Raw genomic sequence first — 72,089 nt, forward strand, 5'->3', positions numbered from 1 at the left:
TTCCAAAGACCCATAGCGCTCCAGGGTACAGCATTACATAGAGCCACAGCGTTCCAGGATACTGCATTCCAAAGAAACATACTGCTCCAGGAAAAAGCATCCCAAAGAGCCACAGCACTCCAGGATACAACATTCCAAAACCTACAGCGCTCCAGGATACAGCATTCCAAAGAGCCACAGCACTCCATGATACAGCATTCCAAAGACACATAGCGCTCCAGGATACAGCATTCCAAACAGCCACAGTGCACAAGGCCACAGCATTACAAAGACCCAAAGCACTCCAGGATACAGCACTCCAAAGACACACAGCACTCCAGGATACAGAATTCCAAAGAAACATAGCAATCCAAGGTACAGCATTCCAAATACCCAAAGTGCTCCTGGATACAGCATTCCAAAAGACCCATAGCGCACCAAGATACAGCATTCAAAAGAGCCACAGTGTTCCAGGATACAGCATTGCAAAGAGCCTCAGCTCTCCAGGATACAGCATTCCAAAGACCCATAGCACTCCAGAATACAGCATTCCAAAGAGCCACAGCGCTCCAGGATAAAGCATTCCAAAGACCCGTAGCGCTCCAGGATACAGCATTCCAAAGTCCCATAGTGCTCCAGGACACAGCATTCCAAAGACCCACAGCGCTCCAGGATACAGCATTCCAAAAAGAAACAGCGCTCCAGGATACAGCATTCCAAAGACCCATAGAGGTCCAGGGTACAGCATTTCAAAGAGCCACAGTGTTACAGGATACTGCATTCCAAAGACCCCTACTGCTCCCGGAAACAGCATCCCAAAGAGCCACAGCGCTCCAGGATACAACATTCCAAAACCTACAGTGCTCCAGGATACAGCATTCCAAGGACCCATAGCGCTTCAGGATACAGCATTCCAAAGACCCATAGCCCTCCAGGATACAGCATTCCAAAGACCCATAGTTCTCCAGGATATAGCATTCCAAAGACCCATAGCACTCCAGGATACTGCATTCCCAAGTCCCATCGCGTTCCAGGATACAGCATTCCGAAGACCCATAGCGCTCCAAGATACAGCATTCCAAAAAGCCACAGCGCTCCAGGATACAGCATTCCAAAGACACATAGTGCGCCAGGACACAGCATTCCAAAGACACACAGCACTCCAGGATACGGCATTCCAAAGACTCACAGCACTCCAGGATAAAGCATGCCAAAGACACATAGCACTCCAGGGTACAGCATTCCAAAGACCCATAGCGCTCTTGGATACAGCATTCCAAAAGACCCATAGCGCTTCAAGATACAGCATTCCAAAGAGCCACAGCACTCCAGGATACAACATTCCAAAACCTACAGCGCTCCAGGATACAGCATTCCAAAGAGCCACAGCACTCCAGGATACAGCATTCCAAAGACACATAACGCTCCAGGATACAGCATTCCAAACACCCACAGTGCAACTGGCCACAGCATTACAAAGACCCAAAGCACTCCAGGATGCAGCATTCCAAAGACACACAGCACTCCAGGATACAGAATTCCAAAGAAACATAGCACTCCAAGGTACAGCATTCCAAATACCCAAAGTGCTCCTGGATACAGCATTCCAAAAGACCCATAGCGCAACAAGATACAGTATTCAAAAGAGCCACAGCGTTCCAGGATACAGCATTGCAAAGAGCCACAGCTCTCCAGGATACAGCATTCCAAAGACCCATAGCACTCCAGAATACAGCATTCCAAAGAGCCACAGCGCTCCAGGATAGAGCATTCCAAAGACCCATAGCGCTACAGGATACAGCATTCCAATGTCCCATAGTGCTCCAGGACAGAGCATTCCAAAGACCCACAGCGCTCCAGGATACAGCATTCCAAAGACACATAGAACTCCAGGGTACAGCATTCCAAAGAAACATTGCACTCCATGATACAGCATTCCAAAAGACCCATAGCGCTCCAAGATACAGCATTCCAAAGAGCCACAGTACTCCAGGATACAGCATTCTAAAGACCCTTGGCACACCCGGACACAGCATTCCAAAGAGCCACAGCGATCCAGGAAACCACATTCCAAATGACCCATAGTTCTCCAGGGTACAGCATTCCAAAGAGCAACAGTGTTCCAGGATACAGCATTCCAAACACCCATAGCGCTCCAGGATACAGCATTCCAAAGACCCATTGCGCTCCAGGATACAGCATTACAAAGCGCCACAATGCTCCAGGATACAGCTTTCCAAATGACCCATAGCGCTACAGGATACAGCATTCCAAAAAGACACAACGCTCCAGGATACAGCATTCCAAAGAGCCACAGCACTCCATGATACAGCATTCCAAAGACCCACAGTGCTCCAGGTCACAGCATTCCAAAGAGCCACAGCGCTCCAGGATACAGCATTCCAAAGACCCATGGCGCTCCAGGATACAGCATTCCAAAGTCCCATAGTGCTCCAGGACAGAGCATTCCAAAGACCCACAGCGCTCCAGGATACAGCATTCCAAAGACTCACAGCACTTCAGGATACAGCATTCCAAAGACACATAGCACTCCAGGATACAGCATTCCAAAGACCCTTTGCACTCCATGTTACAGCATTCCAAAAGACCCATAGCGCTCCAAGATACAGCATTCCAAAGAGCCACAGTGCACAAGGATACAGCATTCCAAAGAGCCTCAGTACTCCAGGATACAGCATTCTAAAGACCCATGGCACACCCGGACACAGCATTCCAAAGAGCCACAGCGATCCAGGAAACAGCATTCCAAATGAACCATAGTTCTCCAGGATACAGCATTCCAAAGAGCAACAGTGTTCCAGGATACCGCATTCCAAACACCCATAGCGCTCCAGGATACAGCATTCCAAAGACGCATTGCGCTCCAGGATACAGCATTCCAAATCGCCACAATGCTCCAGGATACAGCTTTCCAAATGAGCCATAGCGCTCCAGGAAACAGCATTCCAAAAAGAAACAGCGCTCCAGGATACAGCATTCCAAAGACCCATAGAGGTCCAGGGTACAGCATTTCAAAGAGCCACAGTGTTACAGGATACTGCATTCCAAAGACCCCTACTGCTCCCGGAAACAGCATCCCAAAGAGCCACAGCGCTCCAGGATACAACATTCCAAAACATACAGCGCTCCAGGATACAGCATTCCAAGGACCCATAGCGCTTCAGGATACAGCATTCCAAAGACCCATAGCCTTCCAGGATACAGCATTCCAAAGACCCATAGTTCTCCAGGATATAGCATTCCAAAGAGCCATAGCGCTCCTGGATACAGCATTCCAAAGACACATAGTGTGCCAGGACACAGCATTCCAAAGAGACACACCACTCCAGGATACGGCATTCCAAAGACTCACAGCTCTTCAGGATACAGCATTCCAAAGACACATAGCACTCCAGGATACAGCATTCCAAAGACCCATAGCGCTCCTGAATACAGCATTCCAAAATACCCATAGCGCTCCAAGATACAGCATTCCAAAGAGCCACAGTGCTCCAGGTTACAGCATTCCAAAGAGCCACAGCACTCCAGGATACAGCATTCCAAAGACCCATTGCACTCCAGGATACAGCATTGCAAAGCGCCACAATGCTCCAGGATACAGCATTCCAAATGACCCATAGCGCTCCTGGATACAGCATTCCAAAAGACCCATAGCGGTCCAAGATACAGCATTCCAAGGAGCCACAGCACTCCAGAATACAGCATTACAAAGACCCATCGTGCTCCTCGATACAGCATTCCAAAAAGCCACGGTGTTCCATGATACAGCATTCCAAAGACCCACTGTTCTACAGGTCAAAGCATTCCAAAGAGCCACAGAGCTCCAGGATACAGCATTCCAAAGACCCACAGCACTTGAGGATACAGCATTCCAAGAGCCACAGCTCTGCATGTTACAACATTCCAAAGACACTTAGCGCTCCAGGATACAGCATTCCAAAGAGCCATAGCGACCAGGATATAGCATTCCAAAGAGCCATAGCGCTCCAGGATATAGCATTCCAAAGACCCATAGCACTCCAGGATACTGCATTCCCAAGTCCCATCGCGTTCCAGGATACAGCATTCCGAAGACCCATAGCGCTCCAGGATACGGCATTCCAAAAAGCCACAGCGTTCCAGGATACAGCATTCCAAAGACACATAGTGCGCCAGGACACAGCATTCCAAAGACACACAGCACTCCAGGATACGGCATTCCAAAGACTCACAGCACTCCAGGATAAAGCATTCCAAAGACACATAGCACTCCAGGGTACAGCATTCCAAGGACCCATAGCGCTCTTGGATACAGCATTCCAAAAGACCCATAGCGCTTCAAGATACAGCATTCCAAAGAGCCACAGCACTCCAGGATACAACATTCCAAAACCTACAGCACTCCAGGATACAACATTCCAAAGACACATAGCGCTCCAGGATACAGCATTCCAAACACCCACAGTGCACCTGGCCACAGCATTACAAAGACCCAAAGCACTCCAGGATACAGCATTCCAAAGACGCACAGCACTCCAGGATACAGAATTCCAAAGAAACATAGCTCTCCAAGGTACAGCATTCCAAATACCCAAAGTGCTCCTGGATACAGCATTCCAAAAGACCCATAGCGCACCAAGATACAGTATTCAAAAGAGCCACAGCGTTCCAGGATACAGCATTGCAAAGAGCCACAGCTCTCCAGGATACAGCATTCCGAAGACCCATAGCACTCCAGAATACAGCATTCCAAAGAGCCACAGCGCTCCAGGATAGAGCATTCCAAAGACCCATAGCGTTACAGGATACAGCATTCCAATGTCCCATAGTGCTCAGGACAGAGCATTCCAAAAACCCACAGCGCTCCAGGATACAGCAATCCAAAGACTCAAAGCACTCCAGGATACAGCATTCCAAAGACACATAGAACTCCAGGGTACAGCATTCCAAAGACACATTGCACTCCATGATACAGCATTCCAAAAGACCCCTAGCGCTCCAAGATACAGCATTCCAAAGAGCCACAGTACTCCAGGATACAGCATTCTAAAGACCCATGGCACACCCGGACACAGCATTCCAAAGAGCCACAACGATCCAGGAAACCACATTCCAAATGACCCATAGTTCTCCAGGGTACAGCATTCCAAAGAGCAACAGTGTTCCAGGATACAGCATTCCAAACATCCATAGCGCTCCAGGATACAGCATTCCAAAGACCCATTGCGCTCCAGGATACTGCATTCCAAAGCGCCACAATGCTCCAGGATACAGCTTTCCAAATGACCCATAGCGCTCCAGGATACAGCATTCCAAAAAGACACAGCGCTCCAGGATACAGCATTCCAAAGAGCCACAGCACTCCATGATACAGCATTCCAAAGACCCACAGTGCTCCAGGTCACAGCATTCCAAAGAGCCACAGCGCTCCAGGATACAGCATTCCAAAGACCCACAGCACTTGAGGATACAGCATTCCAAAGAGCCACAGCGCTGTTTGTACAACATTTCAAAGACACTTAGCGCTCCAGGATACAGCATTCAAAAGAGCCACAACGCTCCAGGATACAGCAGTCCAAAGAGCCACAGCTCTGCAAGAAATAGCATTCCAACGACCCATTGTGCTCCAGGATACAACATTGCAAAGAACAACAGCACTCCAGGATACAGCATTTCAAAGACCCATAGAGCTCCAGGGTACAGCATTTCAAAGAGCCACAGCGTTACAGGATACTGCATTCCAAAGACACCTACTGCTCCAGGAAACAGCATCCCAAAGAGCCACAGCGCTCCAGGATACAACATTCCAAAACCTACAGCGCTCCAGGATACAGCATTCCAAGGACCCATAGCGCTTCAGGATACAGCAGTCCAAAGACCCATAGCCCTCCAGGATACAGCATTCCAAAGACCTATAGTGCTCCAGGATATAGCTTTCCAAAGAGCCATAGCGCTTTAGGATACAGCATTCCAAAGACCCATAGCACTCCAGGATACACCATTCCCAAGTCCCATCGCATTCCAGGATACAGCATTCCGAAGACCCATAGCCCTCCAGGATACAGCATTCCTAAAAGCCACAGCGCTCCAGGATACAGCATTCCAAAGACACATAGCGCTCCAGGATACAGCATTTCAAAGACACATAGTGCGCCAGGACACAGCATTCCAAAGACACACAGCACTCCAGGATACGGCATTCCAAAGACTCACAGCTCTCCAGGATACAGCATTCCAACGACACATAGCCCTCCAGGATACAGCATTCCAAAGACCCATAGCGCTCCTGAATACAGCATTCCAAAAGAGCCATAGCGCTCCAAGATACAGCATTCCAAAGAGCCACAGTGCACCAGGTTACAGCATTCCAAAGAGCCACAGCACTCCAGGATACAGCATTCCAAAGACCCATTGCACTCCAGGATACAGCATTGCAAAGCGCCACAATGCTCCAGGATACAGCATTCCAAATGACCCATAGCGCTCCTGGATACAGCATTCCAAACGACCCATAGCGGTCCAAGATACAGCATTCCAAAGAGCCACAGTGCTCCAGGAGACAGCAATCCAAATGACCCATCACGCTCCAGAATACAGCATTCCAAAAAGACACAGCACTCCAGGATACAGCATTCCAAGGAGCCACAGCGCTCCAGGATACAGCATTCCAAATGACCCATCGCGCTCCAGAATACAGCATTCCAAAAAGACACAGCACTCCAGGATACAGCATTCCAAGGAGCCACAGCACTCAGGATACAGTATTCCAAAGACCCATCGTGCTCCTCGATACAGCATTCCAAAAAGACACAGTGTTCCATGATACAGCATTCCAAAGACCCACAGTTCTACAGTTCACAGCATTCCAAAGAGCCACAGAGCTCCAGGATACAGCATTCCAAAGACTCACAGCACTTGAGGATACAGCATTCCAAGAGCCACAGCTCTGCATGTTACAACATTCCAAATACACTTAGCGCTCCAGGATACAGCATTCCAAAGAGCCACAGCGCTGCATGATACAGCATTCAAAAGACAGATAGTGCTCCTGGATACAGCATTCCAAAGAGCAACATCGCTCCAGGATACAGCATTCAAAGAGCCACAGCGCTCCAGGATATAGCATTCCAATGACCCATTGTGCACCAGGATACAGCATTCCTCTGACCCACAGCGCTTCAGTATACAGTTTTCCAACGGCCTATAGCATTCCAGGATACAGCATTCCAAATAGCCACAGCACTCCAGGATACATCATTGCAAAGAACCATAGCGCTCCAGGATACAGCATTCCTAAGAGCCACAGCACTCCAGGATAAAACATTCCAAAGTCCTACAGCGCTCCAGGAAACAGCATTCCCAAGACCCATAGCGCTCCAGGGTGCAGCATTTCAAAGAGCCACAGCGTTACAGGATATTGCATTCCAAAGACCCATACTGCTCCAGGAAACAGCATCCCAAAGAGCCACAGCGCTCCAGGATACAACATTCCAAAACCTACAGCCCTTCAGGATACAGCATTCCAAAGAACCATAGCCCTCCAGGATACAGCATTCCAAAGACCCATAGCGCCAGACGTTACAGAATTCCAAAAGACCCATAGTGCTACAAGATAAAGCAATCCAAAGAGCCACAGTGCACAAGGATACAGCATTCCAAAGATACACAGCATTGCAGGATACAGCATTCTAAAGACGCATAGCACTCCAGGATATAGCATTCCAAAGAGCCACAGCTCTCCAGGAAACAGCATTCCAAAAACCCATAGTGCTCCAGGTTACAGCTTTCCAAAGAGCAACAGTGTTACAGGATACAGCATTCCAACGACCCATAGTGCTCCAGGATACAGCATTCTAAAGACCCATTGCGCTCCAGGATACTGCATTCCAAAGAGCCACAGCGCTCCAGGGTACAGCATTCCAAAGTCCCATAGTGCTCCAGGACACAGCATTCCAAAACCCACAGCGCTCCAGGATACAGCTTTCCAAAGACTCACCACATTCCAGGATACAGCATTCCAATGACCCATAGAACTCCAGGGTACAGCATTCCAAAGTCCCATAGAGCTCCAAGGTACAGCATTCCAAAAAGCCACACTGCACAAGGATACAGCATTCCAAAGAGCCACAGCACTCCAGGATACAGCATTCCATAGGCCCATTGCACTCCAGGATACAGCATTCCAAAGCGCCACAATTCTCCAGGATACAGCATTCCAAATGACCCATAGCGCTCCAGGATACAGCATTCCAAAAAGACACAGCGTTCCAGGACACAGCATTCCAAGGACCCATAACGCTTCAGGATACAGCATTCCAAAGACCCATAGCCCTCCAGGATACAGCATTCCAGAGTCCCATAGTGCTCCAGGTCACAGCATTCCAAAACCTACAGCGCTCCAGGATACAGCATTCCAAAGACTCACCACATTCCAGGATACAGCATTCCAAAGACCCACAGCACTTGAGTATACAGCATTCCAATGAGCCACAGCACTGCATGATACAGCATTCAAAAGACACAAAGCGCTCCAGGATACAGCATTCCAAAGAGCCACAACGCTCCAGGATACAGCAATCCAAAGAGCCACAGCGCTCCAGGAAACAGCATTCCAAGGACCCATAGTGTTCCAGGATACAGCATTCCAAAGAGCAACAGTGTTACAGGATACAGCATTCCAACGACCCATAGCACTCCAGGATACAGCATTCAAAAGACACATTGTGCTCCAGGATACAGCATTCCAAAGAGCCACAGCACTCCAGGATACTGCTTTCCAAAGAGCCATAGCGCTCCAGGATACAGCATTCCAAAGTCCCATAGTGCTACAGGACACAGCATTCCAAAACCCTCAGCGCTCCAGGATACAGCATTCCCAAGACCCATAGAACTCCAGGGTACAGCATTCCAAAGACCCATAGCGCTCCAGGATACAGCATTCCTAAGAGCCACAGCTCTCCTGGATACAACATTCCAAAGACCTACAGCGCAACAGGATACAGCATTCCAAAGACCCATGACGCTCCAGGGTACAGCATTACAAAGAGCCACAGCGTTCCAGGATACTGCATTCCAAAGAACCATACTACTCTAGGAAACAGCATTCCAAAGAGCCACAGCGCTCCAGGATACAACATTCCAAAACCTACAGCGCTCCAGGATACTGCATTCCAAGGACCCATAGAGCTTCAGGATACAGCATTCCAAAGACCCATAGTGCTCCAGGATACAGCATTCCAAAGAGCCACAGCATTCCATGATACAGCAATCCAAAGACCCACAGTGCTCCAGGTCACAGCATTCCAAAGAGCCACAGCGCTTGAGGATACAGCATTCCAAACACCCACAGCACTTGAGGATACAGCATTCCAAAGAGCCACAGCGCTGCATGTTACAACATTCCAAAGACACAGATCGCTCCAGGATACAGCAATCCAAAGAGCCACAGAGCTCCAGGATACAACATTCCAAAGAGCCACAGTGCTGCAAGATATAGCATTCCAACGACCCATTGTGCTCCAGGATATATCATTGCAAAGGACCATAGCACTCCAGGATACAGCATTCCTAAGAGCCACAGCACTCCAGGATACAACATTCCGAAGAACTACAGCGCTCCAGGATACAGCATTCCAAAGACTCATAGAGCTCCAGGGTACAGCATTTCAAAGAGCCACAACGTTACAGGATACTGCATTCCAAAGACCCCTACTGCTCCAGGAAACAGCATCCCAAAGAGCCACAGCGCTCCAGGATACAACATTCCAAAACCTACAGCGCTCCAGGACACAGCATTCCAAGGACCCATAACGCTTCAGGATACAGCATTCCAAAGACCCATAGCCCTCCAGGATACAGCATTCCAAAGTCCCATTGTGCTCCAGGACACAGCGTTCCAAAACCCACAGCGCTCCAGGATACAGCATTCCAAAGACCTATAGTGCTCCAGGATATAGCTTTCCAAAGAGCCATAGCGCTTTAGGATACAGCATTCCAAAGACCCATAGCACTCCAGGATACAGCATTCCCAAGTCCCATCGCATTCCAGGATACAGCATTCCGAAGACCCATAGCCCTCCAGGATACAGCATTCCTAAAAGCCACAGCGCTCCAGGATACAGCATTCCAAAGACACATAGCGCTCCAGGATACAGCATTTCAAAGACACATAGTGCGCCAGGACACAGCATTCCAAAGACACACAGCACTCCAGGATACGACATTCCAAAGACTCACAGCTCTCCAGGATACAGCATTCCAACGACACATAGCCCACCAGGATACAGCATTCCAAAGACCCATAGCGCTCCTGAATACAGCATTCCAAAAGAGCCATAGCGCTCCAAGATACAGCATTCCAAAGAGCCACAGTGCACCAGGTTACAGCATTCCAAAGAGCCACAGCACTCCAGGATACAGCATTCCAAAGACCCATTGCACTCCAGGATACAGCATTGCAAAGCGCCACAATGCTCCAGGATACAGCATTCCAAATGACCCATAGCGCTCCTGGATACAGCATTCCAAACGACCCATAGCGGTCCAAGATACAGCATTCCAAAGAGCCACAGTGCTCCAGGAGACAGCAATCCAAATGACCCATCACGCTCCAGAATACAGCATTCCAAAAAGACACAGCACTCCAGGATACAGCATTCCAAGGAGCCACAGCGCTCCAGGATACAGCATTCCAAATGACCCATCGCGCTCCAGAATACAGCATTCCAAAAAGACACAGCACTCCAGGATACAGCATTCCAAGGAGCCACAGCACTCCAGGATACAGTATTCCAAAGACCCATCGTGCTCCTCGATACAGCATTCCAAAAAGACACAGTGTTCCATGATACAGCATTCCAAAGACCCACAGTTCTACAGGTCACAGCATTCCAAAGAGCCACAGAGCTCCAGGATACAGCATTCCAAAGACTCACAGCACTTGAGGATACAGCATTCCAAGAGCCACAGCTCTGCATGTTACAACATTCCAAATACACTTAGCGCTCCAGGATACAGCATTCCAAAGAGCCACAGCGCTGCATGATACAGCATTCAAAAGACAGATAGTGCTCCTGGATACAGCATTCCAAAGAGCAACATCGCTCCAGGATACAGCATTCAAAGAGCCACAGCGCTCCAGGATATAGCATTCCAATGACCCATTGTGCACCAGGATACAGCATTCCACTGACCCACAGCGCTTCAGTATACAGTTTTCCAACGGCCTATAGCATTCCAGGATACAGCATTCCAAATAGCCACAGCACTCCAGGATACATCATTGCAAAGAGCCACAGCACTCCAGGATAAAACATTCCAAAGTCCTACAGCGCTCCAGGAAACAGCATTCCCAAGACCCATAGCGCTCCAGGGTGCAGCATTTCAAAGAGCCACAGCGTTACAGGATATTGCATTCCAAAGACCCATACTGCTCCAGGAAACAGCATCCCAAAGAGCCACAGCGCTCCAGGATACAACATTCCAAAACCTACAGCCCTTCAGGATACAGCATTCCAAAGAACCATAGCCCTCCAGGATACAGCATTCCAAAGACCCATAGCGCCAGACGTTACAGCTTTCCAAAAGACCCATAGTGCTACAAGATAAAGCAATCCAAAGAGCCACAGTGCACAAGGATACAGCATTCCAAAGATACACAGCATTGCAGGATACAGCATTCTAAAGACGCATAGCACTCCAGGATATAGCATTCCAAAGAGCCACAGCTCTCCAGGATACAGCATTCCAAAAACCCATAGTGCTCCAGGTTACAGCTTTCCAAAGAGCAACAGTGTTACAGGATACAGCATTCCAACGACCCATAGCTCTCCAGGATACTGCATTCCAAAGAGCCACAGCGCTCCAGGGTACAGCATTCCAAAGTCCCATAGTGCTCCAGGACACAGCATTCCAAAACCCACAGCGCTCCAGGATACAGCTTTCCAAAGACTCACCACATTCCAGGATACAGCATTCCAATGACCCATAGAACTCCAGGGTACAGCATTCCCAAGTCCCATAGAGCTCCAAGGTACAGCATTCCAAAAAGCCACACTGCACAAGGATACAGCATTCCAAAGAGCCACAGCACTCCAGGATACAGCATTCCATAGGCCCATTGCACTCCAGGATACAGCATTCCAAAGCGCCACAATTCTCCAGGATACAGCATTCCAAAGACCCATAGCGCTCCAGGATACAGCATTCCAAAGAGCCACAGCGTTCCATGATACAGCATTCCATAGACCCACAGTGATCCAGGTCACAGCATTCCAAAGAGCCACAGCGCTCCAGGATACAGCATTCCAAAGACTCACAGCACTTGAGTATACAGCATTCCAATGAGCCACAGCACTGCATGATACAGCATTCAAAAGACACAAAGCGCTCCAGGATACAGCATTCCAAAGAGCCACAACGCTCCAGGATACAGCAATCCAAAGAGCCACAGCGCTCCAGGAAACAGCATTCCAAGGACCCATAGTGTTCCAGGATACAGCATTCCAAAGAGCAACAGTGGTACAGGATACAGCATTCCAACGACCCATAGCGCTCCAGGATACAGCATTCAAAAGACACATTGTGCTCCAGGATACAGCATTCCAAAGAGCCACAGCACTCCAGGATACTGCTTTCCAAAGAGCCATAGCGCTCCAGGATACAGCATTCCAAAACCCTCAGCGCTCCAGGGTACAGCATTCCCAAGACCCATAGAACTCCAGGGTACAGCATTCCAAAGACCCATAGCGCTCCAGGATACAGCATTCCTAAGAGCCACAGCTCTCCTGGATACAACATTCCAAAGACCTACAGCGCAACAGGATACAGCATTCCAAAGACCCATGGCACTCCAGGGTACAGCATTACAAAGAGCCACAGCGTTCCAGGATACTGCATTCCAAAGAACCGTACTACTCTAGGAAACAGCATCCCAAAGAGCCACAGCGCTCCAGGATACAACATTCCAAAACCTACAGCGCTCCAGGATACTGCATTCCAAGGACCCATAGAGCTTCAGGATACAGCATTCCAAAGACCCATAGTGCTCCAGGATACAGCATTCCAAAGAGCCACAGCATTCCATGATACAGCATTCCAAAGACCCACAGTGCTCCAGGTCACAGCATTCCAAAGAGCCACAGCGCTTGAGGATACAGCATTCCAAACACCCACAGCACTTGAGGATACAGCATTCCAAAGAGCCACAGCGCTGCATGTTACAACATTCCAAAGACACAGATCGCTCCAGGATACAGCAATCCAAAGAGCCACAGAGCTCCAGGATACAACATTCCAAAGAGCCACAGTGCTGCAAGATATAGCATTCCAACGACCCATTGTGCTCCAGGATATATCATTGCAAAGGACCATAGCACTCCAGGATACAGCATTCCTAAGAGCCACAGCACTCCAGGATACAACATTCCAAAGAACTGCAGCACTCCAGGATACAACATTCCAAAGAGTCATAGAGCTCCAGGGTACAGCATTTCAAAGAGCCACAGCTTTACAGGATACTGCATTCCAAAGACCCCTACTGCTCCAGGAAACAGCATCCCAAAGAGCCACAGCGCTCCAGGATACAACATTCCAAAACCTACATCGCTCCAGGACACAGCATTCCAAGGACCCATAACGCTTCAGGATACAGCATTCCAAAGACCCATAGCCCTCCAGGATACAGCATTCCAAAGTCCCATAGTGCTCCAGGACACAGCATTCCAAAACCTACAGCGCTCCAGGATACAGCATTCCAAAGACTCACCACATTCCAGGATACAGCATTCCAAAGACCCACAGCACTTGAGTATACAGCATTCCAATGAGCCACAGCACTGCATGATACAGCATTCAAAAGACACAAAGCGCTCCAGGATACAGCATTCCAAAGAGCCACAACGCTCCAGGATACAGCATTCCAAAGAGCCACAGCGCTCCAGGAAACAGCATTCCTAGGACCCATAGTGTTCCAGGATACAGCATTCCAAAGAGCAACAGTGTTACAGGATACAGCATTCCAACGACCCATAGCGCTCCAGGATACAGCATTCAAAAGACACATTGTGCTCCAGGATACAGCATTCCAAAGAGCCACAGCACTCCAGGATACTGCTTTCCAAAGAGCCATAGCGCTCCAGGATACAGCATTCCAAAGTCCCATAGTGCTACAGGACACAGCATTCCAAAACCCTCAGCGCTCCAGGATACAGCATTCCCAAGACCCATAGAACTCCAGGGTACAGCATTCCAAAGACCCATAGCGCTCCAGGATACAGCATTCCTAAGAGCCACAGCTCTCCTGGATACAACATTCCAAAGACCTAAAGCGCAACAGGATACAGCTTTCCAAAGACCCATGGCGCTCCAGGGTACAGCATTACAAAGAGCCACAGCGTTCCAGGATACTGCATTCCAAAGAACCATACTACTCTAGGAAACAGCATCCCAAAGAGCCACAGCGCTCCAGGATACAACATTCCAAAACCTACAGCGCTCCAGGATACTGCATTCCAAGGACCCATAGAGCTTCAGGATACAGCATTCCAAAGACCCATAGTGCTCCAGGATACAGCATTCCAAAGAGCCACAGCATTCCATGATACAGCATTCCAAAGACCCACAGTGCTCCAGGTCACAGCATTCCAAAGTGCCACAGCGCTTGAGGATACAGCATTCCAAACACCCACAGCACTTGAGGATACAGCATTCCAAAGAGCCACAGCGCTGCATGTTACAACATTCCAAAGACACAGATCGCTCCAGGATACAGCAATCCAAAGAGCCACAGAGCTCCAGGATACAACATTCCAAAGAGCCACAGTGCTGCAAGATATAGCATTCCAACGACCCATTGTGCTCCAGGAAATATCATTGCAAAGGACCATAGCACTCCAGGATACAGCATTCCTAAGAGCCACAGCACTCCAGGATAAAACATTCCAAAGAACTACAGCGCTCCAGGATACAGCATTCCAAAGACTCATAGAGCTCCAGGGTACAGCATTTCAAAGAGCCACAACGTTACAGGATACTGCATTCCAAAGACCCCTACTGCTCCAGGAAACAGCATCCCAAAGAGCCACAGCGCTCCAGGATACAACATTCCAAAACCTACAGCGCTCCAGGACACAGCATTCCAAGGACCCATAACGCTTCAGGATACAGCATTCCAAAGACCCATAGCCCTCCAGGATACAGCATTCCAAAGTCCCATAGTGCTCCAGGACACAGCATTCCAAAACCCACAGCGCTCCAGGATACAGCATTCCAAAGACTCACCACATTCCAGGATACAGCATTCCAAAGACCCATAGAACTCCAGGGTACAGCATTCCAAAGACCCATAGAGCTCCAAGGTACAGCATTCCAAAAAGCCACACTGCACAAGGATACAGCATTCCAAAGAGCCACAGCACTCCAGGATACAGCATTCCATAGGCCCATTGCACTCCAGGATACAGCATTCCAAAGCGCCACAATTCTCCAGGATACAGCATTCCAAATGACCCATAGCGCTCCAGGATACAGCATTCCGAAAAGACACAGCGTTCCAGGATACAGCATACCAAAGACCCATAGTGCTCTTGGAATCAGCATTCCAAAGAGCCACAGCGTTCCATGATACAGCATTCCATAGACCCACAGTGCTCCAGGTCACAGCATTCCAAAGAGCCACAGCGCTCCAGGATACAGCATTCCAGAGACCCACAGCACTTGAGTATACAGCATTCCAATGAGCCAGAGCACTGCATGATACAGCATTCAAAAGACACAAAGCGCTCCAGGATACAGCATTCCAAAGAGCCACAGCACTCCAGGATACTGCTTTCCAAAGAGCCATAGCGCTCCAGGATACAGCATTCCAAAGTCCCATGGTGCTACAGGACACAGCATTCCAAAACCCTCAGTGCTCCAGGATACAGCATTCCCAAGACCCATAGAACTCCAGGGTACAGCATTCCAAAGACCCATAGCGCTCCAGGATACAGCATTCCTAAGAGCCACAGCTCTCCTGGATACAACATTCCAAAGACCTACAGCGCAACAGGATACAGCATTCCAAAGACCCATGGCGCTCCAGGGTACAGCATTACAAAGAGCCACAGCGTTCCAGGATACTGCATTCCAAAGAACCATACTACTCTAGGAAACAGCATCCCAAAGAGCCACAGCGCTCCAGGATACAACATTCCACAACCTACAGCGCTCCAGGATACTGCATTCCAAGGACCCATAGAGCTTCAGGATACAGCATTCCAAAGACCCATAGTGCTCCAGGATACAGCATTCCAAAGAGCCACAGCATTCCATGATACAGCATTCCAAAGACCCACAGTGATCCAGGTCACAGCATTCCAAAGAGCCACAGCGCTTGAGGATACAGCATTCCAAACACCCACAGCACTTGAGGATACAGCATTCCAAAGAGCCATAGAACTCCAGTGTACAGCATTCCAAAGACCCATAGCGCTCCAGGATACAGCATTCCTAAGAGCCACAGCTCTCCTGGATACAACATTCCAAAGACCTACAGCGCAACAGGATACAGCATTCCAAAGACCCATGACGCTCCATGGTACAGCATTACAAAGAGCCACAGCGTTCCAGGATACTGCATTCCAAAGAACCATACTACTCTAGGAAACAGCATCCCAAAGAGCCACAGCGCTCCAGGATACAACATTCCAAAACCTACAGCGCTCCAGGATACTGCATTCCAAGGACCCATAGAGCTTCAGGATACAGCATTCCAAAGACCCATAGTGCTCCAGGATACAGCATTCCAAAGAGCCACAGCATTCCATGATACAGCATTCCAAAGACCCACAGTGCTCCAGGTCACAGCATTCCAAAGAGCCACAGCGCTCCAGGATACAGCATTCCAAACACCCACAGCAAATGTGGATACAGCATTCCAAAGAGCCACAGCGCTGCATGTTACAACATTCCAAAGACACAGATCGCTCCAGGATACAGCAATCCAAAGAGCCACAGAGCTCCAGGATACAACATTCCAAAGAGCCACAGTGCTGCAAGATATAGCATTCCAACGACCCATTGTGCTCCAGGATATATCATTGCAAAGGACCATAGCACTCCAGGATACAGCATTCCTAAGAGCCAAAGCACTCCAGGATACAACATTCCAAAGAACTACAGCGCTCCAGGATACAGCATTCCAAAGACTCATAGAGCTCCAGGGTACAGCATTTCAAAGAGCCACAACGTTACAGGTACTGCATTCCAAAGACCCCTACTGCTCCAGGAAACAGCATCCCAAACAGCCACAGCGCTCCAGGATACAACATTCCAAAACCTACAGCGCTCCAGGACACAGCATTCCAAGGACCCATAACGCTTCAGGATACAGCATTCCAAAGACCCATAGCCCTCCAGGATACAGCATTCCAAAGTCCCATAGTGCTCCAGGACACAGCATTCCAAAACCCACAGCGCTCCAGGATACAGCATTCCAAAGACTCACCACATTCCAGGATACAGCATTCCAAAGACCCATAGAACTCCAGGGTACAGCATTCCAAAGACCCATAGAGCTCCAAGGTACAGCATTCCAAAAAGCCACACTGCACAAGGATACAGCATTCCAAAGAGCCACAGCACTCCAGGATACAGCATTCCATAGGCCCATTGCACTCCAGGATACAGCATTCCAAAGCGCCACAATTCTCCAGGATACAGCATTCCAAATGACCCTTAGCGCTCCAGGATACAGCATTCCAAAAAGACACAGCGTTCCAGGATACAGCATTCCAAAGACCCATAGTGCTCTTGGAATCAGCATTCCAAAGAGCCACAGCGTTCCATGATACAGCATTCCATAGACCCACAGTGCTCCAGGTCACAGCATTCCAAAGAGCCACAGCGCTCCAGGATACAGCATTCCAGAGACCCACAGCACTTGAGTATACAGCATTCCAATGAGCCAGAGCACTGCATGATACAGCATTCAAAAGACACAAAGCGCTCCAGGATACAGCATTCCAAAGAGCCACAGCACTCCAGGATACTGCTTTCCAAAGAGCCATAGCGCTCCAGGATACAGCATTCCAAAGTCCCATGGTGCTACAGGACACAGCATTCCAAAACCCTCAGCGCTCCAGGATACAGCATTCCCAAGACCCATAGAACCCCAGGGTACAGCATTCCAAAGACCCATAGCGCTCCAGGATACAGCATTCCTAAGAGCCACAGCTCTCCTGGATACAACATTCCAAAGACCTACAGCGCAACAGGATACAGCATTCCAAAGACCCATGGTGCTCCAGGGTACAGCATTACAAAGAGCCACAGCGTTCCAGGATACTGCATTCCAAAGAACCATACTACTCTAGGAAACAGCATCCCAAAGAGCCACAGCGCTCCAGGATACAACATTCCAAAACCTACAGCGCTCCAGGATACTGCATTCCAAGGACCCATAGAGCTTCAGGATACAGCATTCCAAAGACCAATAGTGCTCCAGGATACAGCATTCCAAAGAGCCACAGCATTCCATGATACAGCATTCCAAAGACCCACAGTGCTCCAGGTCACAGCATTCCAAAGAGCCACAGCGCTTGAGGATACAGCATTCCAAACACCCACAGCACTTGAGGATACAGCATTCCAAAGAGCCACAGCGCTGCATGTTACAACATTCCAAAGACACAGATCGCTCCAGGATACAGCAATCCAAAGAGCCACAGAGCTCCAGGATACAACATTCCAAAGAGCCACAGTGCTGCAAGATATAGCATTCCAAAGACCCATTGTGCTCCAGGATATATCATTGCAAAGGACCATAGCACTCCAGGATACAGCATTCCTAAGAGCCACAGCTCTCCAGGATACAACATTCCAAAGAACTACAGCGCTCCAGGATACAGCATTCCAAAGACTCATAGAGCTCCAGGGTACAGCATTTCAAAGAGCCACAGCGTTACAGGATACTGCATTCCAAAGACCCCTACTGCTCCAGGAAACAGCATCCCAAAGAGCCACAGCACTCCAGGATACAACATTCCAAAACCTACAGCGCTCCAGGACACAGCATTCCAAGGACCCATAACGCTTCAGGATACAGCATTCCAAAGACCCATAACCCTCCAGGATACAGCATTCCAAAGACCCATAGCGCCAGACGTTACAGCATTCCAAAAGACCCATAGTGCTACAAGATAAAGCAATCCAAAAAGCCACAGTGCACAAGGATACAGCATGCCAAAGATACACAGCATTGCAGGATACAGCATTCTGAAGACGCATAGCACTCCAGGATATAGCATTCCAAAGAGCCACAGCTCTCCAGGAAACAGCATTCCAAAAACCCATAGTGCTCCAGGTTACAGCTTTCCAAAGAGCAACAGTGTTACAGGATACAGCATTCCAACGACCCATAGCGCTCCAGGATACAGCATTCTAAAGACCCATTGCGCTCCAGGATACTGCATTCCAAAAGACCCACAGCGCTCCAGGGTACAGCATTCCAAAGTCCCATAGTGCTCCAGGACACAGCATTCCAAAACCCACAGCGCTCCAGGATACAGCATTCCAAAGACTCACCACATTCCAGGATACAGCATTCCAATGACCAATAGAACTCCAGGGTACAGCATTCCAAAGTCCCATAGAGCTCCAAGGTACAGCATTCCAAAAAGCCACACTGCACAAGGATACAGCATTCCAAAGAGCCACAGCACTCCAGGATACAGCATTCCATAGGCCCATTGCACTCCAGGATACAGCATTCCAAAGCGCCACAATTCTCCAGGATACAGCATTCCAAATGACCCATAGCGCTCCAGTATACAGCATTCCAAGAAGACACAGCGTTCCAGGATACAGCATTCCAAGGAGCCACAGCACTCCAGGATACAGCATTCCAAAGACCCATAGTGCTCCAGGAATCTGCATTCCAAAGAGCCACAACGTTCCATGATACAGCATTCCAAAGACCCACAGCACTTGAGTATACAGCATTCCAATGAGCCACAGCACTGCATGATACAGCATTCAAAAGACACAAAGCGCTCCAGGATACAGCATTCCAAAGAGCCACAACGCTCCAGGATACAGCAATCCAAAGAGCCACAGCGCTCCAGGAAACAGCATTCCAAGGACCCATAGTGTTCCAGGATACAGCATTCCAACTACCCATAGCCCTCCAGGATACAGCATTCAAAAGACACATTGTGCTCCAGGATACAGCATTCCAAAGAGCCACAGCACTCCAGGATACTGCTTTCCAAAGAGCCATAGCGCTCCAGGATACAGCATTCCAAAGTCCCATAGTGCTACAGGACACAGCATTCCAAAATCCTCAGCGCTCCAGGATACAGCATTCCCAAGACCCATAGAACTCCAGGGTACAGCATTCCAAAGACCCATAGCGCTCCAGGATACAGCATTCCTAAGAGCCACAGCTCTCCTGGATACAACATTCCAAAGACCTACAGCGCAACAGGATACAGCATTCTAAAGACCCATGGCGCTCCAGGGTACAGCATTACAAAGAGCCACAGTGTTCCAGGATACTGCATTCCAAAGAACCATACTACTCTAGGAAACAGCATCCCAAAGAGCCACAGCGCTCCAGGATACAACATTCCAAAACCTACAGCGCTCCAGGATACTGCATTCCAAGGACCCATAGAGCTTCAGGATACAGCATTCCAAAGACCCATAGTGCTCCAGGATACAGCATTCCAAAGAGCCACAGCATTCCATGATACAGCATTCCAAAGGCCCACAGTGCTCCAGGTCACAGCATTCCAAAGAGCCACAGCGCTTGAGGATACAGCATTCCAAACACCCACAGCAATTGAGGATACAGCATTCCAAAGAGCCACAGCGCTGCATGTTACAACATTCCAAAGACACAGATCGCTCCAGGATACAGCAATCCAAAGAGCCACAGAGCTCCAGGATACAACATTCCAAAGAGCCACAGTGCTGCAAGATATAGCATTCCAACGACCCATTGTGCTCCAGGATATATCATTGCAAAGGACCATAGCACTCCAGGATACAGCATTCATAAGAGCCACAGCACTCCAGGATACAACATTCCAAAGAACTACAGCGCTGCAGGATACAGCATTCCAAAGACTCATAGAGCTCCAGGGTACAGCACTTCAAAGAGCCACAGCGTTACAGGATACTGCATTCCAAAGACCCCTACTGCTCCAGGAAACAGCATCCCAAAGAGCAACAGCGCTTCAGGATACAGCATTCCAAAGACCCATAGCCCTCCAGGATACAGCATTCCAAAGTCCCATAGTGCTCCAGGACACAGCATTCCAAAACCCACAGCGCTCCAGGATACAGCATTCCAAAGACTCACCACATTCCAGGATACAGCATTCCAAAGACCCATAGAACTCCAGGGTACAGCAATCCAAAGACCCATAGAGCTCCAAGGTACAGCATTCCAAAAAGCCACACATCACAAGGATACAGCATTCCAAAGAGCCACAGCACTCCAGGATACAGCAATCCATAGGCACATTGCACTCCAGGATACAGCATTCCAAAGCGCCACAATTCTCCAGGATACAGCATTCCAAATGACCCATAGCGCTACAGGATACAGCATTCCAAACAGACACAGCGTTCCAGGATACAGCATTCCAAGGAGTCACAGCACTCCAGGATACAGCATTCCATAGACCCACAGTGCTCCAGGTCACAGCATTCCAAAGAGCCACAGCGCTCAAGGATACAGCATCCAAAGACCCACAGCACTTGAGTATACAACATTCCAATGAGCCACAGCACTGCATGATACAGCATTCAAAAGACACAAAGCGCTCCAGGATACAGCATTCCAAAGAGCCACAGCGCTCCAGGATACAGCATTGCAAAGATACACAGCACTTGAGGATACAGCATTTCAAAGAGCCACAGCGCTGCATGATACAGCATTCAAAAGACAGATAGCGCTCTTGGATACCGCATTCTAAAGAGCCACAACGCTCCAGGATACAGCAATCCAAAGAGCCACAGCGCTCCAGGAAACAGCATTCCAAGGACCCATAGTGTTCCAGGATACAGCATTCCAAAGAGCAACAGTGGTACAGGATACAGCATTCCAACGACCCATAGCGCTCCAGGATAGAGCATTCAAAAGACACATTGTGCTCCAGGATACAGCATTCCAAAGAGCCACAGCACTCCAGGATACTGCTTTCCAAAGAGCCATAGCGCTCCAGGATACAGCATTCCAAAGTCCCATAGTGCTACAGGACACAGCATTCCAAAACCCTCAGCGCTCCAGGATACAGCATTCCCAAGACCCATAGAACTCCAGGGTACAGCATTCCAAAGACCCATAGCGCTCCAGGATACAGCATTCCTAAGAGCCACAGCTCTCCTGGATACAACATTCCAAAGACCTACAGCGCAACAGGATACAGCATTCCAAAGACCCATGGCACTCCAGGGTACAGCATTACAAAGAGCCACAGCGTTCCAGGATACTGCATTCCAAAGAACCATACTACTCTAGGAAACAGCATCCCAAAGAGCCACAGCGCTCCAGGATACAACATTCCAAAACCTACAGCGCTCCAGGATACTGCATTCCAAGGACCCATAGAGCTTCAGGATACAGCATTCCAAAGACCCATAGTGCTCCAGGATACAGCATTCCAAAGAGCCACAGCATTCCATGATACAGCATTCCAAAGACCCACAGTGCTCCAGGTCACAGCATTCCAAAGAGCCACAGCGCTTGAGGATACAGCATTCCAAACACCCACAGCACTTGAGGATACAGCATTCCAAAGAGCCACAGCGCTGCATGTTACAACATTCCAAAGACACAGATCGCTCCAGGATACAGCAATCCAAAGAGCCACAGAGCTCCAGGATACAACATTCCAAAGAGCCACAGTGCTGCAAGATATAGCATTCCACGACCCATTGTGCTCCAGGATATATCATTGCAAAGGACCATAGCACTCCAGGATACAGCATTCCTAAGAGCCACAGCACTCCAGGATACAACATTCCAAAGAACTACAGCGCTCCAGGATACAGCATTCCAAAGACTCATAGAGCTCCAGGGTACAGCATTTCAAAGAGCCACAACGTTACAGGATACTGCATTCCAAAGACCCCTACTGCTCCAGGAAACAGCATCCCAAAGAGCCATAGCGCTCCAGGATACAACATTCCAAAACCTACAGCGCTCCAGGACACAGCATTCCAAGGACCCATAACGCTTCAGGATACAGCATTCCAAAGACCCATAGCCCTCCAGGATACAGCATTCCAAAGTCCCATAGTGCTCCAGGACACAGCATTCCAAAACCCACAGCGCTCCAGGATACAGCATTCCAAAGACTCACCACATTCCAGGATACAGCATTCCAAAGACCCATAGAACTCCAGGGTACAGCATTCCAAAGACCCATAGAGCTCCAAGGTACAGCATTGCAAAAAGCCACACTGCACAAGGATACAGCATTCCAAAGAGCCACAGCACTCCAGGATACAGCATTCCATAGGCCCATTGCACTCCAGGATACAGCATTCCAAAGCGCCACAATTCTCCAGGATACAGCATTCCAAATGACCCATAGCGCTCCAGGATACAGCATTCCAAAAAGACACAGCGTTCCAGGATACAGCATTCCAAAGACCCATAGTGCTCTTGGAATCAGCATTCCAAAGAGCCACAGCGTTCCATGATACAGCATTCCATAGACCCACAGTGCTCCAGGTCACAGCATTCCAAAGAGCCACAGCGCTCCAGGATACAGTATTCCAGAGACCCACAGCACTTGAGTATACAGCATTCCAATGAGCCAGAGCACTGCATGATACAGCATTCAAAAGACACAAAGCGCTCCAGGATACAGCATTCCAAAGAGCCACAGCACTCCAGGATACTGCTTTCCAAAGAGCCATAGCGCTCCAGGATACAGCATTCCAAAGTCCCATGGTGCTACAGGACACAGCATTCCAAAACCCTCAGCGCTCCAGGATACAGCATTCCCAAGACCCATAGAACTCCAGGGTACAGCATTCCAAAGACCCATAGCGCTCCAGGATACAACATTCCTAAGAGCCACAGCTCTCCTGGATACAACATTCCAAAGACCTAGAGCGCAACAGGATACAGCATTCCAAAGACCCATGGCGCTCCAGGGTACAGCATTACAAAAAGCCACAGCGTTCCAGGATACTGCATTCCAAAGAACCATAATACTCTAGGAAACAGCATCCCAAAGAGCCACAGCGCTCCAGGATACAACATTCCACAACCTACAGCGCTCCAGGATACTGCATTCCAAGGACCCATAGAGCTTCAGGATACAGCATTCCAAAGACCCATAGTGCTCCAGGATACAGCATTCCAAAGAGCCACAGCATTCCATGATACAGCATTCCAAAGACCCACAGTGCTCCGGTCACAGCATTCCAAAGAGCCACAGCGCTTGAGGATACAGCATTCCAAACACCCACAGCACTTGAGGATACAGCATTCCAAAGAGCCATAGAACTACAGGGTACAGCATTCCAAAGACCCATAGCGCTCCAGGATACAGCATTCCTAAGAGCCACAGCTCTCCTGGATACAACATTCCAAAGACCTACAGCGCAACAGGATACAGCATTCCAAAGACCGATGGCACTCCAGGGTACAGCATTACAAAGAGCCACAGCGTTCCAGGATACTGCATTCCAAAGAACCATACTACTCTAGGAAACAGCATCCCAAAGAGCCACAGCGCTCCATGATACAACATTCCAAAACCTACAGCGCTCCAGGATACTGCATTCCAAGGACCCATAGAGCTTCAGGATACAGCATTCCAAAGACCCATAGTGCTCCACGATACAGCATTCCAAAGAGCCACAGCATTCCATGATACAGCATTCCAAAGACCCACAGTGCTCCAGGTCACAGCATTCCAAAGAGCCACAGCGCTCCAGGATACAGCATTCCAAACACCCACAGCACTTGAGCATACAGCATTCCAAAGAGCCACAGCGCTGCATGTTACAACATTCCAAAGACACAGATCGCTCCAGGATACAGCAATCCAAAGAGCCACAGAGCTCCAGGATACAACATTCCAAAGAGCCACAGTGCTGCAAGATATAGCATTCCAACGACCCATTGTGCTCCAGGATATATCATTGCAAAGGACCATAGCACTCCAGGATACAGCATTCCTAAGAGCCACAGCACTCCAGGATACAACATTCCAAAGAACTACAGCGCTCCAGGATACAGCATTCCAAAGACTCATAGAGCTCCAGGGTACAGCATTTCAAAGAGCCACAACGTTACAGGATACTGCATTCCAAAGACCCCTACTGCTCCAGGAAACAGCATCCCAAAGAGCCACAGCGCTCCAGGATACAACATTCCAAAACCTACAGCGCTCCAGGACACAGCATTCCAAGGACCCATAATGCTTCAGGATACAGCATTCCAAAGACCCATAGCCCTCCAGGATACAGCATTCCAAAGTCCCATAGTGCTCCAGGACACAGCATTCCAAAACCCACAGCGCTCCAGGATACAGCATTCCAAAGACTCACCACATTCCAGGATACAGCATTCCAAAGACCCATAGAACTCCAGGGTACAGCATTCCAAAGACCCATAGTGCTCTTGGAATCAGCATTCCAAAGAGCCACAGCGTTCCATGATACAGCATTCCATAGACCCACAGTGCTCCAGGTCACAGCATTCCAAAGAGCCACAGCGCTCCAGGATACAGCATTCCAGAGACCCACAGCACTTGAGTATACAGCATTCCAATGAGCCAGAGCACTGCATGATACAGCATTCAAAAGACACAAAGCTCTCCAGGATACAGCATTCCAAAGAGCCACAGCACTCCAGGATACTGCTTTCCAAAGAGCCATAGCGCTCCAGGATACAGCATTCCAAAGTCCCATGGTGCTACAGGACACAGCATTCCAAAACCCTCAGCGCTCCAGGATACAGCATTCCCAAGACCCATAGAACTCCAGGGTACAGCATTCCAAAGACCCATAGCGCTCCAGGATACAGCATTCCTAAGAGCCACAGCTCTCCTGGATACAACATTCCAAAGACCTACAGCGCAACAGGATACAGCATTCCAAAGACACATGGCGCTCCAGGGTACAGCATTACAAAGAGCCACAGCGTTCCAGGATACTGCATTCCAAAGAACCATACTACTCTAGGAAACAGCATCCCAAAGAGCCACAGCGCTCCAGGATACAACATTCCAAAACCTACAGCGCTCCAGGATACTGCATTCCAAGGACCCATAGAGCTTCAGGATACAGCATTCCAAAGACCCATAGTGCTCCAGGATACAGCATTCCAAAGAGCCACAGCATTCCATGATACAGCATTCCAAACACCCACAGCACTTGAGGATACAGCATTCCAAAGAGCCACAGCGCTGCATGTTACAACATTCCAAAGACACAGATCGCTCCAGGATACAGCAATCCAAAGAGCCACAGAGCTCCAGGATACAACATTCCAAAGAGCCACAGTGCTGCAAGATATAGCATTCCAAAGAACCATTGTGCTCCAGGATATATCATTGCAAAGGACCATAGCACTCCAGGATACAGCATTCCTAAGAGCCACAGCACTCCAGGATACAACATTCCAAAGAACTACAGCGCTCCAGGATACAGCATTCCAAAGACTCATAGAGCTCCAGGGTACAGCATTTCAAAGAGCCACAGCGTTACAGGATACTGCATTCCAAAGACCCCTACTGCTCCAGGAAACAGCATCCCAAAGAGCCACAGCACTCCAGGATACAACATTCCAAAGAACTACAGCGCTCCAGGATACAGCTTTCCAAAGACTCATAGAGCTCCAGGGTACAGCATTTCAAAGAGCCACAGCGTTACAGGATACTGCATTCCAAAGACCCCTACTGCTCCAGGAAACAGCATCCCAAAGAGCCACAGCGCTCCAGGATACAACATTCCAAAACCTACAGCGCTCCAGGACACAGCATTCCAAGGACCCATAACGCTTCAGGATACAGCATTCCAAAGACCCATAGCCCACCAGGATACAGCATTCCAAAGACCCATAGCGCCAGACGTTACAGCATTCCAAAAGACCCATAGTGCTACAAGATAAAGCAATCCAAAAAGCCACAGTGCACAAGGATACAGCATGCCAAAGATACACAGCATTGCAGGATACAGCATTCTAAAGACGCATAGCACTCCAGGATATAGCATTCCAAAGAGCCACAGCTCTCCAGGAAACAGCATTCCAAAAACCCATAGTGCTCCAGGTTACAGCTTTCCAAAGAGCAACAGTGTTACAGGATACAGCATTCCAACGACCCATAGCGCTCCAGGATACAGCATTCTAAAGACCCATTGCGCTCCAGGATACTGCATTCCAAAGACCACAGCGCTCCAGGGTACAGCATTCCAAAGTCCCATAGTGCTCCAGGACACAGCATTCCAAAACCCACAGCGCTCCAGGATACAGCATTCCAAAGACTCACCACATTCCAGGATACAGCATTCCAATGACCAATAGAACTCCAGGGTAAAGCATTCCAAAGTCCCATAGAGCTCCAAGGTACAGCATTCCAAAAAGCCACACTGCACAAGGATACAGCATTCCAAAGAGCCACAGCACTCCAGCATACAGCATTCCATAGGCCCATTGCACTCCAGGATACAGCATTCCAAAGCGCCACAATTCTCCAGGATACAGCATTCCAAATGACCCATAGCGCTCCAGGATACAGCATTCCAAGAAGACACAGCGTTCCAGGATACAGCATTCCAAGGAGCCACAGCACTCCAGGATACAGCATTCCAAAGACCCATAGTGCTCCAGGAATCAGCATTCCAAAGAGCCACAACGTTCCATGATACAGCATTCCAAAGACCCACAGCACTTGAGTATACAGCATTCCAATGAGCCACAGCACTGCATGATACAGCATTCAAAAGACACAAAGCGCTCCAGGATACAGCATTCCAAAGAGCCACAACGCTCCAGGATACAGCAATCCAAAGAGCCACAGCGCTCCAGGAAACAGCATTCCAAGGACCCATAGTGTTCCAGGATACAGCATTCCAACTACCCATAGCGCTCCAGGATACAGCATTCAAAAGACACATTGTGCTCCAGGATACAGCATTCCAAAGAGCCACAGCACTCCAGGATACTGCTTTCCAAAGAGCCATAGCGCTCCAGGATACAGCATTCCAAAGTCCCATAGTGCTACAGGACACAGCATTCCAAAATCCTCAGCGCTCCAGGATACAGCATTCCCAAGACCCATAGAACTCCAGGGTACAGCATTCCAAAGACCCATAGCGCTCCAGGATACAGCATTCCTAAGAGCCACAGCTCTCCTGGATACAACATTCCAAAGACCTACAGCGCAACAGGATACAGCATTCCAAAGACCCATGGCGCTCCAGGGTACAGCATTACAAAGAGCCACAGTGTTCCAGGATACTGCATTCCAAAGAACCATACTACTCTAGGAAACAGCATCCCAAAGAGCCACAGCGCTCCAGGATACAACATTCCAAAACCTACAGCGCTCCAGGATACTGCATTCCAAGGACCCATAGAGCTTCAGGATACAGCATTCCAAAGACCCATAGTGCTCCAGGATGAAGCATTCCAAAGAGCCACAGCATTCCATGATACAGCATTCCAAAGACCCACAGTGCTCCAGGTCACAGCATTCCAAAGAGCCACAGCGCTTGAGGATACAGCATTCCAAACACCCACAGCAATTGAGGATACAGCATTCCAAAGAGCCACAGCGCTGCATGTTACAACATTCCAAAGACACAGATCGCTCCAGGATACAGCAATCCAAAGAGCCACAGAGCTCCAGGATACAACATTCCAAAGAGCCGCAGTGCTGCAAGATATAGCATTCCAACGACCCATTGTGCTCCAGGATATATCATTGCAAAGGACCATAGCACTCCAGGATACAGCATTCCTAAGAGCCACAGCACTCCAGGATACAACATTCCAAAGAACTACAGCGCTCCAGGATACAGCATTCCAAAGACTCATAGAGCTCCAGGGTACAGCACTTCAAAGAGCCACAGCGTTACAGGATACTGCATTCCAAAGACCCCTACTGCTCCAGGAAACAGCATCCCAAAGAGCAACAGCGCTCCAGGATACAACATTCCAAAACCTACAGCGCTCCAGGACACAGCATTCCAAGGACCCATAACGCTTCAGGATACAGCATTCCAAAGACCCATAGCCCTCCAGGATACAGCATTCCAAAGTCCCATAGTGCTCCAGGACACAGCATTCCAAAACCCACAGCGCTCCAGGATACAGCATTCCAAAGACTCACCACATTCCAGGATACAGCATTTCAAAGACCCATAGAACTCCAGGGTACAGCAATCCAAAGACCCATAGAGCTCCAAGGTACAGCATTCCAAAAAGCCACACATCACAAGGATACAGCATTCCAAAGAGCCACAGCACTCCAGGATACAGCAATCCATAGGCACATTGCACTCCAGGATACAGCATTCCAAAGCGCCACAATTCTCCAGGATACAGCATTCCAAATGACCCATAGCGCTACAGGATACAGCATTCCAAACAGACACAGCGTTCCAGGATACAGCATTCCAAGGAGTCACAGCACTCCAGGATACAGCATTCCATAGACCCACAGTGCTCCAGGTCACAGCATTCCAAAGAGCCACAGCGCTCAAGGATACAGCATCCAAAGACCCACAGCACTTGAGTATACAACATTCCAATGAGCCACAGCACTGCATGATACAGCATTCAAAAGACACAAAGCGCTCCAGGATACAGCATTCCAAAGAGCCACAGCGCTCCAGGATACAGCATTGCAAAGACACACAGCACTTGAGGATACAGCATTTCAAAGAGCCACAGCGCTGCATGATACAGCATTCAAAAGACAGATAGCGCTCTTGGATACCGCATTCTAAAGAGCAACAACGCTCCAGGATACAGCAATCCAAAGAGCCACAGCGGTCCAGGATACAGCATTCAAAGAGCCACAGCGCTCCAGGATATAGCATTCCAGTGACCCATTGTGCTCCAGGATACAGCATTCCACTGACCCACAGCGCTTCAGGATACAGCATTCCAACGGCCTATAGCATTCCAGGATACAGCATTCCAAATAGCCACAGCACTCCAGGATACCTCATTGCAAAGAACCATAGCGCTCCAGGATACAGCATTCCAAAGTCCTACAGCACAAGAGGATACAGCATTGCCAAGACCCATAGCGTTCCAGGGTACAGCATTTCAAAGACCCATAGAGCTCCAAAATACAGCAGTCCAAAAGACCCATAGTGCTACAAGATAAAGCATTCCAAAGAGCCACGGTGCACAAGGATACAGCATTCCAAAAAGCCACAGCATTCCAGGATACAGCATTCTAAAGAGGCAAAGCACTCCAGGATACAGCATTCCAAAGAGCCACAGTGCTCCAGGAAACAGCATTCCAAAGACCCATAGTGTTCCAGGATACAGCATTCCAAAGAGCAACAGTGTTACAGGATACAGCATTCCAATGACCCATAGCGCTCAAGGATACAGCATTCAAAAGACACATTGTGCTCCAGGATACAGCATTCCAAAGAGCCACAGCACTCCAGGATACTGCTTTCCAAAGAGCCATAGCGCTCCAGGATACAGCATTCCAAAGTCCCATAGTGCTACAGGACACAGCATTCCAAAACCCTCAGCGCTCCAGGATACAGCATTCCCAAGACCCATAGAACTCCAGGGTACAGCATTCCAAAGACCCATAGCGCTCCAGGATACAGCATTCCTAAGAGCCACAGCTCTCCTGGATACAACATTCCAAAGACCTACAGCGCAACAGGATACAGCATTCCAAAGACCCATGGCGCTCCAGGGTACAGCATTACAAAGAGCCACAGTGTTCCAGGATACTGCATTCTAAAGAACCATACTACTCTAGGAAACAGCATCCCAAAGAGCCACAGCGCTCCAGGATACAACATTCCAAAACCTACAGCGCTCCAGGATACTGCATTCCAAGGACCCATAGAGCTTCAGGATACAGCATTCCAAAGACCCATAGTGCTCCAGGATACAGCATTCCAAAGAGCCACAGCATTCCATGATACAGCATTCCAAAGACCCACAGTGCTCCAGGTCACAGCATTCCAAAGAGCCACAGCGCTTGAGGATACAGCATTCCAAACACCCACAGCACTTGAGGATACAGCATTCCAAAGAGCCACAGCGCTGCATGTTACAACATTCCAAAGACACAGATCGCTCCAGGATACAGCAATCCAAAGAGCCACAGAGCTCCAAAATACAACATTCCAAAGAGCCACAGTGCTGCAAGATATAGCATTCCAACGACCCATTGTGCTCCAGGATATATCATTGCAAAGTACCATAGCACTCCAGGATACAGCATTCCTAAGAGCCACAGCACTCCAGGATACAACATTCCAAAGAACTACAGCTCTCCAGGATACAGCATTCCAAAGACTCATAGAGCTCCAGGGTACAGCATTTCAAAGAGCCACAGCGTTACAGGATACTGCATTCCAAAGACCCCTACTGCTCCAGGAAACAGCATCCCAAAGAGCAACAGCGCTCCAGGATCCAACATTCCAAAACCTACAGTGCTCCAGGACACAGCATTCCAAGGACCCATAACGCTTCAGGATACAGCATTCCAAAGACCCATAGCCCTCCAGGATACAGCATTCCAAAGTCCCATAGTGCTCCAGGACACAGCATTCCAAAACCCACAGCGCTCCAGGATACAGCATTCCAAAGACTCACCACATTCCAGGATACAGCATTCCAAAGACCCATAGAACTCCAGGGTACAGCATTCCAAAGACCCATAGAGCTCCAAGGTACAGCATTCCAAAAAGCCACACATCACAAGGATACAGCATTCCAAAGAGCCACAGCTTTCCAGGATACAGCAATCCATAGGCACATTGCACTCCAGGATACAGCATTCCAAAGCGCCACAATTCTCCAGGATACAGCATTCCAAATGACCCATAGCGCTACAGGATACAGCATTCCAAACAGACACAGCGTTCCAGGATACAGCATTCCAAGGAGCCACAGCACTCCACGATACAGCATTCCATAGACCCACAGTGCTCCAGGTCACAGCATTCCAAAGAGCCACAGCGCTCCAGGATACAGCATCCAAAGACCCACAGCACTTGAGTATACAGCATTCCAATGAGCCACAGCACTGCATGATACAGCATTCAAAAGACACAAAGCACTCCAGGATACAGCATTCCAAAGAGCCACAACGCTCCAGGATACAGCAATCCAAAGAGCCACAGCGCTCCAGGATACAGCATTGCAAAGACACACAGCACTTGAGGATACAGCATTTCAAAGAGCCACAGCGCTGCATGATACAGCATTCAAAAGACAGATAGCGCTCTTGGATACCGCATTCTAAAGAGCAACAATGCTCCAGGATACAGCAATCCAAAGAGCCACAGCGGTCCAGGATACAGCATTCAAAGAGCCACAGCGCTCCAGGATATAGCATTCCAGTGACCCATTGTGCTCCAGGATACAGCATTCCACTGACCCACAGCGCTTCAGGATACAGCATTCCAACGGCCTATAGCATTCCAGGATACAGCATTCCAAATAGCCACAGCACTCCAGGATACCTCATTGCAAAGAACCATAGCGCTCCAGGATACAGCATTCCAAAGTCCTACAGCGCATGAGGATACAGCATTGCCAAGACCCATAGCGTTCCAGGGTACAGCATTTCAAAGACCCATAGAGCTCCAAAATACAGCAGTCCAAAAGATCCATAGTGCTACAAGATAAAGCATTCCAAAGAGCCACAGTGCACAAGGATACAGCATTCCAAAAAGCCACAGCATTCCAGGATACAGCATTCTAAAGAGGCAAAGCACTCCAGGATACAGCATTCCAAAGAGCCACAGTGCTCCAGGAAACAGCATTCCAAAGACCCATAGTATTCCAGGATACAGCATTCCAAAGAGCAACAGTGTTACAGGATACAGCATTCAAATGACCCATAGCGCTCCAGGATACAGCATTCAAAAGACACATAGTGCTCCAGGATACAGCATTCCAAAGAGCCACAGCGCTCCAGGATACTGCATTCCAAAGAGCCATAGCGCTCCAGGATACAGCATTCCAAAGTCCCATAGTGCTACAGGACACAGCATTCCAAAACCCACAGCGCTCCAGGATACAGCATTCCCAAGACCCATAGAACTCCAGGGTACAGCATTCCAAAGACCCATAGCGCTCCAGGATACAGCATTCCAAGAGCCACAGCTCTCCAGGATACAACATTCCAAAGACCTACAGCGCAACAGGATACAGCATTCCAAAGACCCATGGCGCTCCAGGGTACAGCATTACATCGAGCCACAGCGTTCCAGGATACTGCATTCCAAAGAACCATACTACTCCAGGAAACAGCATCCCAAAGAGCCACAGCGCTCCAGGATACAACATTCCAAAACCTACAGCGCTCCAGGAAACTGCATTCCAAGGACCCATAGAGCTTCAGGATACAGCATTCCAAAGACCCATAGTGCTCCAGGATACAGCATTCCAAAGAGCCACAGCATTCCATGATACAGCATTCCAAAGACCCACAGTGCTCCAGGTCACAGCATTCCAAAGAGCCAAAGCGCTTGAGGATACAGCATTCCAAACACCCACGGCACTTGAGGATACAGCATTCCAAAGAGCCACAGCGCTGCATGTTACAACATTCCAAAGACACATAGCGCTCCAGGATACAGCAATCCAAAGAGCCACAGTGCTCCAGGATACAGCATTCCAAAGAGCCACAGTGCTGCAAGACATAGCATGCCAACGACCCATTGTGTTCCAGGATACATCATTGCAAAGAACCATAGCACTCCAGGATACAGCATTCCTCAGAGCCACAGCAGTCCAGGATACAACATTCCAAAGAACTACAGCGCTCCAGGATACAGCATTCCAAAGACTCAGAGAGCTCCAGGGTACAGCATTTCAAAGAGCCACAAAGTTAAGGATACTGCATTCCAAAGACCCCTAATGCTCCAGGAAACAGCATCCCAAAGAGCCACAGCGCTCCAGGATACAACATTCCAAAACCTACAGCGCTCCAGGATACAGCATTCCACAGACCCATAGCGCTTCAGGATACAGCATTCCAAAGACCCATAGCCCTCCAGGATACAGCATTCCAAAGACCCATAGCGCTCCAGGATATAGCATTCCAAAGAGCCATAGTGCTCCAGGATATAGCATTCCAAAGACCCATAGCACTCCAGGATACGGCATTCCCAAGTCCCATCGCGTTCCAGGATACAGCATTCCAAAGACCCATAGCGCTCCAGGATACAGCATTCCAGAAAGTCACAGCGCTCCAGGATACAGCATTCCAAAGACACATAGGGCTCCAGGATACAGCATTCCAAAGACACATAGTGCGCAGGACACAGCTTTCCAAAGACACACAGCACTCCAGGATACGGCATTCCAAAGACTCACAGCACTCCAGGATACAGCATTCCAAAGACACATAGCACTCCAGGGTACAGCATTCCAAAGACCCATAGTACCTCTGAATACAGCATTCCAAAAGACCCATAGAGCTCCAAGATACAGCATTCGAAACAGCCACAGTGCTCCAGGTTACAGCATTCCAAAGACCCATAGCACTCCAGGATACAGCATTCCAAAGCGCCACAGTGCTCCAGGATACAGCATTCCAAATGACCCATAGCGCTGATGGATACAGCATTCCAAAAGACCCATAGCGCTCCAAGATACAGAATTCGAAAGAGCCACAGTGCTCCAGGTTACAGCATTCCAAAGAGCCACAGCACTCCAGGATACAGCATTCCAAAGACCCTTAGCACTCCAGGATACAGCATTCCAAAGCGCCACAATGCTCCAGGATACAGCATTCCAACTGACCCATAGCGCTCCAGGATACAGCATTCCAAAAAGACACAGCACTCCAGGTTACAGCATTCCAAAGAGCCACAGCACTCCAGGATACAGCATTCCAAAAAGCCACAGCGTTCCATCATACACATTCTAAAGACCCACAGTTCTCCAGGTCACAGCATTCCAAAGAGCTACAGTGCTCCCGGATACAGCATTGCAAATACCCACAGCACTTGAGGATACAGCAATGCAAAGAGCCACAGCACTGCATGATACAGCATTCCAAAGACAGATAGCGCTCCTGGATACAGTATTCCAAATAGCCACAACGCTCCAGGATACAGCATTCCAAGAGAAACAGTGTTCCAGGATACAGCATTCCAATGACCCACAGCGCTCCAGGATACAGCATTCCAAAGCACCACGGCGCTCCAGGTTACAGAATACGAAAGACCCATCGCGCTCCAGGATACAGCATTCCAATGACCCATAGCACTCCAGGATACAGCATCCCAATGACCCACAGCGCTCCAGGATACTACATTCCAAACTCCTACAGTGATCCAGGATACAACAGTCCAAAGACCCATTGGGCTCCTGGATACAGCATTCCAAAGACACATAGCTCTCCAGGATACAGCATTCCAAAAAGCCACACTGCTCCAGGATAAAGCCTTCCAAATAGCCACAGCGTTCCAGGATACAGCATTCCAAGGACTGATAGTGCTCGAGGACACAGCATTCCAAAGACCCACAGCACTCCACGATACAGCATTCCAAAGACTCACAGCACTCCAGGATAAAGCATTCCAAAGACCCATAGCACTCCAGGGTACAGCATTCCAAAGTCCCATAGCGCTGCAGGATACAGCATCCCAAAATACCCTTAGTGCTCCAAGATACAGCATTCCAAAGAGCCACGGTGGTCCAGGATGCAGCATTCCAAAGAGCCACAGCACTCCAGGATACAGCATTCCAAAGACCCATAGCCCTCCAGGATACAGCATTCCAAAGAGCCACAGCGCTCCAGGATACAGCATTCCAAATACCCATAGTTCTCCAGGATACAGCATTCCAAAGAGCAACAGCATTCCAGGATACAGTTTTCCAAAGACCCATAGCGCTCCAGGATACAGCATTCCAAAGAGCCTCAACGCTCCAGGATACAATAATCCAAAGACACATAGCACTCCAGGATACAGCATTCCAAAAAGCAACAGCACTCCAGGATACAGCATTGCAACGACCCATTGTGCTCCATGATACAGCATTCCAATGACCCACAGCGCTCCTGGATGCAATGAACAACAGTGCTCCAGGATGCAGCATTCCAAAGACACTTAGTGCTCCAGGATACAACATTCCAAAGAGTCATAGCTTTCCAGGATACAGCATTCCAACGACCCATTGTGCTCCAAGATACATCATTCCAATGACACACAGCGCTCCAGGATACAGCATTCCAAAGACACATAGTGCTCCAGGATGCAGCATTCCAAAGAGCCATAGCATTCCAGGGTACAGCATTCCATTGGCCCATAGTGCTCCAGGATACAGCATTCCAAAGAGCCACAACGCTCAATGATTCAGCATTCCAAAGAACCACAGCGCTCCAGGATACATCATTCCAAAGAGCCTCAGCTCTCCAGGATACAGCATTCCAACGACCCATTGTGCTCCAAGATACATCATTCCAATGACAAACAGCGCTTCAGGATACAGCATTCCATTTCCCATAGCGCTTCAGGAGGCAGCATTGCAACGACCCATTGCGCTCCAGGATACAGCATTCAAATGACCCACAGTGCTCCTGGATACAATATTCCAAACACCAAAAGTACTCCAGGATACAGCATTCCAAAGACCAACAGCGTTCCAGAATACAGCATTCCATTGCCCCATAGCGCTCCAGGACACAGCATTCAAAAGAGCCAAAAAGTTCCATGATACAGCATTCCAATGACACACAGCGCTTCAGGATACAGCATTCCATTGATCCATAGTGCTCCAGGATACAGTATTCCAAAGAGCCACAGCTTTCCTGGATACAGCATTCCAAAGACCCATAGTGCTTCAGGATGCAGCATTCCTAACAGCAACTGCGCTACAGGATATAACATTCCAAAGACCTGCCGTGCTCCAGGATACAGCATTCCAGAGACTCATAGCGCTCCAGGATACAGCATCCCAAAGACCACAGCGTTCCAGGATACAGCATTCCAAAGACCCACAGTGCTCCAGGACACAGCATTCCAAAGAGCCACAGCGCTCCAGTATACAGCATTCCAAAGACCCATAGTGCTCAAGGATATAGCGTTCCAAAGTGCCACAGCACTTTAGGATACAGCATTCCAAAGAACCTAAGCACTCCAGGGTACAGCATTCCAAAAACCCATAGCGCTCAAGGATACAGCATTCCAACAGACCCATAGCGCTCCAAAATACAGCATTCCAAATAACCACAGCGCTCCAGGATACAGTATTCCAAAGACCCATAGCGCTCCAGGATAGAGCATTCCAAAGAGCCACAGCACTCCAGGATACAGTATTCGAAAGACCCATAGCACTCCAGGATACGGCATTCCAAAGACACACAGTGCTCCAGGACACACCATTCCAAACAGCCACAGCACTCAAGGATAGAGCAAACCAAAGACCCACAGCACTCGAGGATACAGCATTCCAAAGAGGCACAGCGCTCCATGATACAGCATTCCAAAGACCCAAAGCGCTCCAGGATACAGCATCTAAAAGAGCCACAACGCTCCAGGATACAGCATTGCAACGAGACAAATTGCCCCAGGATACAGCATTCCAAAGAGCCACAGCACTGCAGGTTATAGCATTCCAACGACCCATTGTGCTCCAGGATACAGCATTCCAATGACCCACAGCCGTTCAGGATACAGCATTCCAATGGCCTATAGCAGTCCAGGATACAGCATTCCAAAGAGCCACAGCACTCCAGGATACAGCATTCCAAATACCCATAGTGCTCCAGGATACAGCATTCCAAAGAGCAACAGCATTCCAGGATACAGTTTTCCAAAGACCCATAGCGCTCCAGGATATAGCATTCCAAAGATCCTCAACGCTCCAGGATACAGTAATCCAAAGACACATAGCACTCCAGGATACAGCATTCCAAAGAGCAACAGCACTCCAGGATACAGCATTGCAACGACCCATTGTGCTCCAGGATAGAGCATTCCAATGACCCACAGCGCTCCTGGATACAATATTGCAATGAACAACAGTGCTCCAGGATACAGCATTCCAAAGACACTTAGTGCTCCAGGATACAGCATTCCAAAGAGCCATAGCTTTCCAGGATACAGCATTCCAAAGAGCCACAACGCTCAATGATTCAGCGTTCCAAAGAGCCAAAGCGTTCCAAGATACATCATTCCAAAGAGCCTCAGCTCTCCAGGATACAGCATTCCAACGACCCATTGTGCTCCAAGATACATCATTCCAATGACACACAGCGCTCCATGATACAGCATTCCAAAGACCCATAGTGCTCCAGGATGCAGCATTCCAAAGAGCCATAGCATTCCAGGGTACAGCATTCCATTGGCCCATTGTGCTCCAGGATACAGCATTCCAAAGAGCCACGACGCTCAATGATTCAGCAATCCAAAGAGCCACAGCGCTCCAGGATACATCATTCCAAAGAGCCTCAGCTCTCCAGGATACAGCATTCCAACGACCCATTGTGCTCCAAGATACATCATTCCAATGACACACAGCGCTCCAGGATACAGCATTCCAAACACCCATAGTGCTCCAGGATGCAGCATTCCAAAGAGCCATAGCATTCCAGGGTACAGCATTCCATTGGCCCATTGTGCTCCAGGATACAGCATTCCAAAGAGCCACGACGCTCAATGATTCAGCAATCCAAAGAGCCACAGCGCTCCAGGATACATCATTCCAAAGAGCCTCAGCTCTCCAGGATACAGCATTCCAACGACCCATTGTGCTCCAAGATACATCATTCCAATGACAAACAGCGCTTCAGGATACAGCATTCCATTTCCCATAGCGCTTCAGGAGGCAGCATTGCAACGACCCATTTCGCTCCAGGATACAGCATTCCAATGACCCACAGTGCTCCTGGATACAATATTCCATACACCAAAAGTACTCCAGGATACAGCATTCCAAAGACCAACAGCGTTCCAGGATACAGCATTCCATTGCCCCATAGCGCTCCAGGACACAGCATTCGAAAGAGCCAAAAAGTTCCATGATACAGCATTGCAATGACACACAGCGCTTCAGGATACAGCATTCCATTGATCCATAGTGCTCCAGGATACAGCATTCCAAAGACCCACAGTGCTACAGGACACAGCATTCCAAAGAGCCACAGCGCTCCAGGATACAGCATTCCAAAGACCCATAGTGCTCAAGGATATAGCGTTCCAAAGTGCCACAGCACTCCAGGATACAGCATTCCAAAGAACCTAAGCACTCCAGGGTACAGCATTCCAAAAACCCATAGCGCTCAAGGATACAGCATTCCAACAGACCCATAGCGCTCCAGGATACAGCATTCCAAAAAACCACAGCGCTCCAGGATACAGTATTCCAAAGACCCATAGCGCTCCAGGATAGAGCATTCCAAAGAGCCACAGTGCTCCAGGAGACAGCATTCCAAAGAGCCACAGCACTCCAGGATACAGTATTCCAAAGACACACAGTGCTCCAGGACACACCGTTCCAAACAGCCACAGCACTCAAGGATAGAGCATACCAAAGACCCACAGCACTCGAGGATACAGCATTCCAAAGAGGCACAGCGCTCCATGATACAGCATTCCAAAGACCCAAAGCGCTCCAGGATACAGCATTCCAAAGAGGCACAACGCTCCAGGATACAGCATTGCAAAGAGACAAAGCGCTCCAGGATACAGCATTCCAAAGAGCCACAGCACTCCAGGTTATAGCATTCCAACGACCCATTGTGCTCCAGGATACAGCATTCCAATGACACACAGCAGTACAGGATACAGCATTCCAATGGCCTATAGCAGTCCAGGATACAGCATTCCAAACAGCCACAGCACTCCAGGATACAGCATTCGAACGACACATAGCGCTCCAGGATACAGCATTCCAAAGACCCATAGCGCTCCAGGGTACAGCATTCCAAAAACCCATAGCGCTCCAGGATAGAGCATTCCAAAGACCCATAGCGCTCCAGGATACAGTATTCCCAAGTCCCATAGCGTTCCAGGATGAGAAATTCCAACGACCCATAGCGCTCCAGGATACAGCATTCCAAAAAGCCACAGTGCACTAGGGTACAGCATTCCATAGACACATAGCGGTCCAGGATACAGCATTCCAAAGACCAATAGTGCTCCAGGAGTCAGCATTTCAAAGACCCACAGCACTCCAGGATACGGCATTCCAAAGACTCACAGCACACCAGGATACAGCATTCCAAAGACACATAGCACTCCAGGTTACAGCATTCCAAAGACCAATAGCGCTCCTGGATACAGCATTCCAAAAGACCCATAGCTCTCCAAGATACAGCATTCCTAAACATCCATAGTGCTCCAAGATACAGCATTCCAAAGAGCCACAGCGTTCAAGGATACAACATTCCAAAGATCCATAGCACTCCAGGATACAGCATTCCAAAGACCAACAGCATTCCAGGATACAGCATTCCAAACAGCCACAACATTCCATGATACAACATTCCAATGACACACTGCGCTTCAGGATACAGCATTCCATTGACCCATAGCGCTCCAGGATACAGTATTCCAAAGAGCCACAGCGTTCCAGGATACAACATTCCAAAGACCCATAGTGCTTCAGGATACAGCATTCGTAAGAGCAACTGCGCTACAGGATACAACATTCCAAAGACCTGCAGTGCTCAAGGATACAGAATTCCAGAGACCCATAGCGCTCAAGGATACAGCATCCCAAAGATCCACAGCATTCCAGGATACAGCATTACAAAGACCCACAGTGCTCCAGGACACAGCATTCCAAAGACCCATAGTGCTCAAGGATATAGCGTTCCAAAGTGCCACAGCACTCCAGGATACAGCATTCCAAAGAACCTAAGCACTCCATGGTTCAGCATTCCAAAAACCCATAGCGCTCAAGGATACAGCATTCCAAAAGACCCATAGCGCTCCAGGATACAGTATTCCAAAAAACCACAGCGCTCCAGGATGCAGCATTCCAAAGAGCCACAGCACTCCAGGATACAGCATTCCAAAGACCCCTAGCGCTCCAGGATAGAGCATTCCGAAGAGCCACAGTGCTCCAGGAGACAACATTCCAAAGAGCCACAGCACTCCAGGATACAGCATTCCAAAGACCCATAGCTCTCCAGGATATGGCATTCCAAAGACACACAGTGCTCCAGGACACAGCATTCCAAAGAGCCACAGCACTCCAGGTTATAGCATTCCAACGACCCATTGTGCTCCAGGATACAGCATTTCAATGACCCACAGCGGTTCAGGATACAGCATTCCAATGGCCTATAGCAGTCCAGGATACAGCATTCCAAAGAGCCACAGCACTCCAGGATACAGCATTCGAACGACACATAGCGCTCCAGGATACAGCATTCCAAAGACCCATAGCGCTCCAGGGTACAGCATTCCAAAGACCCATAGCGCTCCAGGATAGAGCATTCCAAAGACACATATCGCTCCAGGATACAGTATTCCCAAGTCCCATAGCGTTCCAGGATGAGGAATTCCAAAGACCCATAGCGCTCCAGGATACAGCATTCCAAAAAGCCACAGTGCACTAGGATACAGCATTCCATAGACACATAGCCGTCCAGGATACAGCATTCCAAAGACACTTAGTGCTCCAGGATACAACATTCCAAAGAGTCATAGCTTTCCAGGATACAGCATTCCAACGACCCATTGTGCTCCAAGATACATCATTCCAATGACACACAGCGCTCCAGGATACAGCATTCCAAAGACACATAGTGCTCCAGGATGCAGCATTCCAAAGAGCCATAGCATTCCAGGGTACAGCATTCCATTGGCCCATAGTGCTCCAGGATACAGCATTCCAAAGAGCCACAACGCTCAATGATTCAGCATTCCAAAGAACCACAGCGCTCCAGGATACATCATTCCAAAGAGCCTCAGCTCTCCAGGATACAGCATTCCAACGACCCATTGTGCTCCAAGATACATCATTCCAATGACAAACAGCGCTTCAGGATACAGCATTCCATTTCCCATAGCGCTTCAGGAGGCAGCATTGCAACGACCCATTGCGCTCCAGGATACAGCATTCAAATGACCCACAGTGCTCCTGGATACAATATTCCAAACACCAAAAGTACTCCAGGATACAGCATTCCAAAGACCAACAGCGTTCCAGGATACAGCATTCCATTGCCCCATAGCGCTCCAGGACACAGCATTCAAAAGAGCCAAAAAGTTCCATGATACAGCATTCCAATGACACACAGCGCTTCAGGATACAGCATTCCATTGATCCATAGTGCTCCAGGATACAGTATTCCAAAGAGCCACAGCGTTCCTGGATACAGCATTCCAAAGACCCATAGTGCTTCAGGATGCAGCATTCCTAACAGCAACTGCGCTACAGGATATAACATTCCAAAGACCTGCAGTGCTCCAGGATACAGCATTCCAGAGACTCATAGCGCTCCAGGATACAGCATCCCAAAGACCACAGCGTTCCAGGATACAGCATTCCAAAGACCCACAGTGCTCCAGGACACAGCATTCCAAAGAGCCACAGCGCTCCAGTATACAGCATTCCAAAGACCCATAGTGCTCAAGGATATAGCGTTCCAAAGTGCCACAGCACTTTAGGATACAGCATTCCAAAGAACCTAAGCACTCCAGGGTACAGCATTCCAAAAACCCATAGCGCTCAAGGATACAGCATTCCAACAGACCCATAGCGCTCCAAAATACAGCACTCCAAATAACCACAGCGCTCCAGGATACAGTATTCCAAAGACCCATAGCGCTCCAGGATAGAGCATTCCAAAGAGCCACAGTGCTCCAGGAGACAGCATTCCAAAGAGCCACAGCACTCCAGGATACAGTATTCCAAAGACCCATAGCACTCCAGGATACGGCATTCCAAAGACACACAGTGCTCCAGGACACACCATTCCAAACAGCCACAGCACTCAAGGATAGAGCAAACCAAAGACCCACAGCACTCGAGGATACAGCATTCCAAAGAGCCACAGCACTGCAGGTTATAGCATTCCAACGACCCATTGTGCTCCAGGATACAGCATTCCAATGACCCACAGCCGTTCAGGATACAGCATTCCAATGGCCTATAGCAGTCCAGGATACAGCATTCCAAAGAGCCACAGCACTCCAGGATACAGCATTCCAAATACCCATAGTGCTCCAGGATACAGCATTCCAAAGAGCAACAGCATTCCAGGATACAGTTTTCCAAAGACCCATAGCGCTCCAGGATATAGCATTCCAAAGAGCCTCAACGCTCCAGGATACAGTAATCCAAAGACACATAGCACTCCAGGATACAGCATTCCAAAGAGCAACAGCACTCCAGGATACAGCATTGCAACGACCCATTGTGCTCCAGGATAGAGCATTCCAATGACCCACAGCGCTCCTGGATACAATATTGCAATAAACAACAGTGCTCCAGGATACAGCATTCCAAAGACACTTATTGCTCCAGGATACAGCATTCCAAAGAGCCATAGCTTTCCAGGATACAGCATTCCAAAGAGCCACAACGCTCAATGATTCAGCGTTCCAAAGAGCCAAAGCGTTCCAAGATACATCATTCCAAAGAGCCTCAGCTCTCCAGGATACAGCATTCCAACGACCCATTGTGCTCCAAGATACATCATTCCAATGACACACAGCGCTCCATGATACAGCATTCCAAAGACCCATAGTGCTCCAGGATGCAGTATTCCAAAGAGCCATAGCATTCCAGGGTACAGCATTCCATTGGCCCATTGTGCTCCAGGATACAGCATTCCAAAGAGCCACGACGCTCAATGATTCAGCAATCCAAAGAGCCACAGCGCTCCAGGATACATCATTCCAAAGAGCCTCAGCTCTCCAGGATACAGCATTCCAACGACCCATTGTGCTCCAAGATACATCATTCCAATGACACACAGCGCTCCAGGATACAGCATTCCAAACACCCATAGTGCTCCAGGATGCAGCATTCCAAAGAGCCATAGCATTCCAGGGTACAGCATTCCATTGGCCCATTGTGCTCCAGGATACAGCATTCCAAAGAGCCACGACGCTCAATGATTCAGCAATCCAAAGAGCCACAGCGCTCCAGGATACATCATTCCAAAGAGCCTCAGCTCTCCAGGATACAGCATTCCAACGACCCATTGTGCTCCAAGATACATCATTCCAATGACAAACAGCGCTTCAGGATACAGCATTCCATTTCCCATAGCGCTTCAGGAGGCAGCATTGCAACGACCCATTTCGCTCCAGGATACAGCATTCCAATGACCCACAGTGCTCCTGGATACAATATTCCATACACCAAAAGTACTCCAGGATACAGCATTCCAAAGACCAACAGCGTTCCAGGATACAGCATTCCATTGCCCCATAGCGCTCCAGGACACAGCATTCGAAAGAGCCAAAAAGTTCCATGATACAGCATTGCAATGACACACAGCGCTTCAGGATACAGCATTCCATTGATCCATAGTGCTCCAGGATACAGCATTCCAAAGACCCACAGTTGCTACAGGACACAGCATTCCAAAGAGCCACAGCGCTCCAGGATACAGCATTCCAAAGACCCATAGTGCTCAAGGATATAGCGTTCCAAAGTGCCACAGCACTCCAGGATACAGCATTCCAAAGAACCTAAGCACTCCAGGGTACAGCATTCCAAAAACCCATAGCGCTCAAGGATACAGCATTCCAACAGACACATAGCGCTCCAGGATACAGCATTCCAAAAAACCACAGCGCTCCAGGATACAGTATTCCAAAGACCCATAGCGCTCCAGGATAGAGCATTCCAAAGAGCCACAGTGCTCCAGGAGACAGCATTCCAAAGAGCCACAGCACTCCAGGATACAGTATTCCAAAGACACACAGTGCTCCAGGACACACCGTTCCAAACAGCCACAGCACTCAAGGATAGAGCATACCAAAGACCCACAGCACTCGAGGATACAGCATTCCAAAGAGGCACAGCGCTCCATGATACAGCATTCCAAAGACCCAAAGCGCTCCAGGATACAGCATTCCAAAGAGGCACAACGCTCCAGGATACAGCATTGCAAAGAGACAAAGCGCTCCAGGATACAGCATTCCAAAGAGCCACAGCACTCCAGGTTATAGCATTCCAACGACCCATTGTGCTCCAGGATACAGCATTCCAATGACACACAGCAGTACAGGATACAGCATTCCAATGGCCTATAGCAGTCCAGGATACAGCATTCCAAACAGCCACAGCACTCCAGGATACAGCATTTGAACGACACATAGCGCTCCAGGATACAGCATTCCAAAGACCCATAGCGCTCCAGGGTACAGCATTCCAAAAACCCATAGCGCTCCAGGATAGAGCATTCCAAAGACCCATAGCGCTCCAGGATACAGTATTCCCAAGTCCCATAGCGTTCCAGGATGAGGAATTCCAAAGACCCATAGCGCTCCAGGATACAGCATTCCAAAAAGCCACAGTGCACTAGGATACAGCATTCCATAGACACATAGCGGTCCAGGATACAGCATTCCAAAGACCAATAGTGCTCCAGGAGTCAGCATTTCAAAGACCCACAGCACTCCAGGATACGGCATTCCAAAGACTCACAGCACACCAGGATACAGCATTCCAAAGACACATAGCACTCCAGGTTACAGCATTCCAAAGACCAATAGCGCTCCTGGATACAGCATTCCAAAAGACCCATAGCTCTCCAAGATACAGCATTCCTAAACATCCATAGTGCTCCAAGATACAGCATTCCAAAGAGCCACAGCGTTCAAGGATACAACATTCCAAAGATCCATAGCACTCCAGGATACAGCATTCCAAAGACCAACAGCATTCCAGGATACAGCATTCCAAACAGCCACAACATTCCATGATACAACATTCCAATGACACACAGCGCTTCAGGATACAGCATTCCATTGACCCATAGCGCTCCAGGATACAGTATTCCAAAGAGCCACAGCGTTCCAGGATACAACATTCCAAAGACCCATAGTGCTTCAGGATACAGCATTCGTAAGAGCAACTGCGCTACAGGATACAACATTCCAAAGACCTGCAGTGCTCAAGGATACAGAATTCCAGAGACCCATAGCGCTCAAGGATACAGCATCCCAAAGATCCACAGCATTCCAGGATACAGCATTACAAAGACCCACAGTGCTCCAGGACACAGCATTCCAAAGACCCATAGTGCTCAAGGATATAGCGTTCCAAAGTGCCACAGCACTCCAGGATACAGCATTCCAAAGAACCTAAGCACTCCATGGTACAGCATTCCAAAAACCCATAGCGCTCAAGGATACAGCATTCCAAAAGACCCATAGCGCTCCAGGATACAGTATTCCAAAAAACCACAGCGCTCCAGGATGCAGCATTCCAAAGAGCCACAGCACTCCAGGATACAGCATTCCAAAGACCCCTAGCGCTCCAGGATAGAGCATTCCGAAGAGCCACAGTGCTCCAGGAGACAACATTCCAAAGAGCCACAGCACTCCAGGATACAGCATTCCAAAGACCCATAGCTCTCCAGGATATGGCATTCCAAAGACACACAGTGCTCCAGGACACAGCATTCCAAAGAGCCACAGCACTCCAGGTTATAGCATTCCAACGACCCATTGTGCTCCAGGATACAGCATTTCAATGACCCACAGCGGTTCAGGATACAGCATTCCAATGGCCTATAGCAGTCCAGGATACAGCATTCCAAAGAGCCACAGCACTCCAGGATACAGCATTCGAACGACACATAGCGCTCCAGGATACAGCATTCCAAAGACCCATAGCGCTCCAGGGTACAGCATTCCAAAGACCCATAGCGCTCCAGGATAGAGCATTCCAAAGACACATATCGCTCCAGGATACAGTATTCCCAAGTCCCATAGCGTTCCAGGATGAGGAATTCCAAAGACCCATAGCGCTCCAGGATACAGCATTCCAAAAAGCCACAGTGCACTAGGATACAGCATTCCATAGACACATAGCCGTCCAGGATACAGCATTCCAAAGACCAATAGCGCTCCTGGATACAGCATTCCAAAAGACCCATAGCTCTCCAAGATACAGCATTCCTAAACATACATAGTGCTCCAAGATACAGCATTCCAAAGAGCCACAGCGTTCAAGGATACAACATTCCAAAGATCCATAGCACTCCAGGATACAGCATTCCAAAGAACAACATCATTCCAGGATACAGCATTCCAAACAGCCACAACATTCCATGATACAACATTCCAATGACACACAGCGCTTCAGGATACAGCATTCCATTGACCCATAGCACTCCAGGATACAGTATTCCAAAGAGCCACAGCGTTCCAGGATACAGCATTCCAAAGAACCATAGCACTTCAGGATACAGCATTCTTAAGAGCCACTGCGCTACAGGATACAAGATTCCAAAGACCTGCAGTGCTCAAGGATACAGAATTCCAGAGACCCATAGCGCTCAAGGATACAGCATCCCAAAGATCCACAGCATTCCAGGATACAGCATTACAAAGACCCACAGTGCTCCAGGACACAGCATTCCAAAGACCCATAGTGCTCAAGGATATAGCGTTCCAAAGTGCCACAGCACTCCAGGATACAGCATTCCAAAGAACCTAAGCACTCCATGGTACAGCATTCCAAAAACCCATAGCGCTCAAGGATACAGCATTCCAAAAGACCCATAGCGCTCCAGGATACAGTATTCCAAAAAACCACAGCGCTCCAGGATGCAGCATTCCAAAGACACACAGCACTCCAGGATACAGCATTCCAAAGACCCCTAGCGCTCCAGGATAGAGCATTCTGAAGAGCCACAGTGCTCCAGGAGACAACATTCCAAAGAGCCACAGCACTCCAGGATACAGCATTCCAAAGACCCATAGCTCTCCAGGATATGGCATTCCAAAGACACACAGTGCTCCAGGACACAGCATTCCAAAGAGCCACAGCACTCCAGGTTATAGCATTCCAACGACCCATTGTGCTCCAGGATACAGCATTTCAATGACCCACAGCGGTTCAGGATACAGCATTCCAATGGCCTATAGCAGTCCAGGATACAGCATTCCACAGACCCATAGCGCTCCAGGGTACAGCATTCCAAAGACCCATAGCGCTCCAGGATAGAGCATTCCAAAGACACATATCGCTCCAGGATACAGCATTCCAAAGTCCCATAGCGTTCCAGGATGAGGCATTCCAAAGACTCATAGCGCTCCAGGATACAGCATTCCAAAAAGCCACAGTGCTGCAGGAAACAGCATTCCATAGAGACATAGCAGTCCAGGATACAGCATTCCAAAGACCAATAGTGCTCCAGGACACAACATTTCAAAGACCCACAGCACTCCAGGATACGGCATTCCAAAGACTCACAGCACACCAGGATACAGCATTCCAAAGACACATAGCACTCCAGGGTACAGCATTCCAAAGACCAATAGCGCTCCTGGATACAGCATTCCAAAAGACACATAGCTCTCCAAGATACAGCATTCCTAAACATCCATATAGCTCCAAGATACAGCATTCCAAAGAGCCACAGCGTTCAAGGATACAACATTCCAAAGATCCATAGCACTCCAGGATACAGCATTCCAAAGACCAACAGCATTCCAGGATACAGCATTCCAAACAGCCACAACATTCCATGATACAACTTTCCAATGACACACAGCGCTTCAGGATACAGCATTCCATAGACCCATAGCGCTCCAGGATACAGCATTCCAAAGAGCCACAGCGTTCAAGGATACAACATTCCAAAGATCCATAGCACTCCAGGATACAGCATTCCAAAGACCAACATCATTCCAGGATACAGCATTCCAAACAGCCACAACATTCCATGATACAACATTCCAATGACACACAGCTCTTCAGGATACAGCATTCCATTGACCCATAGCGCTCCAGGATACAGTATTCCAAAGAGCCACAGCGTTCCAGGATACAACATTCCAAAGACCCATAGTGCTTCAGGATACAACATTCCTAAGAGCAACTGCGCTACAGGATACAACATTCCAAAGACCTGCAGTGCTCAAGGATACAGCATCCCAAAGATCCACAGCATTCCAGGATACAGCATTACAAAGACCCACAGTGCTCAAGGATATAGCGTTCCAAAGTGCCACAGCACTCCAGGATACAGCATTCCAAAGAACCTAAGCACTCCATGGTACAGCATTCCAAAAACCCATAGCGCTCAAGGATACAGCATTCCAAAAGACCCATAGCGCTCCAGGATACAGTATTCCAAAAAACCACAGCGCTCCAGGATGCAGCATTCCAAAGAGCCACAGCACTCCAGGATACAGCATTCCAAAGACCCCTAGCGCTCCAGGATAGAGCATTCCGAAGAGCCACAGTGCTCCAGGAGACAACATTCCAAAGAGCCACAGCACTCCAGGATACAGCATTCCAAAGACCCATAGCGCTCCAGGATATGGCATTCCAAAGACACACAGTGCTCCAGGACACAGCATTCCAAAGAGCCACAGCACTCCAGGTTATAGCATTCCAACGACCCATTGTGCTCCAGGATACAGCATTTCAATGACCCACAGCGGTTCAGGATACAGCATTCCAATGGCCTATAGCAGTCCAGGATACAGCTTTGCAAAGAGCCACAGCGCTCCAGGATACAGCATTCGAATGACACATAGCGGTCCAGGATACAGCATTCCACAGACCCATAGCGCTCCAGGGTACAGCATTCCAAAGACCCATAGCGCTCCAGGATAGAGCATTCCAAAGACACATATCGCTCCAGGATACAGCATTCCAAAGTCCCATAGCGTTCCAGGATGAGGCATTCCAAAGACTCATAGCGCTCCAGGATACAGCATTCCAAAAAGCCACAGTGCTGCAGGAAACAGCATTCCATAGAGTCATAGCGGTCCAGGATACAGCATTGTAAAGAGCCATAGTGCTCCAGGACACAACATTCCAAAGACCCACAGCATTCCAGGATACGGCATTCCAAAGACTCACAGCACTCCAGGATACAGCATTCCAAAAACACATAGCACTCCAGGGTACAGCATTCTAAAGACCAATAGCGCTCCTGGATACAGCATTCTAAAAGACCCATAGATCTCCAAGATACAACATTCCTAAAGACCCATAGCGCTCCAAGATACAGCATTCCAAAGAGCCACAGCGTTCCAGGATACAGCATTCCAAAGAGCCACAGCACTCCAGGATACAGCATTCCAAAGACCCATAGCACTCCAGGATACAGCATTCCAAAGAGCCACAGCGCTACAGGATACAGCATTCCAAAGAGCCATAGCTCTCCATGATATAGCATTCCAAAGTCCCATAGTGCTCCAGGACAGTGCATTCCAAAGACCCACAGCGCTCCAGCATACAGCATTCCAAAGACTCACAGCACTCAAGGATACAGCATTCCAAAGATGCATAGGACTCCAGGGTAGAGCATTCCAAAGACCCATAGCGCTCCACGATACAGCATTCCAAAAGACCCACAGCGCTCCAGGATACAGCATTCCAAAGTCCCATAGTGCTCCCGGACAGTGCATTCCAAAGACCCTCAGCGCTCCAGGATACAGCATTCCAAAGACACAGAGCACTCCAGGATACCGCAATCCAAAGATGCATAACACTCAAGGGTAGAGCATTCCAAAGACCCAAAGTACTCCACGATACAGCATTCCAAAAGACCCATAGTGCTCCAAGATACAGCATTCCAAAGAGCCACAGTGCACAATGATACAGCATTCCAAAGAGCCACAGCACTCCATGATACAGCATTCTAAAGACCCATAGCACTCCTGGACACATCATTGCAAAGAGCCACAACACTCCAGGAAACAGCATTCCAAAGACACACAGCACTCCAGGATACAGCATTCCAAAGACCCCTAGCGCTCCAGGATAGAGCATTCCGAAGAGCCACAGTGCTCTAGGAGACAACATTCCAAAGAGCCACAGCACTCCAGGATACAGCATTCCAAAGACCCATAGCTCTCCAGGATATGGCATTCCAAAGACACACAGTGCTCCAGGACACAGCATTCCAAAGAGCCACAGCACTCCAGGTTATAGGATTCCAACGACCCATTGTGCTCCAGGATACAGCATTTCAATGACCCACAGCGGTTCAGGATACAGCATTCCAATGGCCTATAGCAGTCCAGGATACAGCATTCCACAGACCCATAGCGCTCCAGGGTACAGCATTCCAAAGACCCATAGCGCTCCAGGATAGAGCATTCCAAAGACACATATCGCTCCAGGATACAGCATTCCAAAGTCCCATAGCGTTCCAGGATGAGGCATTCCAAAGACTCATAGCGCTCCAGGATACAGCATTCCAAAAAGCCACAGTGCTGCAGGAAACAGCATTCCATAGAGACATAGCAGTCCAGGATACAGCATTCCAAAGACCAATAGTGCTCCAGGACACAACATTTCAAAGACCCACAGCACTCCAGGATACGGCATTCCAAAGACTCACAGCACACCAGGATACAGCATTCCAAAGACACATAGCACTCCAGGGAACAGCATTCCAAAGACCAATAGCGCTCCTGGATACAGCATTCCAAAAGACACATAGCTCTCCAAGATACAGCATTCCTAAACATCCATAGTGCTCCAAGATACAGCATTCCAAAGAGCCACAGCGTTCAAGGATACAACATTCCAAAGATCCATAGCACTCCAGGATACAGCATTCCAAAGACCAACAGCATTCCAGGATACAGCATTCCAAACAGCCACAACATTCCATGATACAACTTTCCAATGACACACAGCGCTTCAGGATACAGCATTCCATTGACCCATAGCGCTCCAGGATACAGCATTCCAAAGAGCCACAGCGTTCAAGGATACAACATTCCAAAGATCCATAGCACTCCAGGATACAGCATTCCAAAGACCAACATCATTCCAGGATACAGCATTCCAAACAGCCACAACATTCCATGATACAACATTCCAATGACACACAGCGCTTCAGGATACAGCATTCCATTGACCCATAGCGCTCCAGGATACAGTATTCCAAAGAGCCACAGCGTTCCAGTTTACAAGATTCCAAAGACCCATAGTGCTTCAGGATACAACATTCCTAAGAGCAACTGCGCTACAGGATACAACATTCCAAAGACCTGCAGTGCTCAAGGATACAGCATCCCAAAGATCCACAGCATTCCAGGATACAGCATTACAAAGACCCACAGTGCTCCAGGACACAGCATTCCAAAGACCCATAGTGCTCAAGGATATAGCGTTCCAAAGTGCCACAGCACTCCAGGATACAGCATTCCAAAGAACCTAAGCACTCCATGGTACAGCATTCCAAAAACCCATAGCGCTCAAGGATACAGCATTCCAAAAGACCCATAGCGCTCCAGGATACAGTATTCCAAAAAACCACAGCGCTCCAGGATGCAGCATTCCAAAGAGCCACAGCACTCCAGGATACAGCATTCCAAAGACCCCTAGCGCTCCAGGATAGAGCATTCCGAAGAGCCACAGTGCTCCAGGAGACAACATTCCAAAGAGCCACAGCACTCCAGGATACAGCATTCCAAAGACCCATAGCGCTCCAGGATATGGCATTCCAAAGACACACAGTGCTCCAGGACACAGCATTCCAAAGAGCCACAGCACTCCAGGTTATAGCATTCCAACGACCCATTGTGCTCCAGGATACAGCATTTCAATGACCCACAGCGGTTCAGGATACAGCATTCCAATGGCCTATAGCAGTCCAGCATACAGCTTTGCAAAGAGCCACAGCGCTCCAGGATACAGCATTCGAATGACACATAGCGGTCCAGGATACAGCATTCCACAGACCCATAGCGCTCCAGGGTACAGCATTCCAAAGACCCATAGCGCTCCAGGATAGAGCATTCCAAAGACACATATCGCTCCAGGATACAGCATTCCAAAGTCCCATAGCGTTCCAGGATGAGGCATTCCAAAGACTCATAGCGCTCCAGGATACAGCATTCCAAAAAGCCACAGTGCTGCAGGAAACAGCATTCCATAGAGACATAGCGGTCCAGGATACAGCATTGCAAAGAGCCATAGTGCTCCAGGACACAGCATTCCAAAGTCCCATAGTGCTCCAGGACACAGCATTCCAAAGACTCACAGCACTCCAGGATACAGCATTCCAAAAACACATAGCACTCCAGGGTACAGCATTCTAAAGACCAATAGCGCTCCTGGATACAGCATTCTAAAAGACCCATAGATCTCCAAGATACAACATTCCAAATGACCCATAGCGCACTAAGATACAGCATTCCAAAGAGCTTCAGTGTTCCAGGATACAGCATTCCAAAGAGCCACAGCACTCCAGGATACAGCATTCCAAAGACCCATAGCACTCCAGGATACAGCATTCCAAAGACCCATAGCACTCCAGGATACAGCATTCCAAAAGACCCATAGCGCTCCAAGATACAGCATTCCAAAGAGCCAAAGTTGCACAAGGAAACAGCATTCCAAAGAGCCACAGCACTACAGGATACAGCATTCCGTAGACCCATAGCACTCCAGGATATAGCATTCTAAAGCGCCACAATGCTCCAGGATACAGCATTCCAAATGACCCATAGCGCTCCAGGATACAGAATTCCGAATAGACACAGCGCTCCAGGATACAGCATTCCAAGGATCCACAGCACTCCAGGATACAGCATTCAAAAGACCCATAGTGCTCCAGGATACAGCATTCCAAAGAGCCGCAGCATTCCATGATACAGCATTCCAAAGACCCACAGAGTTCCAGGTCACAGGATTCTAAAGAGCCCCAGCACTCCAGGATACAGCATTCCAAAGATACACAGCACTTGAGGATACAGCATTCCAAAGACCCACAGCGCTCCAGGATACAGCATTACAAAGACCCATTGCGCTCCAAGATACAGCATTACAAAGACCCATAGCGCTCCAGGACACAGCATTCCAAAGTCCCATAGTGCTCCAGGACACAGCATTCCAAAACCCGCAGCGCTCCAGGATACAGCATTCCAAAGTCTCACAGCACTCAAGGATACAGCATTCCAAAGACCCATAGCACTCCAGGGTACAGCATTCAAAAGACCCATAGCACTCCAGGATACAGCATTCCAAAAGACCCATAGCGCTCCAAGATACAGCATTCCAAAGAGCCAAAGTGCACAAGGAAACAGCATTCCAAAGAGCCACAGCACTACAGGATACAGCATTCCGTAGACCCATAGCACTCCAGGATATAGCATTCTAAAGCGCCACAATGCTCCAGGATACAGCATTCCAAATGACCCATAGCGCTCCAGGATACAGCATTCCGAATAGACACAGCGCTCCAGGATACAGCATTCCAAGGATCCACAGCACTCCAGGATACAGCATTCAAAAGACCCATAGTGCTCCAGGATACAGCATTCCAAAGATCCGCAGCATTCCATGATACAGCATTCCAAAGACCCACAGAGCTACAGGTCACAGGATTCTAAAGAGCCCCAGCACTCCAGGATACAGCATTCCAAAGATACACAGCACTTGAGGATACAGCATTCCAAAGACCCACAGCGCTCCAGGGTACAGCATTACAAAGACCCATTGCGCTCCAAGATACAGCATTCCAAAGACCCATAGCGCTCCAGGACACAGCATTCCAAAGTCCCATAGTGCTCCAGGACACAGCATTCCAAAACCCGCAGCGCTCCAGGATACAGCATTCCAAAGACTCACAGCACTCCAGGATACAGCATTCCAAAGACCCATAGCACTCCAGGGTACAGCATTCAAAAGACCCATAGCACTCCAGGATACAGCATTCCAAAAGACCCATAGCGCTCCAAGATACAGCATTCCAAAGAGCCAAAGTGCACAAGGAAACAGCATTCCAAAGAGCCACAGCACTACAGGATACAGCATTCCGTAGACCCATAGCACTCCAGGATATAGCATTCTAAAGCGCCACAATGCTCCAGGATACAGCATTCCAAATGACCCATAGCGCTCCAGGATACAGCATTCCGAATAGACACAGCGCTCCAGGATACAGCATTCCAAGGATCCACAGCACTCCAGGATACAGCATTCAAAAGACCCATAGTGCTCCAGGATACAGCATTCCAAAGACCCACAGAGCTACAGGTCACAGGATTCTAAAGAGCCCCAGCACTCCAGGATACAGCATTCCAAAGATACACAGCACTTGAGGATACAGCATTCCAAAGACCCACAGCGCTCCAGGGTACAGCATTACAAAGACCCATTGCGCTCCAAGATACAGCATTCCAAAGACCCATAGCGCTCCAGGACACAGCATTCCAAAGTCCCATAGTGCTCCAGGACACAGCATTCCAAAACCCGCAGTGCTCCAGGATACAGCATTCCAAAGACTCACAGCACTCCAGGATACAGCATTCCAAAGACCCATAGCACTCCAGGGTACAGCATTCAAAAGACCCATAGCACTCCAGGATACAGCATTCCAAAGAGCCAAAGTGCACAAGGAAACAGCATTCCAAAGAGCCACAGCACTACAGGATACAGCATTCCGTAGACCCATAGCACTCCAGGATATAGCATTCTAAAGCGCCACAATGCTCCAGGATACAGCATTCCAAATGACCCATAGCGCTCCAGGATACAGCATTCCGAATAGACACAGCGCTCCAGGATACAGCATTCCAAGGATCCACAGCACTCCAGGATACAGCATTCAAAAGACCCATAGTGCTCCAGGATACAGCATTCCAAAGAGCCGCAGCATTCCATGATACAGCATTCCAAAGACCCACAGAGCTCCAGGTCACAGGATTCTAAAGAGCCCCAGCACTCCAGGATACAGCATTCCAAAGATACACAGCACTTGAGGATACAGCATTCCAAAGAGCCACAGCGCTGCATGATACAGCATTCCAAAAACACATAGCACTCCAGGATCCAGCATTCAAAAGAGCCACAACGCTCCAGGATACAGCAATCCAAAGAGCCACAGCATTCCAGGATACTGCATTCCAAGACCCATACTGCTCCAGGAAACAGCATCCCAAAGATCCAAAGCGCTCCATGATAAAACAATCCAAAACGTACAGCGCTCCAGGATACAGCTTTCCAAGGACACATAGCGCTTCAGGATACAGCATTCCAAAGACCCATAGCGCTCCAGGATACAGCACTCCAAAGACACATAGCACTCCAGGATAGAGCATTCAAAAGACCCATAGCGCTCCAGGATACAGCATTTCCAAGTCCCATAGCGTTCCAGGATACAGCATTCCAAAGACCCATAGCTCTCCAGGATACAGCATTCCAAATAGCCACAGTGCTCCAGGATACAGCATTCCAAAGACACATAGCGCTCCAGGATAGAGCATTCCAAAGACCCATAATGCTCCAGGACACAGCATTCCAAATACCCACAGCACTCCAGGATACGGCATTCCAAAGCCTCCCAGCACTCCAGGATACAGCAATCCAAAGACCAATAGCGCTCCTGGATACAGCATTCCAAAAGACCAATAGCTCTCCAAGATACAGCATTCCAAAGAGCCACAGTGCTCCAGGTTACAGCATTCCAAAGAGCCACAGCACTCCAGGATACAGAATTCCAAACAGCCACAGCGCTCCTGGATACAGCATTCTAAATACCCATAGTGCTCCAGGATAAAGCATTCCAAAGAGCAACAGTGTTCCAGAATACAGCATTCCAATGACACACAGCGTGCCAGGATACAGCATTCCAAAGCGCCACATCGCTCCAGGTTACAGAATTCCAAAGACCCATAGCACTCCAGGATACAGCATTCCAAAAACCCATAGCGCTCCAGGATACAGCATTCCAATGACCCACAGCCCTCCAGGATACAACATTCCAAACACCTACAGTGCTCCAGGATGCGGCAGTCCAAAGACCCATACTGCTCCTGGATACAGCATTCCAAAGACCCATAGCGTTCCAGGATACAGCATTCCAAAAAGCCACAGTGCTCCAGGATAAAGCATTCCAAATAGCCACAGCATTCCAGGATACAGCATTCCAATGACCCATAGTGCTCGAGGACACAGCATTCCAAAGACCCACAGCGCTCCACGATACAGCATTCCAAATACTCACAACACTCCAGGATAAAGCATTCCAAAGACCCATAGCACTCCAGGGTACAGCATTCCAAAGTCCCAAAGCACTGCAGGATACAGCATTCCAAAATACACTTAGTGCTCCAAGATACAGCATTCCAAAAAGCCACAGTGGTCCAGGATACAGCATTCCAAAGACCCATAGTGCTCCAGGATACAGCATTCCAAAGAGCAACAGCGTTCCAGGATACAGTTTTCAAAAGTCCCATAGCGCTCCAGGATACAGCATTCCAAAGAGCCTCAACGCTCCAGGATAGAGTAATCCAAAGACCCATAGCACTCCAGAGTACAGCATTCAAAAGAGAAACAGCACTACAGGATACAGCATTGCAACGACCCATTGTGCTCCAGGATACAGCATTCCAATAACTAACAGCGCTTCAGGAAACAGCATTCCAATGACCCATAGCGCTCCAGGATACAACATTCCAGAGACCCATAGCGCTCAAGGATACAGCATCCCAAAGATCCACAGCATTCCAGGATACAGCATTACAAAGACCCACAGTGCTCCAGGACACAGCATTCCAAAGACCCATAGTGCTCAAGGATATAGCGTTCCAAAGTGCCACAGCACTCCAGGATACAGCATTCCAAAGAACCTAAGCACTCCATGGTACAGCATTCCAAAAACCCATAGCGCTCAAGGATACAGCATTCCAAAAGACCCACAGTGCTCCAGGACACAGCATTCCAAAGACCCATAGTGCTCAAGGATATAGCGTTCCAAAGTGCCACAGCACTCCAGGATACAGCATTCCAAAGAACCTAAGCACTCCATGGTACAGCATTCCAAAAACCCATAGCGCTCAAGGATACAGCATTCCAAAAGACCCATAGCGCTCCAGGATACAATATTCCAAAAAACCACAGCGCTCCAGGATGCAGCATTCCAAAGAGCCACAGCACTCCAGGATACAGCATTCCAAAGACCCCTAGCGCTCCAGCATAGAGCATTCCGAAGAGCCACAGTGCTCCAGGAGACAACATTCCAAAGAGCCACAGCACTCCAGGATACAGCATTCCAAAGACCCATAGCGCTCCAGGATATGACATTCCAAAGACACACAGTGCTCCAGGACACAGCATTCCAAAGAGCCACAGCACTCCAGGTTATAGCATTCCAAAGACCCATTGTGCTCCAGGATACAGCATTCCAATGACCCACAGCGGTTCAGGATACAGCATTCCAATGGTCTATAGCAGTCCAGGATACAGCTTTGCAAAGAGCCACAGTGCTCCAGGATACAGCATTCGAACGACACATAGCGGTCCAGGATACAGCATTCCACAGACCCATAGCGCTCCAGGGTACAGCATTCCAAAGACCCATAGCGCTCCAGGATAGAGCATTTCAAAGACACATATCACTCCAGGATACAGCATTCCAAAGTCCCATAGCGTTCCAGGATGAGGCATTCCAAAGACTCATAGCGCTCCAGGATACAGCATTCCAAAAAGCCACAGTGCTGCAGGAAACAGCATTCCATAGAGACATAGCGGTCCAGGATACAGCATTGCAAAGAGCCATAGTGCTCCAGGACACAGCATTCCAAAAGACCCACAGCATTCCAGGATACGGCATTCCAAAGACTCACAGCACTCCAGGATACAGCATTCCAAAAACACATAGCACTCCAGGGTACAGCATTCTAAAGACCAATAGCGCTCCTGGATACAGCATTCTAAAAGACCCATAGCTCTCCAAGATACAACATTCCTAAAGACCCATAGCGCTCCAAGATACAGCATTCCAAAGAGCCACAGCGTTCCAGGATACAGCATTCCAAAGAGCCACAGCACTCCAGGATACAGCATTCCAAAGACCCATAGCACTCCAGGATACAGCATTCCAAAGAGCCACAGCGCTACAGGATACAGCATTCCAAAGAGCCATAGCTCTCCATGATACAGCATTCCAAAGTCCCATAGTGCTCCAGGACAGTGCATTCCAAAGACCCACAGCGCTCCAGCATACAGCATTCCAAAGACTCACAGCACTCAAGGATACAGCATTCCAAAGATGCATAGGACTCCAGGGTAGAGCATTCCAAAGACCCATAGCGCTCCACGATACAGCATTCCAAAAGACCCACAGCGCTCCAGGATACAGCATTCCAAAGAGCCATAGCTCTCCAGGATACAGCATTCTAAAGTCCCATAGTGCTCCAGGACAGTGCATTCCAAAGACCCTCAGCGCTCCAGGATACAGCATTCCAAAGACACAGAGCACTCCAGGATACCGCAATCCAAAGATGCATAACACTCCAGGGTAGAGCATTCCAAAGACCCAAAGCGCTCCACGATACAGCATTCCAAAAGACCCATAGTGCTCCAAGATACAGCATTCCAAAGAGCCACAGTGCACAATGATACAGCATTCCAAAGAGCCACAGCACTCCATGATACAGCATTCTAAAGACCCATAGCACTCCTGGACACATCATTCCAAAGAGCCACAACACTCCAGGAAACAGCATTCCAAAGACCCATAGTACTCCAGGATACAGCATTCCAAAGAGCAACAGTGTTCCAGGATACCGCATTCCAAAGACCCATAGCGCTCCAGGATACAGCATTACAAAGACCCATTGCGCTCCAAGATACAGCATTCCAAAGAGCCATAGCGCTCCAGGAAACAACATTCCAAAGTCCCATAGTGCTCCAGGACACAGCATTCCAAAACCCGCAGCGCTCCAGGATACAGCATTCCAAAGACTCACAGCACTCCAGGATACAGCATTCCAAAGACCCAAAGCACTGCAGGATACAGCATTCCAAAATACACTTAGTGCTCCAAGATACAGCATTCCAAAAAGCCACAGTGGTCCAGGATACAGCATTCCAAAGACCCATAGTGCTCCAGGATACAGCATTCCAAAGAGCAACAGCGTTCCAGGATACAGTTTTCAAAAGTCCCATAGCGCTCCAGGATACAGCATTCCAAAGAGCCTCAACGCTCCAGGATAGAGTAATCCAAAGACCCATAGCACTCCAGAGTACAGCATTCAAAAGAGAAACAGCACTACAGGATACAGCATTGCAACGACCCATTGTGCTCCAGGATACAGCATTCCAATAACTAACAGCGCTTCAGGAAACAGCATTCCAATGACCCATAGCGCTCCAGGATACAACATTCCAGAGACCCATAGCGCTCAAGGATACAGCATCCCAAAGATCCACAGCATTCCAGGATACAGCATTACAAAGACCCACAGTGCTCCAGGACACAGCATTCCAAAGACCCATAGTGCTCAAGGATATAGCGTTCCAAAGTGCCACAGCACTCCAGGATACAGCATTCCAAAGAACCTAAGCACTCCATGGTACAGCATTCCAAAAACCCATAGCGCTCAAGGATACAGCATTCCAAAAGACCCACAGTGCTCCAGGACACAGCATTCCAAAGACCCATAGTGCTCAAGGATATAGCGTTCCAAAGTGCCACAGCACTCCAGGATACAGCATTCCAAAGAACCTAAGCACTCTATGGTACAGCATTCCAAAAACCCATAGCGCTCAAGGATACAGCATTCCAAAAGACCCATAGCGCTCCAGGATACAGTATTCCAAAAAACCACAGCGCTCCAGGATGCAGCATTCCAAAGAGCCACAGCACTCCAGGATACAGCATTCCAAAGACCCCTAGCGCTCCAGCATAGAGCATTCCGAAGAGCCACAGTGCTCCAGGAGACAACATTCCAAAGAGCCACAGCACTCCAGGATACAGCATTCCAAAGACCCATAGCGCTCCAGGATATGGCATTCCAAAGACACACAGTGCTCCAGGACACAGCATTCCAAAGAGCCACAGCACTCCAGGTTATAGCATTCCAACGACCCATTGTGCTCCAGGATACAGCATTCCAATGACCCACAGCGGTTCAGGATACAGCATTCCAATGGTCTATAGCAGTCCAGGATACAGCTTTGCAAAGAGCCACAGTGCTCCAGGATACAGCATTCGAACGACACATAGCGGTCCAGGATACAGCATTCCACAGACCCATAGCGCTCCAGGGTACAGCATTCCAAAGACCCATAGCGCTCCAGGATAGAGCATTTCAAAGACACATATCACTCCAGGATACAGCATTCCAAAGTCCCATAGCGTTCCAGGATGAGGCATTCCAAAGACTCATAGCGCTCCAGGATACAGCATTCCAAAAAGCCACAGTGCTGCAGGAAACAGCATTCCATAGAGACATAGCGGTCCAGGATACAGCATTGCAAAGAGCCATAGTGCTCCAGGACACAGCATTCCAAAAGACCCACAGCATTCCAGGATACGGCATTCCAAAGACTCACAGCACTCCAGGATACAGCATTCCAAAAACACATAGCACTCCAGGGTACAGCATTCTAAAGACCAATAGCGCTCCTGGATACAGCATTCTAAAAGACCCATAGCTCTCCAAGATACAACATTCCTAAAGACCCATAGCGCTCCAAGATACAGCATTCCAAAGAGCCACAGCGTTCCAGGATACAGCATTCCAAAGAGCCACAGCACTCCAGGATACAGCATTCCAAAGACCCATAGCACTCCAGGATACAGCATTCCAAAGTCCCATAGTGCTCCAGGACAGTGCATTCCAAAGACCCACAGCGCTCCAGCATACAGCATTCCAAAGACTCACAGCACTCAAGGATACAGCATTCCAAAGATGCATAGGACTCCAGGGTAGAGCATTCCAAAGACCCATAGCGCTCCACGATACAGCATTCCAAAAGACCAACAGCGCTCCAGGATACAGCATTCCAAAGAGCCATAGCTCTCCAGGATACAGCATTCTAAAGTCCCATAGTGCTCCAGGACAGTGCATTCCAAAGACCCTCAGCGCTCCAGGATACAGCATTCCAAAGACACAGAGCACTCCAGGATACCGCAATCCAAAGATGCATAACACTCCAGGGTAGAGCATTCCAAAGACCCAAAGCGCTCCACGATACAGCATTCCAAAAGACCCATAGTGCTCCAAGATACAGCATTCCAAAGAGCCACAGTGCACAATGATACAGCATTCCAAAGAGCCACAGCACTCCATGATACAGCGTTCTAAAGACCCATAGCACTCCTGGACACATCATTCCAAAGAGCCACAACACTCCAGGAAACAGCATTCCAAAGACCCATAGTACTCCAGGATACAGCATTCCAAAGAGCAACAGTGTTCCAGGATACCGCATTCCAAAGACCCATAGCGCTCCAGGATACAGCATTACAAAGACCCATTGCGCTCCAAGATACAGCATTCCAAAGAGCCATAGCGCTCCAGGAAACAACATTCCAAAGTCCCATAGTGCTCCAGGACACAGCATTCCAAAACCCGCAGCGCTCCAGGATACAGCATTCCAAAGACTCACAGCACTCCAGGATACAGCATTCCAAAGACCCATAGCACTCCAGGATACAGCATTCCAAAAGACCCATAGCGCTCCAAGATACAGCATTCCAAAGAGCCAAAGTGCACAAGGAAACAGCATTCCAAAGAGCCACAGCACTACAGGATACAGCATTCCGTAGACCCATAGCACTCCAGGATATAGCATTCTAAAGCGCCACAATGCTCCAGGATACAGCATTCCAAATGACCCATAGCGCTCCAGGATACAGCATTCCAAACAGACACAGAGCTCCAGGATACAGCATTCCAAGGATCCACAGCACTCCAGGATACAGCATTCAAAAGACCCATAGTGCTCCAGGATACAGCATTCCAAAGAGCCGCAGCATTCCATGATACAGCATTCCAAAGACCCACAGAGCTCCAGGTCACAGGATTCTAAAGAGCCCCAGCACTCCAGGATACAGCATTCCAAAGATACACAGCACTTGAGGATACAGCATTCCAAAAACACACAGCACTCCAGGATCCAGCATTCAAAAGAGCCACAACGCTCCAGGATACAGCAATCCAAAGAGCCACAGCATTCCAGGATAGTGCATTCCAAAGCCCCATACTGCTCCAGGAAACAGCATCCCAAAGAGCCAAAGCGCTCCATGATAAAACAATCCAAAACCTACAGCGCTCCAGGATACAGCATTCCAAGGACACATAGCGCTTCAGGATACAGCATTCCAAAGACCCATAGCACTCCAGGACACAGCATTCCAAAGACACATAGCACTCCAGGATAGAGCATTCCAAAGACCCATAGCGCTCCAGGATACAGCATTTCCAAGTCCCATAGCGTTCCAGGATACAGCATTCCAAAGACCCATAGCTCTCCAGGATACAGCATTCCAAATAGCCACAGTGCTCCAGGATACAGCATTCCAAAGACACATAGCGCTCCAGGATACAGCATTCCAAAGACCCATAATGCTCCAGGACACAGCATTCCAAAGACCCACAGCACTCCAGGATAGGGCATTCCAAAGACTCCCAGCACTCCAGGATACAGCATTCCAAAGACCAATAGCGCTCCTGGATACAGCATTCCAAAAGACCAATAGCTCTCCAAGATACAGCATTCCAAAGAGCCACAGTGCTCCAGGTTACAGCATTCCAAAGAGCCACAGCACTCCAGGATACAGAATTCCAAACAGCCACAGCTCTCCTGGATACAGCATTCTAAATACCCATAGTGCTCCAGGATAAAACATTCCAAAGAGCAGCGGTGTTCCAGGATACAGCATTCCAATGACACACAGCGCGCCAGGATACAGCATTCCAAAGCGTCACATCGCTCCAGGTTACAGAATTCCAAAGACCCATAGCACTCCAGGATACAGCATTCCAATGACCCATAGCGCTCCAGGATACAGCATTCCAATGACCCACAGCCCTCCAGGATACAACATTCCAAACACCTACAGTGCTCCAGGATGCGGCAGTCCAAAGACCCATACTGCTCCTGGATACAGCATTCCAAAGACCCATTGCGCTCCAGGATACAGCATTCCAAAAAGCCACAGTGCTCCTGGATAAAGCATTCCAAATAGCCACAGCGTTCCAGGATACAGCATTCCAATGACCCATAGTGCTCGAGGACACAGCATTCCAAAGACCCACAGCGCTCCACGATACAGCATTCCAAATACTCACAACACTCCAGGATAAAGCATTCCAAAGACCCATAGCACTCCAGGGTACAGCATTCCAAAGTCCCAAAGCACTGCAGGATGCAACATTCCAAAATACACTTAGTGCTCCAAGATACAGCATTCCAAAAAGCCACAGTGGTCCAGGATACAGGTTTCCAAAGACCCATAGTGCTCCAGGATACAGCATTCCAAAGAGCAACAGCGTTCCAGGATACAGTTTTCAAAAGGCCCATAGCGCTCCTGGATACAGCATTCCAAAGAGCCTCAACGCTCCAGGATACAGTAATCCAAAGACCCATAGCACTCCAGAATACAGCATTCAAAAGAGAAACAGCACTACAGGATACAGCATTGCAACGACCCATTGTGCTCCAGGATACAGCATTCCAATAACTAACAGCGCTTCAGGATACAGCATTCCAATGACCCATAGCGCTCCAGGATACAGCATTCCAAAGACCCATAGCACTCCAGGATAGAGCATTCCAAAGACCCTTAGCTCTCCAGGATACAGCGTTCCAAATAGCCACAGTGCTCCAGGATACAGCATTCCAAAGACACATAGCGCTCCAGGATACAGAATTCCAAAGACCCATAATGCTCCAGGACACAGCATTCCAATGACCCACAGCACTCCAGGATACGGCATTCCAAAGACTCCCAGCACTCCAGGATACAGCATTCCAAAGACCAATAGCACTCCTGGACACAGCATTCCAAAAAGCCACAGTGCTCCAGGATAAACCATTCAAAATAGCCACAGCGTTCCAGGATACAGCATTCCAATGACCCATAGTGCTCGAGGACACAGCATTCCAAAGACCCACAGCGCTCCACGATACAGCATTCCAAAGACTCACAACACTCCAGGATAAAGCATTCCAAAGACCCATAGTACTCCAGGGTACAGCATTCCAAAGTTTCAAAGCACTGCAGGATACAGCATTCCAAAATACACTTAGTGCTCCAAGATACAGCATTCCAAAAAGCCACAGTGGTCCAGGATACAGCATTCCAAAGAGCCACAGCGCTCCAGGACACAGCATTCCAAAGACCCATAGTGCTCCAGGATACAGCATTCCAAAGAGCAACAGCGTTCCAGGATACAGTTTTCAAAAGACCCATAGCGCTCCAGGATACAGCATTCCAAAGAGCCTCAACGCTCCAGGATACAGTAATCCGAAGACCCATAGCACTCCAGAATACAGCAATCAAAAGAGAAACAGCACTACAGGATACAGCATTGCAATGACCCATTGTGCTCCAGGATACAGCATTCCAATGACTAACAGCGCTTCAGGATACAGCATTCCAATGACCCACAGCACTCCTGGATACAATATTCCAATGACCAACAGTGCTCCAGGATACAGCATTGCAAAGACCCTTAGTGCTCCAGGATACAGCATTCCAAAGAGCCATAGCATTCCAGGATACAGCATTCCATTGGCACATAGTGCTCCAGGATACAGCATTCCAAAGAGTCACAACGCTCAATGATACAGCATTCCAAAGAGCCACAGCGCTCCATGATACACCATTCCAACGACCCATTGTGCTCCAAGATACATCATTCCAATGACACACAGCGCTTCAGGATACAGCATTCCGTTTCCCATAGCGCTTCAGGAGGCAGCATTCCAACGATCCATAGCACTCCAGGATACAGTATTCCAAAGACCAACTGCGTTCCAGGATACAGCATTTCATTGACCCATAGCGCTCCAGGATACAGCATTCCAAAGAGCCACAACGCTCCATGATACAGCATTCCAATGACACACAGCGCTTCAGGATACAGCATTCAAAAGACCCATAGTGCTCCAGGATACACATTCCAAAGAGCCGCAGCATTCCATGATACAGCATTCCAAAGACCCACAGAGCTCCAGGTCACAGCATTCTAAAGAGTGACAGCACTCCAGGATACAGCATTCCAAAGATGCACAGCACTTGAGGATACAGCATTCCAAAGAGCCACAGCGCTGCATGATACAGCATTCCACAGAAACATAGCACTCCAGGATCCAGCATTCCAAAGAGCCACAACGCTCCAGGATACAGCAATCCAAAGAGCCACAGCATTCCAGGATAGTGCATTCCAAAGCCCCATACTGCTCCAGGAAACAGCATCCCAAAGAGCCACAGCGCTCCACGATACAACATTCCAAAACCTACAGCGCTCCAGGATACAGCATTCCAAGGACCCATAGCACTTCAGGATACAGCATTCCAAAGACCCATAGCGCTCCAGGATACAGCATTCCAAAGACACATAATGCTCCACGACACAGCATTCCAAAGACCCACAGCACTCCAGGATATGGCATTCCAAAGACTCCCAGCACTCCAGGATACAGCATTCCAAAGAGACATAGCACTCCAGGTTACAGCATTCCAGAGACCAATAGCACTCCTGGATAGACCATTCCAAAAGACCCATAGCTCTCCAAGATACAGCATTCCAAAGAGCCACAGTGCTCCAGGTTACAGCATTCCAAAGACCCATAGCACTCCGGGATACAGCATTCTAAACAGCCACAGCTCTCCAGGATACAGCATTCTAAATACCCATAGTGCTCCAGGATAAAGCATTCCAAAGAGCAACAGGGTTCCAGGATACAGCATTCCAATGACCAACAGCGCTCCAGGATACAGCATTCCCAAGCGCCACAGCGCTCCAGGTTACAGAATTCCAATGACCCATAGCGCTCCATGATACAGCATTCCAAAGAGCCACACCGCTCCAGGATACAGCATTCCAATGACCCATTGTGCTCCAAGATACATCATTCCAATGACACACAGCGCTCCAGGATACAGCATTCCGTTTCCCATTGCGCTTCAGGAGGCAGCATTCCAACGATCCATAGCGCTCCAGGATACATGATTCCAATGACCCACAGCGCTCCTGGATACAATATTCCAAACACCAAAAGTACTCCAGGATACAGCATTCCAAAGATCCACAGCGCTCCAGGATACAGCATTCGAACGACACATAGCGTTCCAGGATACAGCATTCCAAAGACCCATAGCGCTCCAGGGTACAGCATTCCAAAGAGCCACAGTGTTCCAGGATTCAGCATTCCAAAGATCCATAGTGCGCCAGGACGCAGCAATCCAAAGAACCACAGCGCTCCTGGATACAGTATTCCAAAGACCCATAGCAGTCCAGGATACAGCATTCCAAAGACCCTTAGCGCTCCAGGATACAGCATTCCAAAGGCACATAGCGCTCTAGGCTTCAGCATTCCAAAGGCACATAGCGCTCTAGGCTTCAGCATTCCAAAGACCTGTAGCGCTCCAGGATACAGCATTCCAATGACCCATAGCTGTTCAGGATACAGCATTCAAAAGACCCATAGTGCTCCAGGATACACATTCCAAAGAGCCGCAGCATTCCATGATACAGCATTCCAAAGACCCACAGAGCTCCAGGTCACAGCATTCTAAAGAGCGACAGCACTCCAGGATACAGCATTCCAAAGATGCACAGCACTTGAGGATACAGCATTCCAAAGAGCCACAGCGCTGCATGATACAGCATTCCACAGAAACATAGCACTCCAGGATTCAGCATTCCAAAGAGCCACAACGCTCCAGGATACAGCAATCCAAAGAGCAACAGCATTCCAGGATAGTGCATTCCAAAGCCCCATACTGCTCCAGGAAACAGCATCCCAAAGAGCCACAGCGCTCCACGATACAACATTCCAAAACCTACAGCGCTCCAGGATACAGCATTCCAAGGACCCATAGCACTTCAGGATACAGCATTCCAAAGACCCATAGCGCTCCAGGATACAGCATTCCAAAGACACATAATGCTCCACGACACAGCATTCCAAAGACCCACAGCACTCCAGGATATGGCATTCCAAAGACTCCCAGCACTCCAGGATACAGCATTCCAAAGAGACATAGCACTCCAGGTTACAGCATTCCAGAGACCAATAGCACTCCTGGATAGACCATTCCAAAAGACCCATAGCTCTCCAAGATACAGCATTCCAAAGAGCCACAGTGCTCCAGGTTACAGCATTCCAAAGACCCATAGCACTCCGGGATACAGCATTCTAAACAGCCACAGCTCTCCAGGATACAGCATTCTAAATACCCATAGTGCTCCAGGATAAAGCATTCCAAAGAGCAACAGGGTTCCAGGATACAGCATTCCAATGACCAACAGCGCTCCAGGATACAGCATTCCCAAGCGCCACAGCGCTCCAGGTTACAGAATTCCAATGACCCATAGCGCTCCAGGATACAGCATTCCAAAGAGCCACACCGCTCCAGGATACAGCATTCCAATGACCCATTGTGCTCCAAGATACATCATTCCAATGACACACAGCGCTCCAGGATACAGCATTCCGTTTCCCATTGCGCTTCAGGAGGCAGCATTACAACGATCCATAGCGCTCCAGGATACATGATTCCAATGACCCACAGCGCTCCTGGATACAATATTCCAAACACCAAAAGTACTCCAGGATACAGCATTCCAAAGATCCACAGCGCTCCAGGATACAGCATTCGAACGACACATAGCGTTCCAGGATACAGCATTCCAAAGACCCATAGCGCTCCAGGGTACAGCATTCCAAAGAGCCACAGTGTTCCAGGATTCAGCATTCCAAAGATCCATAGTGCGCCAGGACGCAGCAATCCAAAGAACCACAGCGCTCCTGGATACAGTATTCCAAAGACCCATAGCAGTCCAGGATACAGCATTCCAAAGACCCTTAGCGCTCCAGGATACAGCATTCCAACGACCCATAGCTTTCCAGGATACAGCATTCCGAAGACACATAGCACTTCAGGATACAGCATTCCAAAGGCACATAGCGCTCTAGGCTTCAGCATTCCAAAGACCTGTAGCGCTCCAGGATACAGCATTCCAATGACCCATAGCTGTTCAGGATACTGCACTCCAAAGACCCATAGCGCTCCAGGATACAGCATTGCAAAGACCCATAGCCTCCAGGATACAGCATTCCAAAGACCCACAGAGCTCCAGGTCACAGCATTCTAAACAGCCACAGCACTACAGGATACAGCATTCCAAAGACCCATAGCACTCCAGGATACAGCATTCCAAAGAGCCACAGTGCTACAGGATACAGCATTCCAAAGAGCCATAGCTCTCCATGATACAGCATTCCAAAGTCCCATAGTGCTCCAGGACAGTGCATTCCAAAGACCCACAGCGCTCCAGCATACAGCATTCCAAAGACTCACAGCACTCAAGGATACAGCATTCCAAAGATGCATAGGACTCCAGGGTAGAGCATTCCAAAGACCCATAGCGCTCCACGATACAGCATTCCAAAAGACCCACAGCGCTCCAGGATACAGCATTCCAAAGAGCCATAGCTCTCCAGGATACAGCATTCTAAAGTCCCATAGTGCTCCAGGACAGTGCATTCCAAAGACCCTCAGCGCTCCAGGATACAGCATTCCAAAGACACAGAGCACTCCAGGATACCGCAATCCAAAGATGCATAACACTCCAGGGTAGAGCATTCCAAAGACCCAAAGCGCTCCACGATACAGCATTCCAAAAGACCCATAGTGCTCCAAGATACAGCATTCCAAAGAGCCACAGTGCACAATGATACAGCATTCCAAAGAGCCACAGCACTCCATGATACAGCATTCTAAAGACCCATAGCACTCCTGGACACATCATTCCAAAGAGCCACAACACTCCAGGAAACAGCATTCCAAAGACCCATAGTACTCCAGGATACAGCATTCCAAAGAGCAACAGTGTTCCAGGATGCCGCATTCCAAAGACCCATAGCGCTCCAGGATACAGCATTACAAAGACCCATTGCGCTCCAAGATACAGCATTCCAAAGAGCCATAGCGCTTCAGGAAACAACATTCCAAAGTCCCATAGCACTCCAGGATACAGCATTCCAAAAACCCATAGCGCTCCAGGATACAGCATTCCAATGACCCACAGCCCTCCAGGATACAACATTCCAAACACCTACAGTGCTCCAGGATGCGGCAGTCCAAAGACCCATACTGCTCCTGGATACAGCATTCCAAAGACCCATTGCGCTCCAGGATACAGCATTCCAAAAAGCCACAGTGCTCCAGGATAAAGCATTCCAAATAGCCACAGCGTTCCAGGATACAGCATTCCAATGACCCATAGTGCTCGAGGACACAGCATTCCAAAGACCCACAGCGCTCCACGATACAGCATTCCAAATACTCACAACACTCCAGGATAAAGCATTCCAAAGACCCATAGCACTCCAGGGTACAGCATTCCAAAGTCCCAAAGCACTGCAGGATGCAACATTCCAAAATACACTTAGTGCTCCAAGATACAGCATTCCAAAAAGCCACAGTGGTCCAGGATACAGGTTTCCAAAGACCCATAGTGCTCCAGGATACAGCATTCCAAAGAGCAACAGCGTTCCAGGATACAGTTTTCAAAAGGCCCATAGCGCTCCTGGATACAGCATTCCAAAGAGCCTCAACGCTCCAGGATACAGTAATCCAAAGACCCATAGCACTCCAGAATACAGCATTCAAAAGAGAAACAGCACTACAGGATACAGCATTGCAACGACCCATTGTGCTCCAGGATACAGCATTCCAATAACTAACAGCGCTTCAGGATACAGCATTCCAATGACCCATAGCGCTCCAGGATACAGCATTCCAAAGACCCATAGCACTCCAGGATAGAGCATTCCAAAGACCCTTAGCTCTCCAGGATACAGCGTTCCAAATAGCCACAGTGCTCCAGGATACAGCATTCCAAAGACACATAGCGCTCCAGGATACAGAATTCCAAAGACCCATAATGCTCCAGGACACAGCATTCCAATGACCCACAGCACTCCAGGATACGGCATTCCAAAGACTCCCAGCACTCCAGGATACAGCATTCCAAAGACCAATAGCACTCCTGGACACAGCATTCCAAAAAGCCACAGTGCTCCAGGATAAACCATTCAAAATAGCCACAGCGTTCCAGGATACAGCATTCCAATGACCCATAGTGCTCGAGGACACAGCATTCCAAAGACCCACAGCGCTCCACGATACAGCATTCCAAAGACTCACAACACTCCAGGATAAAGCATTCCAAAGACCCATAGTACTCCAGGGTACAGCATTCCAAAGTTTCAAAGCACTGCAGGATACAGCATTCCAAAATACACTTAGTGCTCCAAGATACAGCATTCCAAAAAGCCACAGTGGTCCAGGATACAGCATTCCAAAGAGCCACAGCGCTCCAGGACACAGCATTCCAAAGACCCATAGTGCTCCAGGATACAGCATTCCAAAGAGCAACAGCGTTCCAGGATACAGTTTTCAAAAGACCCATAGCGCTCCAGGATACAGCATTCCAAAGAGCCTCAACGCTCCAGGATACAGTAATCCGAAGACCCATAGCACTCCAGAATACAGCAATCAAAAGAGAAACAGCACTACAGGATACAGCATTGCAATGACCCATTGTGCTCCAGGATACAGCATTCCAATGACTAACAGCGCTTCAGGATACAGCATTCCAATGACCCACAGCACTCCTGGATACAATATTCCAATGACCAACAGTGCTCCAGGATACAGCATTGCAAAGACCCTTAGTGCTCCAGGATACAGCATTCCAAAGAGCCATAGCATTCCAGGATACAGCATTCCATTGGCACATAGTGCTCCAGGATACAGCATTCCAAAGAGTCACAACGC

The sequence above is a fragment of the Carcharodon carcharias genome, chromosome 14, assembly GCF_017639515.1.
Source record: "Carcharodon carcharias isolate sCarCar2 chromosome 14, sCarCar2.pri, whole genome shotgun sequence".
NCBI lineage: Eukaryota > Metazoa > Chordata > Chondrichthyes > Lamniformes > Lamnidae > Carcharodon > Carcharodon carcharias.